At 46.5% G+C, this 71,258-nt stretch overlaps 2 protein-coding genes and 1 long non-coding RNA gene across 3 annotated transcripts; all 3 read right to left on the bottom strand.

The window, feature by feature from the left end:
- Positions 1-33,527: 33,527 nt before the first annotated feature.
- On the bottom strand, positions 33,528-40,691 carry LOC130868432 (transcription factor SPT20 homolog). The gene is made up of 2 exons (XM_057760659.1): positions 39,413-40,691; positions 33,528-33,649 (listed from the first exon to the last, which is right to left on the bottom strand). Exons 1-2 carry the CDS (start codon positions 40,689-40,691, stop codon positions 33,528-33,530), a joined length of 1,401 nt encoding a protein of 466 aa, XP_057616642.1.
- Positions 40,692-55,257: 14,566 nt separating this feature from the next.
- LOC130867995 (uncharacterized) lies at positions 55,258-58,213 on the bottom strand. The gene is made up of 2 exons (XR_009056490.1): positions 57,585-58,213; positions 55,258-55,498 (listed from the first exon to the last, which is right to left on the bottom strand). It is a non-coding gene; the product is annotated as an uncharacterized LOC130867995 (long non-coding RNA).
- Positions 58,214-58,275: 62 nt separating this feature from the next.
- On the bottom strand, positions 58,276-58,801 carry LOC130868431 (mitochondrial intermembrane space import and assembly protein 40-like; the record flags this gene model as incomplete). Its single annotated transcript, XM_057760658.1, has 1 exon — positions 58,276-58,801. A coding segment is annotated over exon 1 (450 nt), but the record flags the coding sequence as incomplete, so codon positions are not given.
- Positions 58,802-71,258: the final 12,457 nt, after the last annotated feature.

The following is a 71,258-nucleotide window of genomic DNA, read 5'->3' as shown; positions in this document are numbered from 1 at the left end:
GTATGTGTGTATGTGTGTATGAATGTGTGCATGTGTGTGTATTTGTGTGTATTATGTATGCGTGTGTATGTGTGTATATGTATGTGTGTATTATGTATTGTGTATATGTATGTGTGTATGCGTATATATGTATGTGTGTATGTGTGTATTATGTATGTGTGTATGAATGTGTGTATATGAGTGTGTATGTATGTGTGTTTATGTGTGCATGTATGTGTGTATGTATGTGTATGTATGTGTGTGTATGCATGTGTGTATGTGTGTGGTGGGGGCAAGAGGAGAGAAAACTGATCTCTAGAGAAGAAACAGCTGAACAGAGGACACAGGGGACAGAATGAGAGTTTAGTATCCAAGTCTCAACTATACAGTACAAAATTCTTGTTTGGGGTAACTTATATCAACTTAATGTCTTCTAGGCTGGCCTTGAATTCACAGAGATGGGCTTGCCTCTGTCTCCTGAATGCTGAGATTAAAAGTGTGCGCCAGTCCCCCTCCTTGGCTTAATTTCTGATTCTAGTGCTTGTGAGTGGACTGGGAAATCAGCATGCATTTGGAGAGCAACGTGGGGATGACAGCGCCAGCCGCAGCTCATAGACATACACAGTGCGCATGTGGAAAGGAAAGCAGTCTCCTGGTCCTTCAGACAGAGGCTGCCTCCAACATGGATTGCTCAAGTTCATCCTCCTGCTCCATCCCCAGTTCTTCATTTATGAACACAATTACTTGCTGTCGGCCAGAGAGCTAGCTCAGCTGCCTTCCGTTTCAATGTACCATTGCTGTAAAGAGGCACCAGGACCAAACGTCTTAGGGTTGGGGAGGAAAGGGTTTGTTATATTAGGCTTACACTTTAGTACTGCTGTTCATCACTGAAAGAAGTCAGGACAGAAACTCAGGATCCCAGAGGCAGGAACTGATGCAGGAGCCATGGAGGGGTACTACTTACTGGCTTGCCCAGGGATGGCACCACACACCCCGTGGGCTGGACCCTCCCCCATTGATCACTAAATGAGAAACTACCTTCCAGCTGGATCTCAGTGAGACATTTATTTCTTCAGTTGAGGTTCCTTCCTCTGATGACTAACTTGTGTCAACTTGACACACAAAACCAGCCAGAACACCAAGGAAACTATTAAAAATGAAATTTAATTGGGGGCTTGTTTCCAGTTTCATAGGCTTAAGTCATTGTGGCGAGGAGCACGGTGACTGCCATCTAGTGTGGTGCTTTCCATCCTGATCCTTAAGCAGCAGGTGGGGTGCAGGAGACTGAGCCTGGCACGGGCTTTTGAAACTGCAAAGCCCACTCCCAACAACACACTTCCTTCCAACAGACCACACCTATTCCGGCAAGACCACACCCCCTAATCCTTCCAAAATAGCTCATCAATTGGGTACTAAGCATGCACATATATGAGTTTATGGGGGCGATCAATCTCATTCAAACCACCACAGCTTACAATTGAACCGTCAGATATTTGGTGTCTTCCTATACGGAGTCAGGTATGCTGTTAGTAGCTATGAACACAACTGTCAACAAGGTGAAATTCCTTTCTCCATGGACTTGCAACTCCAGGGGAGGGAGACAGAATCTGAATAATGGGAATGTGAGGGAAACAGTAGGAGGTCACAGCCTAGATGACGACGGAGGGGGCTCTTTGAAGAATGGCCTTCAAGCAAAACCTGGCAGCTGAAGAAGACTCTGACCATGTCAGGTACCAGAGAGGGGACTGAAGGCTGAGAGAGAAGCCCTGAGCAGTTTTCTCTAGGCAGGGGCAGCCGGCCGGTCCCTGGGAGAGGCCGAAAGACAGGTATGTTCCATGCATGCTTTTGATACAAGCCACAAGGGCCAGGAAGGCCTTTCTAGGTCATGGCTAGGAGGCGGGGCTTTATCACGTGTGAGATGAGGCATTCAAGAGGAAAGTGGTCCTTAAACCACTGTTTACAGGTTCCTCCAGCACATCTGGAATCCAAGCCTTAGGGACGCAGAGGCAGTGAGAATTAGGTTTGAGGCCAGATTCGGGTGCTCAGGGAGAACCTGTTTTGAGAAAAACAAAAGGAAATAAAAACTTTAAAAAAAATCCTCTGGCCGATGGGTGTGACCTGGCTTGAATGTAGTGAGAATTGAAGTGAGGTCAGTGCAGGTAAGAGGCATACGCCATACTAAGGTGGAAGGCAAGAAGAACATAGAATGGGCAGATGGCCTTGGGTGTGGGGAGAAGCTGGGGAAAGCAAGTTATGAGTCACAGATTGAGTGAACAGTGGGGAAGCTAGAGCGGTGCTGTGAGGGATGGGGGAAGGAAAGCAGCAAGGGTGTGGCCATTACTAGCTTACAGTGCAGATCTGGGGCCCATTTTTTGAAGCTGGGATAATAGGATTTCCTTGTAAGGCTTGTATTTTTCTGATAGTCCCTTGATGTGGGGCTGAGGGGAGACAGGCAGGACCATAATTTAGTCAAACAAGCGAAGATGCATTAGTTTAAGAAGTCACTGCTTCGGTGCTAGTCTTATCTACCTTTGGTGGACTTGAGTCTCTAAGAGATGGTGTGGGCTGAACACCAGGTTTACATCTCCAGGGGGCAGGTGGGGAGACAGGGAGAGAGGAGAGGGGAAAAAGAAGAGAGGAAATGAGAGGGGAGGGGAGGGGAGGGATGAGGGGAGGGGAGAGGAGAGAGACTCACTGTACAGAAGTGAAAATGGAGCTTGCGAAAGATGTTTTGGCGTGGGCTAAGTCCCTCCACCAGAAGGAGCGCAAACTCGACTTGAGGCAGTTACAGTCATGAGGTGATCTCCAGTAGGAAACCCATGGGACTCTTTGTGCGTAACATCACATGTTGCTTGCAAAGCTTGTCCGTGGCTGTGATTTCATAAAGCAGCGGCTCTGAGCCAGGCTGCACACTGAAAACCCCTCCCTGGGCTTCCTTGGCCGGATAGAGCAGAGCATGTGGCCCTGGATTCCTGTCACCAGCAGCCCCCTCCTCCACAGCTCTCTTTAGATTATCCCTGTGGAGAGTTGCAGTTCAGAAATCCAGTGGTCAAAAAGCAATTTACACATAGCTAGTGACATTTAATAATGGCTGTTTTGATTAGCCGTTAGCCTTGAAGTAATGATTCTACATGAAGCAATACCTTGCGTCCAGAAAAGGCACACTTTGTCTTGATTTTCTTGAGTGCTTTTTCATGCCACAAGGTATTAAATGTGTCCATCACTCAAGGCCAAGTTTTCTTAAGTTCCCTAAAGCAAAACGCACCAGATAATTCATACCAAAACGATCCACATAGTTGACACGTAAATGTGTGACTTTTCCCAGATGGAGCCTACTGGAGCTGGGGGCATCACAGGATGGTGACAATTGTCCTTGCTTTCCTCACAACTGTGTCAAATGGCAGCCCCACCCCCATCTGCACCCCTCAGTGGTTCTTGAAACCAGCTGTTTGTACCCACCAGTTCGCTCAGCTCCTCAGCTCAGTTTAGGTCAGAAGCTTATTAAGGGGAACCCCGCAGTTTCTGGAGTATGAACTTTGCTGATTAAGGAAAAGGGAGGAAGTAAGTCGTTAACCAGCACCTACACACAGCACCTGGCCTGTTCTTTCTTTCTTTCTTTCTTTCTTTCTTTCTTTCTTTCTTTCTTTCTTTCTTTCTTTCTTTCTCTCTCTCTCTCTCTCTCTCTCTCTCTCTCTCTCTCTCTCTCTCTCTCTCTCTCTCTGTCTGTCTCTCTCTCTCTCTCCTCCCTCCCTCCCTCCCTCTCTCTCTCTCTCTCTCTCTCTCTCTCTCTCTCTCTCTCTCTCTCTCTCTCTCACTCAAAATCTCCTCTTTCTTCAAGAAAATGAAAAGCAGAAGATGCTGCTGTTCCAGGTCTCTGAAGGAAGACTCCAGTTCCAAGGACGAACATTCAACAGCTGTTTTGGAGCTGATTGTGGGAACAAACAAAAGGCACAGTTAAACAGCACAGGCATCTTCGTGGTTCGTACACAGTGTACTGCAGACAGCCAAGGAGAGCACGCCAAGAAAAAGACAATGCAAAAGGCTGCGGCGGTGGCGGGCTGGTGTGGCGGGGGGGTGGGGGGTGGGGGGGGGGACACACGACGACGACGACAACACGGAGGGACGGACGGACGGGGACGGGGACGGGGGACGGGACGCGTAAATCATCGCTACCGTTGCTTTTCTCTGGTAAGAAAGCTAAGGGAAGTTTACAGCAAGCGGCCCAGGGGCTGTTGCTGAAGTTCACTTCCTACTCAGAGGCTTTCAAAATTTCGCCTATTGTTATTGATACACAGGAAAATAAAGACAGTCTTTTGATGAGCCGGTATGAGTGTTCCTCCTAGACGATCCTAATTCCTTCTATCCCCTCTTCTCTTGTTTCCTTCTAATTCTTCTTCTGCCTCTCCCTCTCCTTTCCCCTCTCTTTTCTCCCTTCCCTTTATTTCTTTCCTCGTGCCTCCCTCCCTCCTTCCCTCCCCTCCTCCATTTTCTTCTTCCCCTGGCTCTCCTTCCAAGTCTGTTCGGAGAGGAGGCGAGGTGGAAAAGGTGGCGGTGACGGCAGTGGCCGCAGCGGTAAATATGAAGAGAACTGCTTCACGTGAGACAAAGGAAGGAATTCATGCTTTCGTACCAGAGAAGGAGAGGAAAGGGAAAGCCAGATGAGAAGAAAATGGAGGGAGCAGGACTCGGGGATAACGTAGGTCTACTATTGTAAATCCCGGAACTTGAGCAAAGCGCTCAATATCGTGTGCTTGCAGTGCGAGGAGAGCCGAGGGAATCTTGCGTAACAACCGGGAACTGGCTTGGGTTTTGGCAAGGGAAGAAATCAAGAACACATGGAAGATGACAAATTAGGATCACGAAGTTGAGTTAGTAATTCGTAGAAATTGGAGAGAGGGCTGGGGATCCTCACTGTGACAGTTGGGGTTTCCGCCAAGTTTACCTAACTCTCTGAAGGCCAGAGAAACTTCATCTGGGATGTATTTGCAAGGATTTGTGAGACAGCTTTTCATTTAAGCTATGTGGCTGCGAAGCCACGGAGTGTTCTGTGTCGCCCCCTCCCCCAACTGCTTTGGGATAGCATGTCACTGTGTGGTTTAGTCTAGTCTCCTGGCCCACTTCCTGCCCCAACCTCCCAGCTGGGGCACAGGTGTGCAATGCGGCACCGGGCTCTTGCACTCCTTTTTACTGAGGGCTCTACACTGTATTTTTTGAGTCCTACCTGGAATGATGGTCAAGTTTCTACAAGCTGTGTGGGTCCTTAACGCACACTTTCCAATTCTGGCTACACCAAGTGTCCACCTAGCAGGTTAGACAACATCCTTAGTCCTAGCAGCCACCAACCCATGGACTCAGCGAAGCCACCGAGCACTTTCTCTGTTTAAGGCATTATTAATAAGATGCACTCCTCGAGGCGTAAACAAATAATAGACAAGACATCTCAGTCTCAAGGAGCTCAGTCTGAAGATAACTGTATTAGCCTCACTACCACCCCAAACCCAAGATATGTCTAAGACCTGGTTTCTGATACTGAGGAAATGCTGAGTGAGATAATTTGGATTTAGGGCAGGTTGTAATTCTGATGACAGTGTCTTCTTAAGAGACAGAAAAGGAGAAGGCAGAGAAACAATGGACACACGAGGATGGAGGTGGAAAAAACGCATGCAGGAACAAGGCCGGGGTGGAAAGGGCTGGCAGCTAGCACCAGCGGCGAGTGAGGAGAGAGGCATGGAACTGACAAAGTACTGAAGGCAGGGCCACCAGTGTTTCGATACGTCAGGACAGGAGACGAAGTTTCAAGATTTTGTATTGGAAAACCACATGAATTTTGACATTCAGACCTAGTGGTGGGCGCTAGGGATGTAGTTCATGCAGAAGAATGCTTGCTTAGCATGGGGGGGGGAGGGGCTGTAATTTCAAATTCCAGGCTTGAAAAAGTAAGATAAAAACTCTTGTATAAGAGACAGTGCTGTAACACATTGGTTGCATGGTTCCAGTCACCTCTGGATATGCTTCAACTAGAACATTAGTCTGGCTACTAAGGAAGGAAACACCGCCCTCTGCTGGAACCACAAAACTGTGCTAATTGAATTTGTTCTTGTTTTTATTCTTTTTTTCTTTTTAAGTTTATTTTTATTTATTTATTTATTTATTAAAGAATTCTGCCTCCTCCCCACCCCCACCTCCCATTTCCCTCCCCCAATCAAGTCCCCCTCCCTCGTCAGCCCTAAGAGCAATCAGGGTTCCCTGCCCTGTGGGAAGTCCAAAGACCATCCACCTCCATCCGGGTCTAGTAAGGTGAGCATCCAAACTGCCTAGGCTCCCACAAAGCCAGTACGTGCAGTAGGATCAAAAACCCATTGCCGCCGGGCGGGGGTGGTGCACGCCTTTAATCCTAGCACTTGGGAGGCAGAGGCAGGCGAATCTCTGTGAGTTCGAGACCAGCCTGGTCTACAAGAGCTAGTTCCAGGACAGGCTCCAAAACCACAGAGAAACCCTGTCTCGAAAAAAAAAAAAAAAAAACAAACCCATTGCCATTGTTCTTGAGTTCTCAGTAGTCCTCATTGTCTGCTATGTTCAGCAAGTCCGGTTTTATCCCATGCTTTTTCTGACCCAGGCCAGCTGGCCTTGGTGAGTTCCCGATAGAACATCCCCATTGTCTCAGTGTGTGGGTGCCCCCCTCGCGGTCCTGAGTTCCTTGCTCGTGCTCTGGAATATATACATATTAGAGTACTACTCAGCAGTAAAAAACAATGACTTCTTGAATTTTGCATGCAAATGGACGGAAATAGGAAACACTATCCTGAGTGAGGTAAGCCAGACCCAAAAAGAGGAACATGGGATGTACTCACTCATGCTTGGTTTCTAGCCATAAATAAAGGACATTGAGCCTAGAATTCGTGATCCTAGAGAAGCTAAATAAGAAGGTGAACCCAAAGAAAAACATATAGGCATCCTCCTGAACAGTAACCTTCATCAGGCGATGAAAGGAGACAGATACAAAGACCCACATTGGAGCACGGGACTGAAATCTCAAGGTCCAAATCAGGAGCAGAAGGAGAAAATTTGTTCTTGTTAGGTTGCTTTTTGTGACCCTCTCGCTGTGTGCTGCAGGCTGGCCTCAGGCTCATGGTCCTCCTGCTTCAGTATCCTGAGGGCTGGTATAACAGATGTGTACCACCATAATTGTCTCACTAAAGAGTTAAAAAGGATTTATTTTTTTTATCACAGAACTCCATAGGCAGAGGCAGGCAGGTCTCTGTGAGTTTGAAGCCATTCTGGTTTGCATGAAGAATTCCAGGCCAGTCAGGGTTGCAAAGGGAAGCCTTGTCTTGAAAGAAATTACTCTGTTTTTATTTATATGTTCGTGATGTGTGTGTGTGTGTCCCCGTCCACGCTGGCTACGTGTGTGCAGGTGCCTGAAGAAGGCATACAAGAATGCTAGATTCTCTGGAGCTTGAGTTACAGGCAGGTATTACATGGGTTCTGGGAATCAATCTTCTGTCCTCCAGAAGAGCAGCAAGGGCTATTAACTATTGAACCTTCTCTCCAGCCATCACTAAACAATCTTAAAACAAATCTACTGAGACATACATACTTGACATACTCAGATCTGCACATATGAATGGCTACAGTCTGATGAGGGTTCCCTGTGCCTCTTTGTTTTTGCCTGCTTTGTTTGATGGTAAAAATATGTTCCATAGATCTACTGTTAGCAGATTTTTTTTTAATATTTATTTATTTATTATGTATACAATATTCTGTCTGTGTGTATGCCTGCAGGCCAGAAGAGGGCTCCAGACCCCTCTACAGATAGTTGTGAGCCACCATGTGGTTGCTGGGAATTGAACTCAGGACCTTTGGAAGACCGGCAATGCTCTTAACCTCTGAGCCATCTCTCCAGCCCCCTGTTAGCAGATTTTTGGAGTGTAGGATGTCATACTGCTAACCACAGGCATTAGGTTGTATAACAGCTCTCTAGAGTTTATCCGTCTCCTGTAACTAGCACGTACCATCAAGCTGAGTGGCTTGAAAAGTTTTATTTTATCACGTTTCTGGAGACCGGAAGCCCAGAGTCAAAGTGTGTTAGGATTGGTTCTGACAGAAAATGGGTGCTGTGCCTCTCCCTAGCTTTGGTGGCGCCTGATAGTCCTTGGAATTTCCTACTTGGCAGGTACATAAGTCTCAGCCACTATTACATTGTGGGTTTTATGATTTTTTTTTTTGAGATAGGGTCTCTCTATGTAGTCATGGCTGGTCTGGAACTTGGTATGTAGACCAGGGTAGCCCTGAATTCACAGAGATCTCGCCTTCCTCTGCCTCCTGAGTGCTGGGATTAAAGACGTGAGCTACTACACCTGGCCTGCCTGCCTTCCCATCTTTCTTTCTCTTTCCTTCCTTCTTCCCCTCTTCTTGTCTTTTTTCTTTGACAGACTCTCACTCTGTAGTGCAGGCTAGCTTAAAACTCATTATGTAATTCAGGCTGGCTTGAAACTCATGGAAATCCCTTTGACTCAGTTCTAGACTCCTAACTGAGTCACCTTGTCCAATAGTACAGTCTTTCCAAGGGATTATCCATGCCACCACACAAACCAGAGCCTCACATTTTAATGGCAGAATTGTGTCCCGTTGTCAGGCTATACCATTTGTTGGTTGTTGGAAACTTAAGTTGTGTTGGGTTTGGGACTATTAGGAGTAATGCTGCTATGAATGTTTATGACAACATTTTGTGTGAACATATTTTCAATCTTCTTGGATATGTTCCTGGGTATGGAATTACAGAATTACATGAGGACTCTATGTTCAACTATGTTTTAAGTGCTGGGGATTGAGCTTTTAACATGCTAGGAATACCCTCTATCTCTAAACTATCTTCTTCGTCTTGTTTTACCTTTCTTGAATACCTGCAAAGTGTTTCCCCAAGACCCTGAGCCATTGTTGTACCGTTCTGCAGTGTAGGTACAGGCCAGTTTGTCCACGTTCTTGCAGGGAGAAACAGGTTGAAAAACCCACTTTCTTCTTCTCCCTTTGTCCCTAAGCATATATTTTACCGTCTATGTCTCAGGAACCGTGCCGAACACCAGGGATTCAAAGATAAAGGTGCCACTGTTAGCCTGGGGTGCACGAGACCCTGTCTTATAAAAAGTTAAAGTGAAAAATCCCAAATCAATCAAACAAACTAACAATCACATACGAGAGAGAGAGAGAGAGAGAGAGAGAGAGAGAGAGAGAGAGAGAGAGATATCATAGAAGAAAGGAAGATTAGTTTAATATTTTTTACATTTAAAAGACTATTATTTATGCCTGAATCTATGTATCTGCACCATGTACCTGGTACCTGCAGAAGTCAGAAGAGGGCATCAGATCCTCTGGAATTGGAGTTATTGATGGTTGTGAGCCACCCGTGGGTGTTGGGAATCAAACCTGGATCCTCCACAAGAGCAGCAAGTGCTCCACACAGCTGAGCCATCTCTCCAGCCCCAAGGAAAAAGTTTGATATGTCAGTAGTTATGAAGGCTTGGAGTTAGGGGTACTGGTTGGGGAAAATGAAGTTAACAGCAGGATTTTTTTTTCTTTTTTAGGGCTGGGGTAAACATGTTTAAATAACAAATTGAAGGGGCAGTGGGGAAGGGGACAAGAGGGGATAAAACAAGGAGAAGGAAAGTGAGAAGGCAGCAGAGAAAATGTTGCATGTTAGTTGTGGAGAAAAGACAGACAGACGTAGCCTTTCCAAATGAGATACAAATTATAACATATCAAGTAAACACTTGATGGGCTGTGGATCTTAGCTTCTAATTTCCTAGATGGGTGTTTACATGGAATTTTTATATGTGGATATTTATATGGGAGTGAGTGTGGGCAGAGGTCAAGCAATTACAGTGGGGCCTGTGAGACAGGACGAAAGAGGCTTTAAGGGAGGTGGTGGGAAGGGAAAGAAAACACACGTGATATGAAAATGGAAGGAGGATTTAGGAGGTAGAAGGGTACGATTGGGGGACAAAGGGGGCAGGGCTATGGGGGAGAGGAGCGGGTAGGGGAAAAATCAACCAAACTATGTATGTATGAGAATGCTGTAAGGAAATTTAAAAATTAAATAAAAAATTAAAAATTATGAAGGCAACTTGTTTCCTGGCTTTGAATGGGGGAACTCACATTTTCAATTTTGGATTTTTAATGATTTATTTTATTTCATGTTTATCAGTGTTCTGCCTGTATGTACGTGCACCACCCATGTGCCTGCTGCTTCTGGTAGTCAGAAGAGGGAGTCAGATCCCCCTGGCACTGGGGTTATGAAGCATCTCATGGATGCTAGGGATCAAACCTGGGTCCTCTGCAAGAGCAAAAAATGCTGGACCATCTCTCTAACCCCAACACATTTTCATGTTTTACTAAGCTCAATAAATCAATCAGATGGCTTCATATCTTGTATGGCTGCACACCAGGGAGGGAATACTACACATTTACATGGAGAGCCTTAGGATACAGGCTTGGAGAACTGTGTCTATAGACCAGGACAGCATGTATTTTATGAGGACTGAAGGGAGTGGAGACTTATAACACTCTCATCCTCAAAGTTTCTTCTTGAGAGTGATAAAGGCTGTTATCAGATGCAGAAAAAAGTTGACATATGACCTTCTCTTTTAAATGTATAAATACGATCTATTTTGAAGTTGATTGCTGTTTTATCTCCTGAAACCCTGGAAAATCTTCGCTGATCTCATACACTGCTGACTTCAGTAGAAGTGTTGTTTGCCAAGGAGCCCATAAATTACAGTGGTTCGATCACCCTCTGAATTGCAGGGACAGGACATAGCCAGATGCCAGCAAAAGTCAGGCAGAGACAGTAGTCTGACTTTGTACCTTATCGTATCGCTATTTCCTTCAGATAAAACTTGCTTGCTACTATCTTCTTTTTGTTTCTCGATCCGGTTTCCAGCATGTGTGGTATAAACTGGCTCAAGTCTGGAAGAAAGATGCAGACTTGCACTCAGTTGCTTGCCTAAGGTCTCTCAAGCAGAAATGAGGCGATCCAAGACTAGAATTCAATTTTCTTTGTACTTAAAAAGAGTTGCATTGCGTTTAAAGAGATTATAGTCTCTCTTTTTTTTTTGCAAATATCATTTGGAGGCTGAACACACACACACATACTTTATTTTATAGAGATTTAAACCTCTGTCTGGTCAAAAAAGTTTAGTTCGCACAAAAACATCAACACAGATAGTTTTTAAGACTTCGAAAAAGTTCTTTGTTTGCAATTCTATTAACCATTAGACAAGAAATTTGAGAAACAAACACACTGTCTGCTCAATTCTGCTCTTCAATAGAGTTTCACTTAGGAATATGTGTTTCCATCCCAGAAATGATTAGCGGATGGTTAAATTACAAGAAGAAGAAGAATTAACATTTTGAATGAAAGCGTATATAATGAGGGAGCTTGAAGTGGGAGAAAATTACCCCCAAATAGAATAGAATTTAGAACAAGAGAAAAACTGGTCCAGCTATTTATGTACATTACCCATTTCAACCAGTACACTTTGAGTTCTTTTTTAGTTTTGGCTGGTCTTTTATTGAGTTGTTTTTTTTTTTTCAAGACAAGGTTTCATGATGTAGTCCATGCTGGCCTGTAACTCCTGATCTTCTGTCCCCAGCCTCCCTACTGCTAGGATGACAGCTGTGGGGCAGCTCACATGGCTGCTTGAACACTTAAGCTGTTCTCTCCAGGATTTTGCTGGCGCTCTGCTGCTCAAATATAGGCGCACTGCCTATGTCGAGCCCCTGAAAGGGTGTGCAGACTGCTCAACAGCACGGGGATAAAGCTGGTCTCACTTCCTTTGCATTTTCTATCTTGATCACTTAAAAAAATATACCCAAGGGTTGGGATGTGGTGGCAACACGCCTGTAATCCCAGCACTCATGAGGCAGAGGCAGATGGATCTCTGTGAGTTTGAGGCCAGCTTGGTCTACAGGGTGAGTTCCAGGTCAGCCAGGACTACACGGAGAAACCATGTCTTGAACCGCCCCCCACCAAATACCCAGGAGCCAGGCAAAGCAAACATGCAGGAATTTAAAAAATACTGTGTGTGCGCGCGCACACGCACACGCACGCACGCACGGGTATGATGTGTCTGTGTGTTATGACATGCATGTAGAGTTTGTGGAGCCAGCTCTCTCCTTTCATCTTTGTGTGGGTTCTGGGGATTGAACTCAGGGCATTAAGCTTGCATGGCATTTTGATGAGCCCATCTTTATGTAACATCTTATTGATTTTTTTTATGGATTTCACATTATGCATCCAATCCTACTTACCTCCCTGTCCCCTTGCTTCTGTCCTCTACCCTTGCAACACCCCTCCCCCAACAAAACAAAATTTAAAAGTAAAACAAAAATACCCAAAAGCAACCAAACAAAAAATCTTGGCGTGGAAGCTGGAATGTGGTCCAGGGACTCACACGGTACACCCTTTCGTCCATATTTCTTTATTTGTAAGTGTTCATTGCAGTCATTGGTCTGGTTCTAGGCCTCTGGTTTCCGCTACACTGTCGATGCTGGGCCCTCACTGGGACTCCTCTTGGATATCCTGTTGCTGTCCTGTGTCATGGAGGTCCTGCAGCTTTGGATCTGAAAGTCTGGCCCCTTTGCATACTTCAGTAGTTCATAGATGAGGTGGATGTTGGGGTCGGCTAACTCATAGCCCTGGTTCTGGCCTGGGTTTTGCTGGGTTGGTCAGCCTGCCAGCTTTCCCTCATTGTCACCACCAGGGGGAGCTCTCCAGCACTGCCTCGGTTAGCGCTCCCAATGTAGCAGACGGCAAGGAGCGGAGCAATTCTCCTGCTCTCATGCCCTCAGGTCCAGGCTCACACTCACACCACCAGGGAGAGCTCTACTGTGCTGTTCAGGCGAAGTACAGGGCCTGCTTTCTGGATTGCTGCACTTGGTGAGGGACAAAGCCAGCTCTTTCGTTTTCATGTCCCCAAGGCCAGCTCTCCTCTTGCCACAGGTGGCAAGAGGTGAAGGGGGGCATATTTCTCTCATCCATGCCACCACATGGCATATGAGGGAGGGGTGGGGCCCCTGTCCTGCTCTCGGGTCCACAGGACTAGCTCACCTGAACCCCCTTTACGACCCCATCTCAGTTAACCGTTTCTTACTGCACAGTTCGTTAGTGTAAAAAGTACACTCTTGTTGTTGCGCAGGGGATTTTCAGAGCATTTTCCTCCGGCAAATGGCAACTCTATTAAGCACTAGTTTCTCCTTGTCTTCCGGCTAGCCCTTAGCAGCTATCTTTATATTTTCTGTTGGGTCCCTTGAGGACAGGCCTTTGCACCCCACTTGATCTGTTTTGCACTGTTGTGGTTGGTTGTTCCAAAAACAAGAACAAAAACAGGGGCTGGAGAGACGGCTCAGAGGTTAAGAGCACTGACTGTTCTTCCAGAGGTCCTGAGTTCAATTCCCAGCAACCACATGGTGGCTCATAGCCATCTGTGGTGAGATCTGGTGCCCTCTTCTGGCCAGCAAGCATACAGACAGACAGAACACTGTATACATAATAAATAAATCTTTTAAAAAAAACAAGAACAAAAACAAGAACAATCTGTTGTTTTCAGCAATGTTTCTAAAGATGTTTACCCCTTCAGTGATGATCTTCTTGCTTTTGCTGGCTCGGCCTCCCCTGCTGAGGGCTATATATACTGTGTGAGAAAGTGGAATACAGGCTTGTCTGCAGAACCTGAAGTTGTGCTGTGTGTTAATCCTGACGTCCCTTGCTCAGATCGCTCAGAAGAACTACAGTTACCATGCTGGTGTGGCAATTTTCTATAAATTTTAAATTTTTCTTTTTATTACTTTATTATGTTGTGGGGTTTGAATGAGAATGGCTATCATAGGCTCATAGATTTGAATACTTGGTCTCAGTTGGGGGAACTGTTTGGAGAGGTGTGTCACTCTGGGTTGGGGACTGAGGTTTCAAAAGGCCAAACCATTTCCAGTAGCTCTCTCTGCCTCATGTCTGTGGATGCAGATGTGAGCCTTCAGCTACTGCTCTAGCGTGAGGTCTGCCTGCTGGCTGAACGCTCCTCACTACAATGTCATGCTCTAACCTCTAGAACCCTCAGCCCAAAATTAAATTCTTTCTTTTCTAAGTTGTCTGGTGCCTATGGAAGCCAGAAGATGACATTGAAACCCCTGCTACTACCCTGTGGGTGCTGGGAATCAAACTCAGGTCCCTGAGAAGAGCAGCTTTTAACTGAGTCATGTTTCTTGAGGAAGGGTCTTTCTAAGTAGCCCCAGTCCTTCTGCCTCAACTTTCCCAGTGCTGGGATTATAAACACATTTCATCACAACTGGGTCTGTTTCTAGGATTGTGATCTACAGTGTTTGCCTTTTGTGACTCACTTTTCTGTTTAGCATAGTATGGAACAGGAGTTCACCACGGCCTGACTGAGTTCTTGATGTTTTAATTTGTTGTGCCCAGATTGCGACCCCCAGAGAGAGACCACCAGAGAGGCCCAGACTGTAATAAGCAAGGTTTAATCAGCATAATCCAAACATGTTTGGAATTCATCTCCATCCCCATTACAACGAGGCAGAGAGAGGAGTTGTATCTCCTCTGTGGGGTAAGCTTTTAAAGGCATAACTACAAAGAGAATCTTTGAAGATGCTTTGGCACAGGTACAAGGACTTTTGCTCCCTCCCATTCTGTTAAGTTTGCTTTTTCCTTGTTCTTAGAGCAAGGCCACTATTCCTGAATTAGGCCATCTTTATCAGCCTGTACTAGGTGGCTGGCTGGGCTGAGCTAAGTGACCTTGTGCTCAGAATCTCCTGGGTGGGAGAGGGGAAGGCCACTATCTTCCTGGGAAAACATTCCGCTAGGAAATTTCTTCTTGCCCCTTTGAGAATAAGGGGTGAGGGTCCCACACATTTTTCTTCAACCTATGTATTACAGGCTGTGAGCGACTCTGGTCAGGGGTGATGCCTTGGTGAAGGCTTTCTCCACAAGTATAGAGGAACATTCAGCCTCTATAGCTCTAGAGAGGTTGCGAGAGCTTAGTTAACCATTCCCAGAAGGTCTAAAAGGCAAAGGTGTTTCCTAGGGTAAGGTGTACATGTCAAACTATTCCTGAGAGTTTGAGCTGTCAGTCTGAGATACATCCTTGTGATTCAGTCCTGTTAACAAGGTGGTCAGAGAAGTCACTGAAAAACTCTCAGGGGCAGAAGGCTGCAACATTTCTGTCTTTGCCCACCCGCCCTCAAATACAGCTGAGGTATTTCATATCTACAAGGCAAGGTACAGAGAATGGGGTCATGGAATCATTGTGGCAAATCCTCATTCCTGGTCACTGCTCATAGGGAGATTTTGAGCATGGATGTGGGAAGGTGGTGAAGATCCTCTTCCAAGTCTGGTGAATGCTAGTGCAGCTGAAGCACATTAATCTTAGTGGATGTGCTTTCAAGTGAATTGCTTATATACAAGCTGCCACCTTAAGGTCTATTTGAGCATGTGACTATCGGCCCAGCCAAGTTCCTGCCACCTTTGGGAGTTCAGATGTGTCCCCTTGCCAAAAGACTATCCCAGCTGGGCTTGATGACTGTTTACACCCCCCTGGAGTAGTGGGGAGGGTTCAAGACCCTTACCTATGTATCCAGCTGGTCCCTGCCACCTATAGTACTCAACTCTGCATTAATGAATCTGGCCTTGGGATATGGGTTAAGCTGTCATTCCTGCTGGGTAAAGAGGGTCTGGTGAGGTTTTCTTGGGGAAAAGCACCAATATCCCTGTAAGTAACCTCTCACCCTGTAACCCTGTAAGGAAGCCTAATAAACTCACTGGTTCCCCAGAGTGGCTTGTAGTGGAATAGTACCTTGGTTTGTCTCTGGACCTTGGGAGAAGGGGTAATTGTTGGAATTTAGTAACAGTCTGTATTTAGAGAGAATTAAGCTAAGGCCAACCATTCACATCTCTTCAGAAATCCTGGGTAACAGAAAATGCAGAGGGATGTGGGGGTGACAACTAGTGTTCATCAGGTCAACCCACCAGATGAATGACTCTCTAATGGGGAGCTCAACCTGGTAAGGCTGTGGAGTTACTGACTGTAAATGACCAGTGGCTCCTGTCTGTAATTTCTCTCATGTGCTACTTCCTTTCTTTCCTAAGAACTACATTTCTTCCCTAAGAATTGCTATGGGTGTTTTCCTATTGCTTGTGTGTTTATCTCATGTAAATATTCCATCTATTGGGCACACATATAGCTGTGGATAGTCAGGAAGATGATTCCTGCTTAACTATATAATTCTGAAGAATAGAAATAATATTAAGATATCTTCCATTATTCAGACTGACATAAGAAAGTAATAGTTTTCTCAGTCACAAAAACAGCTAATTCTTGAGCCGGGCAGTGGTGGCGCACGCCTTTAATCCCAGCACTTGGGAGGCAGAGGTAGGCGGATCTCTGTGAGTTCGAGACCAGCCTGGTCTACAAGAGCTAGTTCCAGGACAGGCTCCAAAGCCACAGAGAAACCCTGTCTCGAAAAACCAAAAAAAAAAAAAAAAAAAAAAAAAACAAAAAAAAAAAACCCAGCTAATTCTAGACTTCAGAGCTCTTTACCCCTGGAGACAAATATCTGGTTGCTCCTAGAGACAAATAAACAAGGACAAATTCCCAGGTGTTATTTACTGCTGATTCAAGGTCAGGCTAGAAGAAACTTTAGCAGACAAAAATTTCTCAGTACTTGATTTTTTTTGCATGTAGTCCCAATTTATGTTACAGGCTCAAGGTTCAGTCAACTGTTTACTTTCTGTCTGAGAACTCTCACCAAGTTAGAGCTACGTGCATGGCCAAGCATTACTCACTGGCCAGTTGATGTGACCTCTGTAGCCTAAGAGAAACTATGTGACTTATCTTGTGCTATGAGAATGGGTTGGGCCCTGAAAATGTAACATGTAATTGTCCAGAGTTTGGCTGTGAGAAGGACAGCAGTGTAGGAGAGAAAACTGTGTTGAGTTATGTAGGGAGTAGCTAGAAAAAGAGCTGTGCAGGGGTATGAATGAGGGTATGAGTGCTGAAAGGGAGATGTGAGAAGAAACGTGAAGGAATGTAGCTATGTGGAGAATTTATGAAGAATGTTAACTGTGTAGAGCCAAGGAAGGTGAATCTGTATAGAAATGAGATGTAGAAGAGAAACGTATGTAAGAAAGATGTGTAGCCATGGGAAAAGAAATGTAACTGTGTATAGATATGTATGGCCGTGTAGGAGAGCGATATATGTATGTAAAGAGAGATATGTAGCTGTATGTAAAGAATGCAGCTGTGTGGAGACAGAGAGGTAAAGATGGTCTGGTGAGGTTTTTTTGGGGGGAAGAGCACCAACATCTGGTGTAGGTAACCTCTCACCTACACTCTGTAAGGAAGCCTAATAAACTCACTGGTTCCCCAGAGTGGCTTGTAGTGGAATAGTACCTTGGTTTGCCCCTGGACCCTAGGAGAAGGGGTGGTTGTAGGAATTTAGTAACAGTCTGTATTTAGAGAGAATGAAGCTAAGGCCAGCATTGACTTCTCTTCAGAAATCTTGGGTGACAGAAAAGACGTGTTGAAATACAGGTGCTGTCAAAGAACATTGGTCGTCATGAAGCAGAAGCTCCATGTCCCAAACATGCCAGAGTGGACCCCCATGATCTCCTAATGCACTCATCTGTGAAAAACCAAAATTAGTCTCTTGGTGACCTATACAGCTGTTGAAGAACAGAGTGCCCCGACTCATATGGCCTAAACCTCAGCGTAATGTACTTCAGGCTCAGCTTGACTGCCTTTGTCCAAAGCAGGATCTAAGGAAGTGACAAAAAACCCTGTTGGCAGTGAGGCCATGATGTTTCCAGTGACACAAAAATAGCTCTCATGGGAAATAAATGATGTTCCAAGAAGGCCACCTGGAGATCATGTTTGGAATTGGACATTCTTTAATCAGGTACATGACTAGCTGTCCCTCCAAACCTCACTAAGGCTCCTTTAACTCTGACAATCTGAGCTTTGTTTTAATTCTCCCTGGCTCCCAAACACAAGAGTGCCAATGATTGTACTGTCTCTGCATCCTGACAATATGAAATCACTTCCTTTAAATTTCCCCAGAACCTCTTAACATCTGCCTAAGTCCAGCTTAAATCTCCATTCCCTTTTGTGGTGGAGGAAACATCTTTTAGGACCCCTGAAGTTATGTTTTGCTCACTGCTCATGCTACACAAAGCTAATTTGGTGCGGTCTACAGGTGTGCTCCTTTTGGTTTTCTATACAGGTCTTTTTTGTTGCCAGCTGCTTAGAATCATAATTGTAAAAGAAAAGTGAATAGGCACTATTTTCAAACCTAGACATTTTCTTCTTTCCTCTTTCCTGTCTCCAATATAGTTCAATACCACACATCCCTCTTTTTAAAATGGTCACTACTTCAGGGGAAATTGTTTAGGAAGCTATTGTTTGTGAAAATTAAATAGAATATAAAATCGTGATGATTAGCGTGAGTTTAACGAGGTGATCATTGGATGCTGGGGCTTATGACAAATGTGGCATGATGGCATGAGAGGAACATTGATGTTCTGTTTGAATGGGGATTAAGGGAACCCGATTGCCAGGATGAGAGCTTGGGACTAAGATGAAACCGAGTTAGGCACTAGTTCAAAAACTTAATGTAGTACTAAAGTTTTTTAAAAATCCTTAAAGGCAAAATATCAATAGTCAGCAATATTTTGAAGAAATGTTTGGGCAAAAGTATCTATGATGAATGCAGATTAAAAAATCAAAGAAAGCCAGGTTTGGTGACTCATACTTTTAATCCCAGCACCCAGAAAGTGGATGCAGACAGATTTTTTTGTGTATTGGAGGTCAACCTGGTCTACATAGTCATTTCCAGGTCAGCCAGGGCTACATAATCAAACCCTGCCTCCAATAACCCAATAATGATAATAACAATAATAAAATGTATAATCAGATTTACACCTATACTTGCATAACCCTGGGAGTGAGTTTCTTGCCTAGCTTCATCCCAGCCCTAGAAAGGACAATGGCTAGCCAGCAGCCAGTGGTTTTCTTACTACTCTAGCTCTCGGCCTCACTGGGAGTTACTAATCCCAAATGGAGAGGGGGCTTAAGCGAACACCTTGGCCAGGGAATGATTGATTGGAGGGAGTATGGTGTTCATGGTTTGTGGCTCAATGTTAAGGGGAGCTGAAACATCAGGGATTGGAGCTGGAACAAGGAGATAACAGATGATAATGTCTGACCATGCTGCTCTCCCTAAAGTAAGCTAGTCTATGGTGGTCACTAGTTGGGTGCCTTTTGGAAAGTCTCAGAGTCTCCAATGGAGAGATGTTTTGGAGTCAGAAGCAACAAGAATATTGCTATTGCAATTTGGGTGACTGTAGCCCCACTGTCATATGAGAAGCCAAGGCTGAAGATGTACGACATGTACAAAAACCATATGTGGGACCAAAGAGACTCCTGAAGAAGCCAGGAGGTGGCCATGTGGAAATGATATTTCCATGTATTCTGTTGGGAATAGGGCCAATCTGGAGAGATGCAGTTTTCTGATAGTTGTAAGCACATTGAAGAACTAGGTTAGGTGGCCTGTGTAAAATCAGGTTTTCTGGGCATATATACAGGGAAAAGATCATGTTTCTGGGAAACATGATTACTGTATAGAAGCTTTTAAAGTCTTTCCTAGTATTTTTTTTGTTTCTTCTTTCTGGGGTTGCAGGGATCGAACCTAGGACCTTGCACATGTGAGACCAGTGCTGCATCTCTGACTTTACCTACCGCTTTCTTAGTTTCCCTCTGCGATGTGTTTATTAGCCAAGTAGCACATCCTTGAATTGTCTGTGTCGAATCTGCAACTCCAAACTGCTTTTGGCACACTTAATTGATGTCTTAGTTACTGTTCTCTTTCTGTGACGGGATACCATGACCTGAAGGAACCTAAAATTGTTGGGGGCTGTGGACCCAGATCCTGAATTTCCTGTAAACAACTTGTTATGCTTGCAGCTGCTCTGAGCAAAAAAACTTGTTTTCCTGTGTTTGCAGCTACTCTGAGCATGAGACCCTCAAGAGTTCCTGATGGCAGGGGAGTGGTTTTTGGTGGGTTTGCCTGGGGCATGGCTACCAGTTAAGGATCTCTATATAATTGGTTCTGGTACACAATAAAGGGGGTATTCTTGTTTCAAGGATGACCCATGTCTCTGTCTGTGTGTCTTAGTGTGTTTAAATCTCCAGGCCCTTGCCCAGCTTGTGAATGGTCCTGTATTGCAGGCTCTGCACTACAGGCATAGTACCGTAGTATATGTAATAGTATGGATGGTACAAGTGGAGGTTCCACTGAGATTGGGAACAAGGGACAATCTGAGAGATCACCCTCAGAAATGGTAAGGGTGGATTAAAGATTGGTATGTGTGTTATGTGTATTTTCATCCCCAGACTCTTGCCTGATAGCGGTTCTGGGAGGTGCAGGCAGCACAGTAGGAGGTACCATGGAGATTGAAAACTAGAGACTCTCTGAGAGACGCCCTCCAAAAAGCTGGTCAGTAAAAAAGTAATAAACAAGAGGTGGGAGGGTAAATTAAAGGCCTCAAAAAAATAAAAAAAGCCATAAAAATATAAAATGTGCACAAAGAATTTAAATTATGTGTTTTTTTTTTTTTATCCCCAGAGACACTCTGAGGGACACCCTTCGAAAGACTGGCCAGTAGGAAAGTAATAAAGAGGAGTGGGAGGATGAATTGAGGGTCTCAAAAAAATAAAATGTGTACAGATGTATGTTATTGTGTTGATTGTGTTGTCTTTTGTGTCCTGGACTAGAGAAAGACATTTAATTCTAAAAACTGCTAAGAAAGGTATTTTTACTTTAAAGTACGGGCCTAAGGATTTGATGCTTTGGAAAAGAGGTTCTGCTTTTGTCTCCACAGAGGATGAGAACCTGTGGAATCATTCCAGATTCATATGGTTTGATTCACTGAGACCCCTTAAAATATTGATGTAAAATACCCCAAAGAATGCAGCAACCCCCGCTCAGCAGGAAGTAGCCAGACAGGTTGATGATGCCCAAATTCCCTAAAAGATTGTTTAAGTGGGGCCCCTTCAGTGGTTCCGGAGCAGCGAGCCTGCTTCCCCGAGTTCTGCTCCACTCCATGCACCAGTTTGGACCCAGAGTGAGTGCAGCTGGGGCCAGAAGGTAGTTGGAGCAGAGCTTAGCTGGGCGGCTGTGGCAGAAGGCACGTTGTCCAGGTCCAGTTGGTGCCTGGCCTGTGGGACACCATGGTGGTACCAAGAGTATGGGCAAATGTGGCAACAAGTGCTTGGGCCGAGACAAGCTGGAGCCACACAGACCCTGCTGGGCAGCCCGTCTGTGTGCAGCATATGGAGAAGGCAGCGGCACAGTGAGGAGAAGGCGGTGGTGGTTCCCGGCTCCGCATGCCCAAGAATCTGCGGGCGAGCAGCAGGCTTTCTCACAGTACCCCCAAAACCCACATAGTAGCTGCAAAAGGTCTCCGAGCCTGCCTGCTGCCCCAGCTGGTTGTGGTGACATACGATGGTAGGATTTGGCGAAGGAGGCAGAGGCAGGAGGATCTGGAGTTTGGGCAGCTGCAGGATTAGTCAGCCCGCCACTTCTTCCCTGTCCTCACCACTGCCCCCTGCTAATTCATCTTTGCAGCAATGAGCTTAGGGGCCGGGCCAGTTCTGCTTTCATGCCCTCAGGATTAGTTCTTCCCACCTACACCATCAGGACCAGCTCTACTGTATTGCCCAGGTGAGGTGCAGGGGCCTCTCTCCCAAGTGCTGCAGCTGGTGAGGGGCAGGGACAGCTCTCCTGCTTTTATCACCCGAGAACCAGCTCCACCACCTGTCGCAGGTGTTGATGGGTGGGGGTAAGATGGGGCAGGGAAGGCCATCTCTCCTCTCCCCATATGCCAGATGAGTAATGGGGACAGCTCTCCCTTGCTGGCGACATCAGGGCTGGGTCACCCACACCTCTGACAAACAGGGCCAGCTCCAGTGTGCTGCCTAGGAGAGGATCAGGTTTGTTTTCCCGAATGTTGCAGATGGTAAGGGGGAGGGTGATTTCACTAGTCTGTTGCAGGCAGTAAGGGGTGAGGGGTATCTATCCCCCACCCACACCACCTCATGACAGACAAGTAGTGGGGTTAGGTCTTCAACACAACTTTAGGGCTGGCCTACCCACACCTCTGCCAACAGGGTGGTCTCTACTATGCTGCCCAGGAGAGGTGCAGGGCCTGTTCTCCCGAGTGTTGCAGCTGATGGGGGTCAGGGAAAACTCTCCCACCTGCCTCAGGTATTTGATGGGCAGGAAAGGGAGACCATCTTTCCCCTGCCCTTGAAACCACAAGACAGAGGAATAATGGGGGCAGCTCTCCCATGCTCACTACTTTGGGACTGGTTCACCCATACCACCACCAACGTTAACTCTATTGTGTTGCCCAGGCAATATGCAGGGCCTGCTTTCCTGCTCTTGTAACCTCAGGGCCAGCTCTGCCACCTGCCTCAGGCGTTGGTGGGTAGGTTGTGGAGGGAAGGCACCTTTCCCCTGCCCATGCTGACACAAGACAGATGAGTAATGGGGAGAGCTCTCGCATGCTGACAACTTCTGGGCTGGCTCACCCACACCTCTGCCAACAATGTTGGCTCTATTGTGTTGCCCTGGCGAGGTGCAAGGCCTGATCTCCTGAGAGTTGCAGCCTTGTATGTGGCGCGGGGGGGTGGGGGGCGCGGGGGGCAGGGACAGTTTTCCCACTCTTGTTACCTCAAGGTCAGCTCTCTCACTTTGCCTTAGGTGTTGATGGGCTGGTGGGGGGCATCTCTCCCCAGTCTATGCTGTCATATGGCAGATGAGGGGTGGGGCTAGGTCTCCCATGCTCACGTCCTCAGGGTTGACTCACCAGGGTCAGCTCTGCTGTGCTGTCCAGATGAGGTGCAGGGCCTGCTTTCCTGAGTGTTGCAGCTGGTAAAGGGCTCAGCTCCCTCGCCAGCTGGAGGCTGTAGGGGCAAGGGGGAAGGGCCTCTTTTCCTCATCCCCACCATCTCACTGCAGACGAGGGAGGTGGTGCCAGCTGTGACCCTCTCACCCTTTCAGGGCTGTTCACACACTTGCATTTACAGGATCACTCTACCGTGCTGCCCAGGGGAGGCGCAGGGCCTGTACTGAGTGCGGCAGTTGGTGAGGGGTTGGATGGGGTCTTCCTCCACCTGCTGCAGTTGGTGAGGGGTAAGGGGAGGAGGACATCGTTCCCTTCCCCATGCCACCACACAGAACACATTCTCATGCCCTCAGAGCCAGCTTACCCACAGCCCTGCTCACAGGGTTAGCTCTATTGTGCTGCCCAGGTAAGGTGTGGGACCTTCTCTCCAGAGTGCTTGAGCCAGTGAGGGGTGGGACCAACTCTGTACAGTGCTGTCCTCTTGGCCTTTGGTGGTATAAGTGGCCAGGGACATCAGAGACCACGGCTGTGTTAAACTAGAAACCTAGGTGTGGATCCCAGCAACAGCCCAGGTCCAGACATCACCTTGGCCCTCAGGAACAATCAAGCCACTCACCTCAGCTCGTTCCCTTCCTCTCTTTTGCCTCTTCAGATAGACCTCTATCCACAGGACATGAACCATTCTGTCTCTCTCTCCCATACTACACCAAACCTCTGCTCACTCCAATAGTACCCAGCTGGCAGGTGCTGCAAGGTATCGGCTGAGCCTGTGTTTTCTCCTCAGAGCCCAGGGTGGACAGCCCCAGGACTTCATGTGGGTCTCTTTGTCCCACTCAGTTCGCCAAGATGCTGGACTGGGCCATGTTTCCTCATCACAGAGAGATCCTTATAGTGCCAAACTCCTGGTGCCATTGTGCTCTCCTGGTTGGTGCCAAGGTGGTGCTGGAACCCTGTGGCCAAATTCCTGGACTGAGTTCCACTAAGTCCTGCCCAACCGGGCCACGTGGCATGGGGTAGAGGTCTTCTTCATCACTTACCAGATTTTCCATAGCAGCATTTCTCAGACTCTATGTAGGAGTCTTGTCAAAGATGCTCATTCTGACTCAGAGCTTCTGGGGTATTGGGGTATAGCCTGCAAGTCTGCATATCTCTCTCCCAATCCCTTCTTTACTACCCACGATCCCAGAGAGGGTGGTCTTGAGTTCACTATAAAGCTAAGAATGAGTTGAATTTCTTTCTTTCTCTCTTTATTTTTATTTTGTTTTTGTTTTTTCGGGACTGGGTTTCTCTGTGTGTAGTCTTGGCTGTCCTGGAACTCCTTCCATAGAACAGGCTGGCCTTAAACTTGGAGATTCGCCTGCCTCTGCCTCCTGAGTGCTGGAATTAAAGACATGTTCCACAATTGCCTGACAACTTTGAATTTCTAATCTTCCTGTAGCTACTTCCCAAGTGCTGGGATTATAGGCATACACTCTCATACCCTGTTTTTTTTCTTTTTAAATAAATAATTATATATATATAGTGTGTGTGTGTGTCTGTGTTTGTGTCTGTGTGACAGGGTCTTTCTACACAGCTCTGTCAGTCCTGGAACTCACTCTGTAGACCAGACTGATCTCAAACTCATAGAGATCCACCTGCCTCTGCTTCCTGAGTGCTGGCTTTAAAGGCGTGGGCACCACGCCAGGTACCATCACGCCCTGTTAATGTACTGTGACTAAACAGGGCTCTGTGCGTGCTAGGTAAGTGTTCTACCACCTGAATAGCATCCCCAGCCAGGGTACCCTCATTTTACCCCTCTCTTTCCCTCTCTGAGTGTTTTGCCTGCATGTATGTCTGTGTACCTTCTGTGTATAGTGCCTTCTGAGACAAAAAGTATGTGTGTTGGGTCTCCTGGGACTGAAGTTACAAGCAGTCGTGAGTTAACATGTGGGTCCTAGGAATTGAACCCGGGTCCTCTGCAAGAGCAGTCAATACTCTTAACCATTGAACCATCTCTCCAGCCTCCTGGAGCTTGCCTTCCTTCCTTCCTTCCTTCCTTCCTTCCTTCCTTCCTTCCTTCCTTCCTTCCTTCCTTCCTTCCCTTTCTCTCTTTATTTCTTAGTTTTGAAATTATTTTTTCTCCTTTTTGTTTATTCTGTGTCTTTCACATCATGCATCTCCACCCCATTCATTTCCCTGCCCCTTTGTATCCACGCTCTGCCCTTGAAACCTCCTCCCCAAAATAAAATAAAATAAAATTTGAGAGAAAAAAGAAAAAAAAGAGAGGACAAATCAGTCTTGGTGGGGGAGCTGCAGTGTGTCACAGTGAGTCACACAGCAAACCCTTTTGTCCTTATACCTTTACTTGCAAGCGTTCATTGCAAAGAGAGTCATTGGTCTGTTTTGAGGTCTCTGGTTTCTACTACACTATTGGTGCTGGGCCCTCACGGGTCTCTTGGCTATCCTGCTCTTGTCCTATATTGTGGAGATCCTGCAGCTTTGGGTCTGTAGGTTAGGTCCCTTCATGTGCTCCAGCAGATCACAGATGGGCTGGATATTGGGATGGACCACCCATAACCTTGGTTCTGGGCCTGGGTAGTTGCAGGGTTGGTCAGTCTGCCAGCTCTCTCCTGTCCTCACCACCAAGGCGAGCTCTTCTGCATTGTTCTGGCTAGTTCACCCTTGCAGTGATGAACAAGGGCCTGGGCCAATTCTCCTGTTTTCATGTCCTCTGGGTTAGATCTCCCGCACCCACACCTTCAGGGCCAGCTCTCCTGTGTTACCCAGGCACTCTCCCGAATGCTGCAGTTGATGAGGGGCAGGGCCAGCTTCCTGCTCTTATGACCTTAGGGCTAGTTTTCCCTCCTGTCTCAGGTGTTGATGGGCGCTGGGGGGGGGCATCTCTCACCTGCCTATGCCAGCACATGACAGATGAGTGATGAAGACAGCTCTCCCGTGCTCACAATTACAGGCCTAACTCACCCACACCTCCACTGAGCTCCCAGAGATGGCACTGCAGATTGTGGTAGGACCACACCACTGGGTATCATGGTGGTAGATTTGGGTTGTATTAATTTTGGCCAGAAGAACTATTGTGGAATATTAAGATGTGTTACATTGATTTATGCTGTGGAACTTTTGTTTTAATGATGCAAAGATGGGTTGCATTCTTTTATGTTGCATTTGTTTAAGTCTGTAAAGCTGTGTTACTTTGCCTGTCTAAGACACCCGATGGTCTAATAAAGAGCGGAACAGCCAATAGCAAGGCAGGAGAAGGGATAGGAGGAACTGGTGGGCAGAGAGAATACATAGGAGATCAAAAGGGCTCAGGAAGCAAGTGTGAGAAAAGAAGAGGCCAGCCACCGAGTCACACAGCCAGCCATGGAGGAAGAGTGAAAGTAACATACAGAGACGTGAGAAAAGGAAACATCCCAGAGGCAAAAGGTAGGTGGGATAATTTAAGAAAAGCTGGCTAGCAACAAGCTAAACCAAGGCCGGGCATTTATAAGTAATAATAAGCCTCCGTGTGATTTGTTTGGGAGCTGGATGGCAGCCCCCCCAAAAAAAATAGCAAAAGAGAAAAAAATCCCAATAACAAGAATTCCTGAATGAAATGAATGCTGTAAGCTATTTTCAAATATTCTACTCAGTTCAAAAAGCACAGTCAGCTGGGCAGTGGTGGGTGGTGGCTCACACTTTTAATCCCAGCACTTGGGAGGCAGAGGCAGAGTCACGTGGACCTCTGTGAGCTCGAGGCCAGCCTGGTCTATAAAGCAAGTTTCAGGAAAGCCAGGACTGTTACACACAGAAACCCTGTCTTAACACCCCCCCCCACCGCCAACACAAAACCAACCCCCCTCAAAGTGCAATCAATCAGGGAAGAGGTGGTTGGGACATCAGCGACTCTTTATCTTTCCTCTTGCTCCATTTCAAGGATAGCTGCATTTACTCTCCAGTCCCAATTTCCTTCCACCCTCTAGTTATAAACTGGCTCAGAGGTTAAGAGCACCACCTGCTTGTCTAAAGGTCCTGAGTTCAATTCCCAGCAACCACATGGTGGCTCACAACCATCTGTAATGAGATCTGGTGCCCTCCTGGCCTGCAAGCATGAATGTAGGCAGAACACTGTATACATAATAAATAAATAAATCTAAAAAAAATAAACATCAGCAAAACCTTCAATAGGGAGGGTTAGAAACTTAGGAGACATATTGATCACCATGTATTTTGTTAGGTGTGTTATATTTCTTTCACAATGTTGTTTCAGAAAACAAGGTGTGTGTGTGTGTGTGTGTGTGTGGTGATGGAAAAAAGTCAGTATGCAAAGTGAGAGTGTCATTACAAGAGACACTGACTGTGAGAGATGCCATGACTGAAAAATAACGTTCTGCGCATTTCAAGTCACTCTACAGGGACCGCATTTGCCAATATTAAACAGTTGTAACTCCTATAGATATTAGGGGAATTCTCCAAAATTATCACTACAATTTTCTAGTAAGTACAGATTCTTGATTAGGCCATAGAAGAAAGGGGAACTTGTATTGGGTAAGAAACATTGCATTTTTTTAAACATAGGCAGACATCTTAAGCCTGAGAATGTTAACTGGATCTCTTAATGGGAAATAATGGGCACCCTCTTGCTAGTTCCACATTCCCGTGTGTTTCACAATGTCACCCATACATTGGGCAGCTGTTCTTTTCTTAACCACACTCCAAACCTACAAAATTCCTATTTAGATAAAAGAACTTCATTCAGTCCTGCGCATCTCAATGACAATCTGTTGCAAATTACAGATGCTGGAGAACAGCCAAAGCTCACTGCAACAAAACTCCCTACAGGCAGGGGAACTGTCTGTCCTTTCTGACCAGAGCTGGGCCTGATTGGAAACTCAGTAGGAGCTCTGTTGCTCCGCTTATCTTTCCCTGTAGCCGGGGTAGGGTGGGGATGGGGCTATGGAGCCGGAGGACGGACACCGTTTCTCAATCTTGTGCTTACATTTTCACTTGTGTGTGGTGTACATGTGTTTATGTGTGTTCGTGCATAAGCATGTGTACACGCGCTTGTGGAGACCCGAGGCTGAGATTGGGCATCATTCTTGGTCACGTTTTCACCTCATTCATCGAGGCAGGGTCCCTCAATCAAACCCAGAGCTCTTCGATACGGCTCGCCGGCTTCCTCCAGCGAGTGTTTTGGCAGGAATTTTATGCAGGCTGGCATGGCCACCCCGTATGTATGTGGGTTCTGTGGCTCCTTTGAACTCTGGTTTTCAGGTTTGCAAGGCAAGCGTTTTAAGCATGGAACAATCTCTCCAGCCTCCCACCTCTCCCCCACCCTTCTATTTGTCACTCTTTCTCAGCTCCCAACCTGTAAATGTGGGCATCCTCAAAGACTAGATCCTAGATTTTCTGCTTTATACTCTATATGCTTAGCTGACAGGTTATTAAAGACAGATATTTATGTCAGAATCCCTTCTTTCCTTAAACTGTACCCCAGTTTTCGAACTACTGGGGAATCAAACTTAATGTGTCCTAGGCAGGTACTCTTTCATTGTCTTTTTTATCTTTTAATTTTTTTTTTTCAAGCAAGATTGCACGTAGCCCAGACAAGCCTTGAACTCCTGATCCTCCTTGCCTCCAATGCTGGGATTCCAGACCTGTGCCACCTGTGCCACCCCACCTCGCTCCTTCTGTCATTGTTTTACATGTGTGTGTTGGTATGTGTGTGTGCTCAAATGTGCACAAATGCATGCGAAGGCCAGGGGACGACTTTGTGGTTCCTCTAGATCAGTGGTTCTCAGCCTTCCTGATGCTGTGACCCTTTAACGCAATTCCTCATGGTTATGTTTTCTGTCTCTTTAAGAGGCAAGCCACGCCCACTCCAAGCGACTCCTGACCTCTCGTCGGCGCCATCTTAGAGTCTCTGTCTCCTCCTGGCACGCGCGTGTCCCGTGTCCCCCGTCACCCCTCCCGCCCCCCCCCCGCTTTCCATCTCTCTCTCTCTCTGCCCCCCTTCTCCCTTTCCCCTCCATAACCCCGTGAATAAATATTAAATATTACTCTACATGTGTCTATCCATGTCTCTGTCTCCTGCCCGCCCGCCCGCCATGTTTCTGCCTGCCGCCTCACGGCCCCTGGGGAATTTGCAACGGCTCCGGAGCCCCGCCGCTGTCTCAGCCTGGGACTAGCTGCTCTGCTGGCCGACGGGACCCGCTCGGGACCCGCCGGGCTCGCGGTTGCTTTGTCGGGGACCCACCAGCATTTTTAAATCATAAAACTCATGTTGGGGTGACTCCCCAAGCCCCCAAAAGTAAAGTTATTTTTGTTGCTACGTCATGTTAATTTTGCTATTGTTATGAATCATAATGTAAATATTTTTTGGAGATAGAGGTTTGACAAGGTGTTGCAAACCACAGGTTGAGAATTACTATTCTAGAAGCATCTACCTCACTTTTTGACAGGGTCCCTCACTGGCCCAGAGCTTTCTAAATAGGCAAGGCTGGCTGGCCATGGAGCCCCAGGGATGTTCCTGACTTTACCCTCCTCAGTGCTGGGATTACAAGTGTGTATCAGTAAGCCTGTTTTTTGTTGTTGTTTGTCTTTTAATGTGGATTCAGGTCCTCATGTTTGCTAGGCAAGCATTTTAACCAAATGAGCTATCTCCCCCGCCCCTCCTTCCATCATTTTTTTGCTTGGCTGCTTTTCTTTTAGCACTAGGGATCTTACTCAGGGCTTCACACAAGTTAGGGAAGTCTACGACTGGGCTATATCCCCACCCCGTCCACCATTCTTTTTTTAAATTGCATTTTAATATTCCTGAGTTGTGTGTGCGTGTCTGTATAGGTGCATGTACCTATAGTGACCACAGAGTCCAAAAGAGGATGCTATGGAGTTGGAGTTACAGGCAGATGTGAGCTGTTCAGTGGAGGTGCTGGAAACCAAACTCAGGTCCTCTGCAAAAGCAGTGCGGCTCTCAAACCACCGAACAACCTCTGCAGCCAAAACAAATTACTTTAGTTGCCTGTCCATGAATGTTCGCCTGCATCATGTATGCATGTACACCATATGCATGCCTGGTGACAGAGGACCCCTGAAAGAGGTACCAGTACAGAGCCATCTCCAGGTTCCTAAACTTACTTTTCTAGAAGTTTGTATAGTGGAAAACCTTATGGAGCTCAGGGCTAAAATAGCTCCTTCAAGAGCAGGTTTAGACCATTTTGCAACCTCTTCTAAAACACTCTCCTTTCTTGGGACGAGAGAGATGGTCCAGTAGTTAAGAGATCTTGCTGCTTTTGGAGAAGGCCTGGGGTTCAGTTCCAAGCATCCACAAAGTGGCTCACAGCCATCTGTAACTTTAGTTCCAGGGGATCAGATGCTACCTTCTGACCCCTGCAGGCACACATGTGGTGCAGATATACATTCAGGCAAATGCTTGAACATGTAAAATAAACAAATCTAAAAAATAATAAAAGCACTGCTCTTTCCTACATTTGGATTGGTCAGCTGTGACACACATCCCTGCGTGTGCAACATTTACCTGGGCCCATATTCCTGTTGCCGTCATGGGACTTTAGGGAGAAAGGAATCAATAACCTATCTCTCACTGCTGCTTGCTACATTATAAATAATAAAGTCCTGTCTTGACCCGATATCCTTGTGTCTTCTTTCAGCATCCATGAAACGATAGCAGGCTAACTTGTGTTTTAAGCAGGATAAAAATCTTAGCCCCTTCGTGGTTCTATTTTGTGGAGCTGGGTCAAGACTGCGCGTTCATCTGTAGCTCAGGCAACCAGTCCTACCTCAGATTCTCGAATGCTGGCATTACAAGTGTGAGCTATCACATCTGGAACTTCATATTCTATTTTTTTTAGATTGATAGCATTTTATTTGGATCAGAAATTTAAACGTAAATAGGAATCTACAAATAACTGGAGGGAAACATTAGTAAATTCAAGCAAAAATCTCAGGAGTAAAAAAGGACTCAAGGCATAAAATACGATCTAGATTGACAAAGGAAAAACTCATACACTAAACCATATAGAAAACTTTATCATAAAAGTGGGCCACAATAAACAAGACTTAATAGCAGAGGGAAAAAAATAACAATTGTAGTAAATAGGTCTTTAAAATACTTTGCAAAGATCTAATTCAAGTCAATAAGAAAACTGAACTAAATAGTCTTGGCAAAGGACATGAATGCCAAAAAGCACATTCAAATGTTTTTAATTTAATAAAAATATTGCTGTGGAGAAACTGCACGTTGGTTAGGAGAAATTATTGCACAGCCACGAGGCCCTGAGTTCAGATGCCAGCACCGTGGAGCTAATCAGGTGTGCTTTGCAGCACTCTGGAGACTCCTCGTGGGGCAGGAGCGGACAGGAGGCTCTCTGGGGCTGCCGTCTGTCAACCTACCGCCAAACTAGAAGAAACCACATGCTCCAGGTTCAGCGAGAGACCCTGCCTCACAGAAACCAAGCTGGATCTCTGGATTAGGATGTTTCCACCAGTTTTAAACCCAAATGGCTTCTCTACAACCAAAATTATCCTAACAGGTACATCTAACGCATATTTACCCAAGTGCAATCTTACCGTGTGTGTGTGTGTGTGTGTGTGTGTGTGTGTGTGTGACTTAACATACCCTTTAAGACTGCCTCAAGTGATGTGACACCCTTTCTTGACTCCCCATGGGAGGCCTCATCCACCCCCCTCTTTTTTTTGGTTTTTTGAGACAGGGTCTCTCTGTAGCTTTTGGAGCCTGTCCTGGAACTAGCTCTTGTAGACCAGGCTGGTCTCGAACTCAGAGATCCACCTGCCTCAGCCTCCCAAGATCTGGGATTAAAGGTGTGTGCCACCACTGCCCGGCAAGGCCTCACCCTCTCCGAGAAGTGGATGGGGGGCGGGGTGGAGAGAAGGTGACAGGAAGGGGAGGTGCGGGGGTGGGGTGGGGTGGGGGGACAGGAGAGAGAGGAAACTGGGATTCGTATGTAAAATAACATGGTTTTTTAAAAAAGATCTGGTCTGCGATTAAGTCCCCTGCGCTCTTATCAGTTAAAAGCCCAATTCTTCAGGTTGGCCGGATGAGCCTGGGTGATAACTATTTGAAAAGAACAGCTCTGGTATACTTTAGTCCCAGCACTCAAGAGTCAGAAGCCAGCGGAGCTCTGTGAATTCAAGACCAGCCTGGCCTACAAGTGAGTTCCAGGACAGCCAGGGCTGTTACAGAGGGAAACCCTGTCTCCAAAAACAAAAACAACAAACAAACAGACAAAAACAAAAACAAAATAAAAAACCAAAATTCTGCCAGGCTTGCCATTAGTGAGGCAGTGGAGAGAATGGTGTAGGAAAGAATAGGATTTGGCCCCAGGAGGCTTGAGTCCAAATCTGGGTTCTGGCTCCTCAGCTGGGTAACGCTGAGCACATGATTTGGGCTGCCGCCTTGCTTCCTCTTAATTTTATGGGGATCCTGCGAGGATGCGGTGAAAACATATTAAACCAAACTGGGCCTTCCACATACTGAGAATGGGCAAAGGGGTGGATGCATCCTATATTTCATGGCTTAGGGGTTTCAAGCAACTGAGTAGTTTCTTTCAGATGATATATGGACATCCTTAACACGCAAGACTGTTGTATTCGATTCTACCAAAAAGGATATCTATTTGAAACACCCCGGTGAGACCAGTGAAGTGGCTCAGCAGGGAAGGAAAAAGCCCTTGCTGCCAAACCTGATGATCCGACTTTGAACCGTGGAACACACAAGTGCAAGGAGAGAACTGATTCCCACATGTTGTCCTCTGACTGCCCCATGGTCACTGTGGCTGCTACATACGCATGTGTGCACACACACAAATAAAAAATGCAATAAAGACCCCACTATTAACACATAAGGTCTCAATCCTACACAAAGAGCCACAGGTAACTTAGGAATGCTGAGAGTGGGGGAAATAGTCTTCCCCAGGGAGGAGCACACCAATTGGTTATCCAATACCAAGTGGTCGGCAATAGGCAAGCAATATTATACATTATATAGGCTGAGCAGGTTTGTATTTATATAAGAATATACACACATATACAAATCAGTATATAGTAACAATTAATGAAAAAAGAGGCCATGAACTTGAAAGAGAGCAAGGAGGGGTATATGGGAGGTTTAGAAGGGAAGGGGAAAATGTACTCATATTATAATCTCAAAAAAAAAAAATGACAAAGACCATTGGGTCCATTACCGGTAAGACTCACCTTTCTCTAACCAACAGGGTGACCTGGTGACTTCCAGCAAAGCCAGCTTCATTCAGCAAAGACAAATATCTATATTGCTGCTAGTTGAGAGGTAAGAAATATGGGGATAGGATCCTGGATAGAGACAAATTGTCACCACAATGGAGATCGCTGGAGGGAAACAAACAGATGCACTAAATGGAAATTAGAAACAAAGATGAATTTATTTGCCTGTCTGAAAACAAAGGACACATCTCTCAAGCAAAACATTCTGCTTATTGTACCTGAATGGACCGGTTACAGAGCAAAGGGAGGAAGGACACCAAAACTGACAGCACACTGAGGTCAGATCTGCTGGACTCAGAGGCTGAGCTAAGTCCTTTGAAACTGCTCACTGGACCATGTCACTTCTTTCAAGTGCAGGCTCCACTCCTGGCGTTGTCCAGGATGCTCCCGTCTGCTCGCTGTCACTCTGGTGGCCACTGGAACCAGCGTGCTTGGAGGAGGCCAAATCTTTGTTGAAGAGCAACAGCGGAACCCCAGCACGGTTTATGCCAGTGCCATCACCGTCCCTTCACTATTCTCTTTCAGAATGGACAGGCCGTGTTTCCACTTCTTAGGGCAAAAGGCAAACAAACATACATGTGCCCGTACAAAGGCAGACTTCATGTAGGCAGATTATCCTTAAGAGTTACAAAGGAACAAAACAAACAGCAAAATAACACCTGTGCCTGAATGATGGCAGCACCACTACCCACAGCAGCCAAAAGATGGTAACAGCCCAAACATGGATAAACAGGTCAGGCCATACACAGGGACTGTGCCAAAGAGGCTCCAAGTGCTGGTGCATAATACAAGATGAATACACATCAAACACATGCCAGGCAAAAAGGCAGACACAAATGTACAACGTTGTACAAAACACTGTATAATTCATACACTATAAACACTAAGAACAATTAAATCTATAGGGCCACAAAGCAAAGTGGTGGTTGCCAGTGGCTGGGGGGAGGGGAGGAAGCCTTCCCCCTTAGTGCCTAAGAGGCCCAGGACTTCTTTTGAAGTGCCGAGCATGGTTGGGATACAGACAGAGGGGCTGACTGCACAGCGCTGCCAATGTCATAAATGCGAAAAGGATCACGGTAACGGAAATGTTACCTTGGTGTGGGTAACCCTACAGAACTGATCACCCCTTGACTCTCTTGTTTTGGATGTGAGCCTAGCCTTTACCGGCCAGGCCATCTCTCCAGCCCAGCACACCTCGACTCTCTGAAGGGAACAGATCAAAGAGATGGAGCAGTTCAGGTCATTGAAACAGGAAAACTGAAATGAGCTGAACAACTGAGGAAGGATAACGGGGGGGGGGGGGGGGAGAGGGGGGGGCGGGCCACGGGGAGGAGGGGGAAAAGGGGAGGGGGAAGGGGGAGAGGGGAAGAGGTGGAGAAGGGGGGAGTGGGAGGAGGAGGAGGGGAGAGGAAGTGGGAGGGGGGAAGGAGGAGAGGGGGAGGGGGGAAGGGGAAGAGGGGGAGGAGGGGGAAGAGGAGGGGGAGGAGGAGTAGGGGAGAGGAAGGGGGAGGAGGGGGAGGAAGCAGAGCAGGAGGGGGAGGAAAGAGGGGGGAGGGGGAGGAGGAAGAGGAGGAGGAGAGTCCACTTTACAGCTCAGAAGGCTGTGGGCAGTGGAGAAGCAGAGCAGTAAATGGAATTTCCAAGTGCTTATTCCCTTGGTGCAAGTATCCTAGAATGTTCTAAAATAGGTAAACGGCCTCCCAAGGAGCACCACAGCAAGCCATCCCAGACTGCCTCTTCCAGGCCAGGGGCAGGGTCTGGAGGAGAGCTGGGGCTGGCCAGAGCCCCGAGTGCTGGGAAACCTTCCGAAGGCTGGGCCGGTCATAAACAAATCTGCCGCGGACTCCCTTGCACAGGGTGCCTGTCTAGGGCAGACACATTTCAGTGTGACGACTTTCCTTTGTTCTGGTCTCCTTTGGGATTAGTTTTTCCCAGCGTGCTTGCAGCAATCGCATTTCAGATGCTGCACGCAGGCCTCTTAAACTAAGAAGTACAAACTAAGTTCTCCTGAAAGACATTTCTCCTGGTTCCCAAGTCAGCTCCTTACAGATTTAACAGGAAAATAATTTTTACAAATCTGTCACAAGGCACAACATGCACGAGCCTTGGGGACATCATGCCAAGTGAAAAAGGCTGTCTGATATAATAGGCACCTCATGGTTCCACACATGTGAGGTACTGGGAGCACTCAGACTCCTGGAGGCATAAGCAGCCAGGGGTGGGGGACAGGAAATGGGGGATTTTATGGTTAAGGGGTGCAGCGTTTCAGTTCCGAAAACAAATTAGTTCTAGAAGAACGCGGCACAGCATTGGGACTGCGCTTTCTAATACTGAGCTGTGACTGTAAAATTGTTAAAACAGCCTCAACAGTGGTGGGGTAGGCATACCTTTAATCCCAGCACTCGGGGTGGGGGGAGGGTGAGGCAGAGGCAGGAGGATTTCTGTGAGCTTAAAACGGGCCTGGTTTACAGAGTGAGTTCCAGGACAGCCATGGCTACACAGAAAAACCCTGTTTTTGCTGGGGAGAGGGGCGGGCGGGGGTGGTGAGAAAAAAAGTCATTTAAGACAAAACTCATTCCAAATTTTTTGTTAAAACAGCAAAATGTGTGTTTGTTTTTAATCATCCTTTTCAATAAGCCTCTCAATTATTGCTAAGTTATGAACTTAAAGTATATTGTTGCAATTAAAAAACATATGAAGTTTATGTGCTTGAGAGTTTCACCAGCATATGTATGCGCACCATGTAGGTACCTGGTGCCCATGCAGCTAAGAAGAGGGCATCATATCTCCTGGCACTGGACTTCCAGTTGGTTGTGAGCCACCATGTCGGTACAAAGAACTAAATCCTGCTCCTCTGCAAAGCTACACATTTTCTTAAGCACTAAGCCATCGCTTCAGCTATTTTATTTTTCAATTCTATTTGTGTGAGAGGGACACATGCATGTGTCCCCCCTCAGAGGCCAGAAAAGTGTCTGTCAGAATTTCTGGAGCTGGAGGTGACTGAAGTGGGGGCTGGAAAGCAAACTCCAGCCCTTGAAAGGGCGGCAAGTACTCTTAACTGCGGAGCCATTTGTCCAGTCCCTTATGACTGCACTTTGAATGTTTATCTAAATGACAATCTGGAATTACTAAAGATAACAAATTTCGGATGTGGATTCACACTGGGACACTACAATAAACATCCCTTTATCAAATGCAAGGAGCAAAACAAGCAAAACAGTCCTAGGTTTTAAAATCCTTTCTCTGTTTCTATGCAAAACTTGGGCATTGAGCTTTTTACTTTTGCATTTTAAAGAGTCACATACAGACACATTCCAAACACCAACAATAAAATAAAAACTAGGGATGATTTAGCTCAATGCTGGTATATTTTACAGAGAAGTAAGACTCAGGACCTTGGGGGCTTTGGTTGCCCTCCCGTTCCTCTCTCACTGGGTTCGCTAGCTGCATTCCCATGTGCAGAGTTCCGAATGTCTGCTCTGGACACAGTCACTATGCGTGGTATGATTCTCACATGCACATTCTGGGTCTGCCCCTGTCTCTGCCCCTGCTGGACCACGGTAACAGAGACCCGGAAGCCCAGGGTCCGAACATTCTGCCTGTGGCTCTGTGGGGTGGAGCCCACCTGACACACCACAGACGTCTGGGTCTGTTGAACCACTCTGGGCCCCTCACTGTTAAGGCAACTAGTTTGCTGAGCTGGCAAGGACACCTGCTGAGGATTAGACCCTTGGGAGGAAGCTGCTGGCCCTGGCTGTGCCTGTTGAGGGACAGGGGCGCTGGGTGGTTGCCGCTGTTTTGGAATCAGTATATATATCTGCTGTAGAAATTGCAGTGGTCCCTGGGATGGCTTCTGAGGCTCTGGGTGCAAAATGAGAGAGCCAGGGGGAACCCTTACACTTATGGAATTTGTTGTGTTATTTATAATGAGTTGTATAGGTAGCCTCGCAGTATGCTGTGCTGGCCCAGGTAGCTGTTCTCTGGTTGGAATGTGGCTATTATGACTGGTTCCCTCAGCAGCTGGGGCGCTAGTGGGGCGGACTGGGACCTGGGTTGAATTACCCACCACAGCAGACCTTACCAAATGGATCACGCTCACACGAGTGGTCCAAGTGGGGGGCTGGATCTTGGGGTTGTTTTCTGATGACCTAGCACTGGGTTGGCCAGCTGGAGGAACAGTGTTAACTCTGCTCATTCCCACAGTGGTCTGCTGAACCACCCTGACTGCTTGAGGAGCAGGTGGAGGGTCTCGCCTGGCCTCTGGTGTGACGGACCTGAGAGATGAGGGGCCCTGTCTCGATATGGGGGCCAGTGACACCGGTAGAGAAGTTTTGCTTTTGTTCTCTAAGACTAACAATGGCACTAGAATGGCCTTGGGCTTCTTCTCTGGGGCGGGCTGAGGAGGACAGACTGAGCTACAAGACTTCTTCCCTGGGGCGGGCTGAGGAGGACAGACTGAGCTACTAGGCCGCTTCTTCCCTGGGGTGGGCTGAGGAGGACAGACTGAGCTACAAGACTTCTTCCCTGGGGCGGGCTGAGGAGGACAGACTGAGCTACTAGGCCGCTTCTTCCCTGGGGCGGGCTGAGGAGGACAGACTGAGCTACAAGGCCACTGCTTCCCTGGGGCGGGCTGAGGAGGACAGACTGAGCTACTAGGCCACTGCTTCCCTGGGGCGGGCTGAGGAGGACAGACTGAGCTACAAGGCCACTGCTTCCCTGGGGCGGGCTGAGGAGGACAGACTGAGCTACAAGGCCGCTTCTTCCCTGGGGTGGGCTGAGGAGGACAGACTGAGCTACAAGGCCACTGCTTCCCTGGGGCAGGCTGAGGAGGACAGACTGAGCTACAAGGCCACTGCTTCCCTGGGGCGGGCTGAGGAGGAAAGACTGAGCTACAAGGCCGCTTCTTCCCTGGGGTGGGCTGAGGAGGACAGACTGAGCTACAAGGCCACTGCTTCCCTGGGGCAGGCTGAGGAGGACAGACTGAGCTACAAGGCCGCTTCTTCCCTGGGGTGGGCTGAGGAGGACAGACTGAGCTACTAGGCCGCTTCTTCCCTGGGGCGGGCTGAGGAGGACAGACTGAGCTACAAGGCCACTGCTTCCCTGGGGCAGGCTGAGGAGGACAGACTGAGCTACAAGGCCACTGCTTCCCTGGGGCGGGCTGAGGAGGATAGACTGAGCTACAAGACTTCTTCCCTGGGGTGGGCTGAAGAGGACAGACTGAGCTACTAGGCCACTGCTTCCCTGGGGCGGGCTGAGGAGGACAGACTGAGCTACAAGACTTCTTCCCTGGGGCGGGCTGAGGAGGACAGACTGAGCTACTAGGCCACTGCTTCCCTGGGGCGGGCTGAGGAGGACAGACTGAGCTACAAGACCACTTCTTCCCTGGGGCGGGCTGAGGAGGACAGACTGAGCTACAAGACTTCTTCCCTGGGGCGGGCTGAGGAGGACAGACTGAGCTACAAGGCCACTGCTTCCCTGGGGCGGGCTGAGGAGGATAGACTGAGCTACAAGACTTCTTCCCTGGGGTGGGCTGAAGAGGACAGACTGAGCTACTAGGCCACTGCTTCCCTGGGGCGGGCTGAGGAGGACAGACTGAGCTACAAGACTTCTTCCCTGGGGCGGGCTGAGGAGGACAGACTGAGCTACTAGGCCACTGCTTCCCTGGGGCGGGCTGAGGAGGACAGACTGAGCTACAAGACTTCTTCCCTGGGGCGGGCTGAGGAGGACAGACTGAGCTACAAGACTTCTTCCCTGGGGTGGGCTGAGGAGGACAGACTGAGCTACTAGGCCGCTTCTTCCCTGGGGCGGGCTGAGGAGGACAGACTGAGCTACTAGGCCACTGCTTCCCTGGGGCGGGCTGAGGAGGACAGACTGAGCTACAAGGCCACTGCTTCCCTGGGGCGGGCTGAGGAGGACAGACTGAGCTACAAGACTTCTTCCCTGGGGTGGGCTGAAGAGGACAGACTGAGCTACTAGGCCACTGCTTCCCTGGGGCGGGCTGAGGAGGACAGACTGAGCTACAAGACTTCTTCCCTGGGGTGGGCTGAAGAGGACAGACTGAGCTACTAGGCCACTGCTTCCCTGGGGCGGGCTGAGGAGGACAGACTGAGCTACAAGACCACTTCTTCCCTGGGGTGGGCTGAGGAGGACAGACTGAGCTACAAGGCCCCTTCTTCCCTGGGGTGGGCTGAGGAGGACAGACTGAGCTACTGGACCCCTGTGGCATCTTGCTGGGGCAACTAGCTTGGCTCTGGACAGCCTCCTGGCACATAGGCACTGTCTTCTTAGGCTCAGTGTTTATCCCTGTCAGGAAATCATCTGAATAATCACCCAGGGCCACAGGAGGGAGAGACATGGGGTTAGCACTGCTGCTCTCTGGAAGTGGCTCTATTTCCTCAGAGAAAAGCATATTAAGGCACTCCATGATATCTGCATTCATATCCCATAGCTGACTGTCATCCTCACAATCAAACATACAATCATATTTTACCTCAGGAATTGCTGAGACGGTTGGTTCAGTCTCATCAAAGGGCAGAGATAGCAACTCTTTAATAAAGCTCTCCATGTCCATCTCTGAAGGCACAGTCAGTTCACAGAGACTCTGGTTGCATGTTTCTGTTCCATCAATCTGCAGGTCAGATGGGTTATCTGGCCTTATTTTTGCCTGCTTTTTGCAAGGAGTCGTTGTCGTTAAGTCAGGGGGACAAGAACACCCAGATGGTACCTCCTCTTGATCCAGAGAGGGGCATGCATGCCTCTTGAAGCATTGCCGCATGGGGCTAGTGTTCATCTTCTGCTCATTAAACAGCAATTTGTTGGCCGTGCAGGTGACAGCAACAGAAGGATCCAGACACAGTGGCTCTGCTGTAGCTGAGGTCAGTTGGCTCTCAAGCTCCTGTTTTTCTTCCTGGGTCCACTGACTGCTGTCACTTGTTATGGACTCGACATCACTTACTAGAGACTGCATCGTTGGACGTAAGAGAATATGCCGGACTTGGCAAGCAGGAGAGGACACAGCAGCCTCTGCAGCAGGCTCCTCGGGAGGGTAGATGTCACCGCACTGCCTGTAGTCTCGGATTTCTGCTATGACACAGCCACCGTGAAAAACATTCACAGGAGACTTTCCCAGGATATCAATCAGAAAAGAAGGTAACTCTTCAGCATCCAAATATTCAAGCAGTTTCTGTCCTACATACGGCCCTGGATAGGGCTCTATAAGGACTCCATCTCTATCCTTGAGCATGAGAGAATAGCCCTGGTTTTCTGGGTACAGGCTGACCACTAAACATGGCAATGGCTCTCTCTTCATAAGCTTCTCTAGCAAGTTGACATTGCTTCGAAGGCCCTCTGCTTCTGGCTCCTTTTCACACTCCTGCACATAAATGTTGTACAGTTTTTCCTGAAGAGATTTTTCGGGTCTCGTCGAAGGGGGTTGCTGCTGGACAGTCTCATCAGCCCCCTCCAAAGTGTCCTGTAAAGTTTGTTCCATCCTAATAGAAAATCGGGGCCCTTAAAGAAAAACAAAAAGTATTGGCAAACAGGTAGAAATCATGGCAGTTCTATCAACTGTGAGGCAAAACTTTACAACTCTGTATAGGAGTGTACGCTTTGAATTTAATACAGACCCCAAGAAACCTGCCTCCCGCTGGTGTGATGCAGATGCTGCCAATTCCTGTACTGTATTTTGGGGGATTAGATTCTGGGGGATTAGGCATGGGCAAACCAGTCTGGGCTGCACCGAGAGACCCTGACTTAACCGCGAAGACAAGCCAAAGAAACCAAGAGCTACATTAAAATTTGCAAGTTTTTTTTTTTTTTCGTTTTCAGGACAGGGTTTTCTGTGTAACAGCCCTAACTATCCTGGAACTAGCTCTTGTAGACCAGGTAGACCAGGCTGGCCTTGAACTCAACACAGAATCGCCTACTTCTGCCTTCTGAGTACTGGGGTTAAAGGCAGGCGCCACCGCCACCCGGAAAAATTCTCCAAGTTTTTAAAAAAGCATCCATACCTTTGGCGCTCACTGTTGTAGTGTCGGCCTGGTGTGCTCTGTGGTGGAAAAGGTGTTCTGGACCAGGCTGTCCTCGAATTCACAGATTCGCCTACTTCTGCTTCCCGAGTGCTGGGTTTAAAGGGTGCCACCACTGCCTGGAAAAATTTTGCAAGTTTTTAAAAGCATCCTTACGTTTGGCGCTCACTGCCGGTGTGTCGGCCTGGTGCGCTCTGTGGTGGAAAAGCTGCCCTGGACCGGGCTGGCCTCGGACTCACAGAGATTCGCCTACTTCTGCCTCCCGAGTGCTGGGGTTAAAGGGCGCCACCACCACCCGGAAAAATTCTCCAAGTTTTTAAAAAAGCATCCATACCTTTGGTGCTCACTGTTGTAGTGTCGGCCTGGTGTGCTCTGTGGTGGAAAAGGTGTTCTGGACCGGGCTGGCCTCGAACTCACAGATTCGCCTACTTCTGCCTCCCGAGTGCTGGGTTTAAAGGGTGCCACCACCGCCTGGAAAAATTTTGCAAGTTTTTAAAAGCATCCTTACGTTTGGCGCTCACTGCCGGTGTGTCGGCCTGGTGCGCTCTGTGGTGGAAAAGCTGCCCTGGACCGGGCTGGCCTCGGACTCACAGAGATTCGCCTACTTCTGCCTCCCGAGTGCTGGGGTTAAAGGGCGCCACCACCACCCGGAAAAATTCTCCAAGTTTTTAAAAAAGCATCCATACCTTTGGTGCTCACTGTTGTAGTGTCGGCCTGGTGTGCTCTGTGGTGGAAAAGGTGTTCTGGACCGGGCTGGCCTCGAACTCACAGATTCGCCTACTTCTGCCTCCCGAGTGCTGGGTTTAAAGGGTGCCACCACCGCCTGGAAAAATTTTGCAAGTTTTTAAAAGCATCCTTACGTTTGGCGCTCACTGCCGGTGTGTCGGCCTGGTGCGCTCTGTGGTGGAAAAGCTGCCCTGGACCGGGCTGGCCTCGGACTCACAGAGATTCGCCTACTTCTGCCTCCCGAGGTCTGGGGTTAAAGGCGTGCACCACCACCCGGAAAAATTCTCCAAGTGTTTACAAAAGCATCCGTACTTTTGGCGCTCACTGCCGGTGTGTCGGCCTGGTGTGCTCTGTGGTGGAAAAGCTTCCCTGGACCAGGCTGGCCTCGGACTCACGGAGATTCGCCTACTTCTGCCTCCTGAGGGCTGGGGTTAAAGGGCAGGCGCCACCTCAGCCCGGCAAATTTTTCAAGTTTTTAAAAGCATCCATACCTTTGGCGCTCGTCATCGTCGCTCACTGCCGGTGTGTCGGCCTGGTGCGCTCTGTGGTGGAAAAGCTGCCCTGGACCAGGCTGGCCTCGGACTCACAGAGATTTGCCTGCCTCTGCCTCCTGAGGGCTGGGATTAAAAGGCGCCACCTCTGCCCGGCAAATTTTTCAAGTTTTTAAAAGCATCCATACCTTTGGCGCTCGTCATCGTCGCTCACTGCCGGTGTGTCGGCCTGGTGCGCTCTGTGGTGGAAAAGCTGCCCTGGACCGGGCTGGCCTCGGACTCACGGAGATTCGCCTACCTCTGCCTCCTGAGGGCTGGGGTTAAAGGGCGGGCGCCACCTCAGCCCGGCAAATTTTTCAAGTTTTTAAAAGCATCCATACCTTTGGCGCTCGTCATCGTCGCTCACTGCTGGTGGGTCGGTCTGGTGCGCTCTGTGCTGGAAATGGAGGTGCAGGGCTGACGGGGCTGACGAGCAGCAAGCTTGCCGAGCAGCAAGCTTGCCGCGTCGCCTTCCTCAGTAGCCGTTGCCTCCCACACGCTGAATGCTGCTGGCGCGCGTCTCGCCCTCCTTATAAAGCCTCCTGGGTAGGCGGGTCCCTTTTCAAACTTCCTTTCCAGGCCCGCCCTGTTTCCGCTGGAGAGGCGGGAAGGTTTTGGGGGCGGTCTCTTGCTGTCTAGGCAACGTAAAGTGAAAGGCACGAGGACGCTTGAGCGTGCGTAGCAAATTTTTTTTTTGTTACAGTTTCGATATCCACCATTTCACACAGGAGAACAACTTGCAGAGTCATCATGCACCATTTTATTTGTCTGGGTGGGCCCTTTAAGAACCAATCTATGGGAGGAAGAGGCAGACAGATCTCTGGTAGTTCGAGGCCAGCCTGGCATACATACCAGTTTGAGGCTGGCCTGGTCGTACAAGTCACCTGAGGGTACATAGTGAGACTGTGTTTTTTTCTTCTCTCCCTCCCTCCCCCCTCTCCCTCCCTCCCCCCTCTCCCTCCCTCCCTTCTCTCCCTCCCTCCCTCCCCCCCCCCCCCTCTCTCTCTCTCTCTCTCTCTCTCTCTCTCTCTCTCTCGCCTCGAACTCAGAGATCCACCTGCGTCTACCTCTGAGACTACAGGCATGCGCTGCTACCACCCTCCAGTGAGACTGTGTCTGTAAAAAAAATTTGTGGTGGCCCGCATCTTTAATCCTAGCACTCGGGAGGCAAAGGCAGGCAAGTCCTCCGTGAGTTCGAGAACAGCCTGGTCTACAAAGTGAGCTCCAGGACAGTCAGGACTGTTACACAGAGAAACCCTGTCTTGAAACAAACAAACAAATCTGTATTTGGAATCTATTGTCTGCATTGTTTAGGCTGCTTCTGATACCCATTTGGCATACCTAAAGAAGTCCACCTAGGTAGCTTTCCTTACCCTTATACATGTTGAGTCACTGTATGCTTGGTGTGAGTGATACGATTCTGCGCAAGAGGGACCTTTGCGGCTGGTGGGTCTAAACCGTGGCAGGTGAGAACCCACGGCGGTGAGGGACAGACATGCCAGGTAGACAGCACTTAAGTGGAGAGTTTTATTGAGATAAAGGGACTGGGGAAGGGAAGGGAGAGAGAAAGAGAAAGGGAGAGGAAGAGAGATGTAGAGAGAGAAAGGCGAAGGGGAGGAAGTGGGAGAGGTAGGCAGAGTTCCGCCTTTTAAAGGGACAGGGTACTGCCTGCTAACAAGCAGGTGTGAGGCACCCTATAAGGTCCTCAGCGGGTGTGGCCAGGTTCGCCTGGATGCTAAGAGTGAGTATCACAAGGCTTCTTTCTATTCCTGCCCCAGGCTTTTCATACAGCTAGACACATAACAAGGCGTTCTTTCTTCTTCTTCTTCTTCTTCTTCTTCTTCTTCTTCTTCTTCTTCTTCTTCTTCTTCTTCTTCTTCTTCTTCTTCTTCTTCTTCTTCTTCTTCTTCTTCTTCTTCTTCTTTTTTTGGTTTTTCGTGACAGGGTTTCTCTGTGTAGTCCTGGTTGTCCTGGAACTAGCTCTTGTAGACCAGGCTGGCCTCAGAGAGATCCGCCTGCCTCTGCTCCTGAGTGTTGGGATTGAAGGTGTGCGCCACCGCTGCCCAGTAACGTGGCACTCTTTTTTTTTTTCCGAGACAGAGTAACGTGGCATTCTTATTCACAACTACTTAGCTTTTATTTTCCTATGTGTTTCTAGTTTTTCTTTTCTTTTTATTATTATTTTGTGTAGGGTGTTTTTTGCCCACGTGTTTGTTTTTGTACCACACATGTGTAATACCCTCGGAGGCCAGAAGAAGGCATCAGATCCCTTTGGGCCTGGAGTTCCAGAGGTTGTGAGTGGCCAGGTGGGTGCTGGAAATGGAACCCAGGTTCTCTGGAAGAGCAACCAGTGCTCGTAATTGCTGAGCCATCTCTCCAACCCCAGCTTTTCTCTTTATTTCTTTCCTTTTCTTTCTTTCCTTTTCTTTCTTTCTTTCTCTTTCTTTCTTTCTTTCTTTCTTTCTTTCTTTCTTTTTCTATCTCTCTCGTTCTCTCTTTCTTTTTTATGATGTTAAATTTCTTTGACTATTTATAGAATCTCATTTTCCAATCCTTTTGTTGCCTTGAAATTTGCCAGTTCTTTTTTGACAGATGTTTAGATTCTCTAAATTACCTATAACAACAAGAATCCAAGATAAGTTTGTGAAGTCCCAGAAGTAGGCAGATTTATAATAAATACTTTTTTGGTTTATTTGTTTTTTTTTGAGACAGAGTCTCACTGTACAGCCCTGGCTGGCCTGGAACTCAACATGTAGATCAGTTTGACCTCAAACTCACAGAGATCTGTGTATCTCTGCCTAAGGAGTGCTGCACTATCATAATGGTTTTTAAAAAATCAGTGGCACACGGCTTTAATCCCAGCACTCGGGAGGCAAAGACAGAAGGATTTCTGTGAGTTCAAGAGCAGTCTGGTGGTATACAGAGCTAGTACCTGGACAGTCTCCAAAGCTACAGAGAAACCCTGTCTCAACCCCTCCCCCCCCAAAAAAAATCAGTAGGAATTGTGATTGTTATAAATCATCATAGATACATTATATTTGGTTAGATTGAAAGTTCTTTGTCTGAGCACACTAGAGCTGACCATGCTCACTCTGTGTGTGTGTGTGCACAGGAGAGCTGACTCTGCCTCCCCTCGTATGCCCCCTACAGTAATCAGGAAAAACTGGCAGGCTGACCAACCCAGCTATCACCCAGGCCCAGAACCAGGGCTATGAATTACCCTACCCCAACATCCACTTGAATTGCTGGAGTATGTAAAGGGACCAGACCTGTTGATCCAAAGATACAGGACCTCAATGACACAGGACAACAGAATATGCAAGAGGAGTCCCAGTGGGGCCCAGTATCTACAGGGCAGCAGAAGCCAGAGACCTCCAACCAGACCAATGACTCATGGCAGTGAACACTTACAAGAAAAGATGACTGGACAAACGGTAAAATGTGGGACTCCCAGGGCCACACTATAGCTTCCACACCAAGATTCTTCTCCTTTTCCTTTCATTTCCTTTGTTTTGGTTTTTCTTTTAAATTTTGTTTATTAGGGGGAGGGGGTTTGCCAGGGCAGAGGGCAGATCCTAGAGGATAGGGAGACGTGTAGGATCAGAATGCATGATGTGAGATTCACAAAGAATCAGTCAAAATTAAAAGAATAATTTTAAAAAAACTTTGCCTGAGTTTCTTTGAAATGACTGGTGTTAAGCAACAGATAGTGGTTTCGTAGGGCTGGGTATAAAATTTTTGGATTTCACTTGCCTAAGCACAGACAAGGCCCTAGACTCAACCCATAGTAAGGGAAAACAAAACAAATCAGCCATCACCAGTACCACAAATAAAAAGCAAACCAATAAACAAGCGTGTAAAAAAAAAAAGAGTGATTTTCTAGCTCCCTGGTTATCCTTGCGAAGATGGACAACACTTCTGGAACATCACAGAGGGCCTTTCTGGTTTCCTTTCTGTTTTTGGTATATGTATATGTATAAAGTGTGTGTGTGTACACTGTATGTGTGTGTGTGTGTGCAGGTGTGTGTACACATGTGTGTGCATGTATAAGGAGGGCAGAGGTCAATACTGGATGTCTTCCTGAATCGCTCTCTACCTTATCTTATGAGACTGTATCTCTCACTAAGTATTGTGCTCCCCAGTTGGTTAACCTGGCTGGCCATTGAGCATTAAGGATCTGCCTGATCACTGCAGTTGTACTAGGCCATATCTGGCTTTTTTTTTTTACCTGCGTCCTGGGGTGCTGAACTCAGGTCCTCACGCTTATGAGACAGGTACCCTACCAACTGACCTATTTCTCCAGCCTCCTATTTTCTTTTCTTTTTATCATTGTTTCTCTTTTTAAAAATTTCCATATGTTGGGGCTGGAGAGATGGCTCAGTGCTTAAGACCTCTTCCAAAGGTCCTGAGTTCAATTCCCGGCAACCACATGGTGGCTCACAACCATTTGTAATGAGGTCTGGTGCCCTCTTCTGGCCTGCAGACATACACACAGACAGAATATTGTATACATAATGAATAAATAAATAAATAAAAATTTCCAGATGTGAACTGAAGCTAACTAAAGGCTTGGATAGTTTTTTTTTTTTAAATTTTGCTTTTTGATGTGGGATTCCCCTCTGTATACTATGAATATGTTTTATTACCATTGGTTATTAAAGAAGCTGTTTCAGTTTAGTAGAGTAAAGCCAGGCAAGAAATCCGAACAGAGATATAGAGAGAGTGTAGGCAGAGTCAAAGAGATGCCATGTAACTGCCAAAGGAGAAAGATACCAGCTGTCGGCAGAACCTTACTGGTAAATCATGAGCCTTATGATAAAATACAAAATAATAAAAAAGGGTTAATTTAATATGTAAGAGTTAGTTAGAAATATGCATATGCTATTGATCAGTGTTGTAATTAATATAGTTTCTGTGTGATTATTTGCATCTGGGCAGCCAGGAAATGAACAAGCAGTCTCTGCCTACAAAATGGTGCCCAATGTGATGGTCTTGTACCCTGTAGAGATTTGTCACTTGTATTGGTTTAACAAAATGCTGATTGGCCAGTAGCCAGGCAGAAAGTATAGACAGGGCAACCAGTATAGGAGAATTCTGGGAAGAGGAAAAGTCAGTCTACAGTTGTCACACAGATGCAGAGGAAGCAAGATGAGAATGCCTCACTGATAAAATGTAACAAGCTAACACAGATAAGAATTATGGGTTAATGTAAGATGTGAGAGTTAGTTAATAAGAAGCCTGAGCTAATAGACCAACCAGTTTATAATTGATGTAGGCCTCTTTGTGTTTATTTGGGGCTGAATGGCTGCAGACTAGGCGGGACAGAAACCTCTGTCAACACCTTTTCTATAACTTTTTACCTTGATGGATGATATCTTTATATCTTTATTTTGGGGGAGAAGGAGGCTGTCATTGCAGGGTACATCTGCTTTAGCACAGGAGGCTTGTCTGCCCACCTGGTCATAAGATGGTGTTCTAGTTTCATTTCTGTGCCTGTGATAAAACACCCCAATGAAAAGTAGTTTAGGGGAGAAAGGAATTTATTTGGTTCACAGTTCCAGGTCCATCATAGTAGAGAAGTTACAGTGGCAGGGAACTCAAAGCAGCAAGCCACGGCATGTCACAGTTAAGAGCAGAGAGAAATAAATGCATACAAGATGACTTGCTTTCCTTTCTCCTCTCTTATATAGTTCAGGATCCCTTGCCTAGGGAATGGTGCTACCCACTGTGGGCTGGGTCTTCCCACATTAATTGACAGTCAAGACAATTTCCCACATACATACACACAGGATAATCTGATCTAGACAATTTCTTAATTGAGATTCTTTCCCCTTAGGGTTAGAGAGATGGCTCAGCAGTTAACAGCCTCTATGTTCTTGCAGAAGACCTAAGTTCAATTCCCAGTGGCCCAAAATGCCTGTATTTCAAGCTCTAAAAGATGTGACACCCTCTTCTGGCTTCTGCAGGCACCTGCACTCATATGTACATACTCACATTTAGACATCTATGCATATCTAGAAATAAAATAAATCTTGAGAGAAAAAGACTCTCCAGGAGATTCTAGGCTATTTCGAGTCGAGAGTTAAAAATTACTGCAAGTATTCAATTGTTGCACAAACTGTGTTTTACAGTGCGTCTCATGGGATTTCAGCTTTCACTGAGCAGAAGATTGGAGAACAAGCAGTTTTCTGACCATTTGTTTGAAGAAGTAACAGTGAGGAAACAAGGAGACAAATTAGGGACAGGAAAGAAGACAAGAAAAAGCTACAAGAGAGATGTAGCAGTGCAGAATGAGCCTCAGTTGGTTTTATCTTAGAGGCAAGGAAGCTGTGGCATTTATCCACACTCCTCTCTCATTGCCTGGGGCAGGGCCAACAACAGTGCTCCTTGACAGTTGTGGTTGTCTCAGACAAGGACCATTCCTCTCAATGTGGCTTGAGGATGTCCTCAAATTGCGAGTCTCACATCCTTGCAGTGTGATCCTGTATGTGTGTACAGAATGGCGACACCCCAGGAGACGGATAGGGCTCAGACAACATTTCCTTTCTTTTAATACTGAAGGTAAGTGGAATGAGTCAGTTGTTCATGCTTCCTGACATAGACGGGTGCTATGGAATGAACCAGGGCATGTGGATAAGTGAGATTGTACCCCATTTAAGGGGAGCAGGCAATTTTATGCTCTAAGGTCAAAAGAACAAAGACAGTCTGCTCTTTGATGTCCCCACTGAACAGTCCCCAAAGCAGCCTGGGCACAATTGTCCCAGGAGACTCTAGGCTTGTATTCTTTTTGTGTGTGTTCTTCTGTAGGGCAGCAGCTGGCCTGGCACTCTTCATCACGGTTTTCCAGTGCCTTTCACTTGAGCTGGCCTATTGCCTCATCTTTCCAACAAGGTGAAGTATTTTGTGTGTGTGTGTGTGTGTGTTTGTTTGCTTTTAATTACACCGTGTGCACAGCCTTTGGAACCCTAAGCATGTAAAGGAGCACACTGGCTGGATTTCAGAACTCTGTGAACAGTCCTCTCCTTACAGCAGCGCAAGATGGGAAAACTCATGGCCTGGAAGATCTTGCTAGAGGAGTAAGAGAACTCATTTAATTGAGAGATAATTGGCCAAGTTTACAATTAGTAAGCCACATCCATCTTTGCCCATTGGTTCCCAGGCCTCTGCTTCCCTTCCATGGTGCAGTTCATTAGACAAGGCAACAGAGATCTTAGAAGAACAGGGTACCCAGAGTGGGGAAGTTGAAGATACTTTTCCGTACGTCTCATTCTGGGTTAGCAATCTATCAGTTGGCCTGAGACTTAATCTGTCTCTGCTCCAGCAGCTGTAGCTCTGTAAGAGAAACTGAATGGACAGCACTTCCCATTACTTCACTTATTGCCTCTATATCTGCCCTGTGTTGTTTATTGGAGCATCAAGTGTCTCAGAGCCCATAAGTCTTGCATCGCATTATCTTCCTTCTCTTTTTAAATTTTAAGTCTTATATTAAATTCATTTTTTGACAATTTCTTATGTATACAAAATATATACTCTATAGAGTGTGTTCTGATTACGGTACCTTCACCCTCTCGCCTTCCATCCTACTACCCGTGGCCCCTCTTCCCTACAAGCCCATTTCCTCCAATTAGTGGTCCTCCGCCTCCACATCTCCTCACTGCACTAATCCTGGTCCTTTATAGCCTCCCTCCAGTCTCTTTCCTCTTTCATGTGCCATCATCCTTTTGATGGCCCCGATCTTCCTCATCACTGTTTCTCTCTCTTGTGCTCTTTTGCAGGTTTTTGGGCTCTCACAGGGACGAGAGTTTGGTTCTCAGCTCCCATGTCAAGCACCTTACAAATCACCTGCAACTCCAGATTTGGGGAATCTGGTGTCCTTTTAGGGCCTCCTCAAGTGTACACATGCACATTCCCACACGCATGCACGCACACACACACACACACACATGAATAAAAATGAAAAAACAAATTGCTCCACATCTTGTGCTGAGGTCGTAATTTCTCACTGTGCATTATCTCCACGCACCTTGGGAGCCACCCTGTGCTCTGTGGGATGTTTATCAACATGCTTAATCTCTACCCACTGGGTGCCAGCAGTGGCCTCCTGCATTTTCTGACAGCTAAACATATTTGTAGACATTTCCAAATGTTCCGGGGGGACAAAACAATCTGTGACTGTGAGTCACTCCTCTTACGTAACAAGTCTAGCTTTGGAAACCGAGACAGTAGTCCCTCGGTCACACAGCCCTTTACACACTGAGCATAGTGGCATGATAGTGTGCTTCCCATTTGACTTTTTGTTTTTATTTCATTTTGTCTTTCGAATGTTCTAAAATTTACCATTTTTTCTTAGTTAATAGAGTCTTTGGTCCGATGCAAACAAAAACATCACCAAATCTTTAGAAAGTGCATTAAAACTAACAAAGTATTTTATTTATTTGCTTTGGAACCAATCTATAACCATGCCCAAATTTCCTCACTTTAGTCTTTTTAGTCTTCACTCAGTGTTTGTTCTTTTAGTGTAAAACAAAATTTCCCATGGTTTCTTCTTTAAACTCCCATGCCAGTTTTCAGTGGTTTTAAATTTGTCCGACCAACTTTAAAATATATAACATTTTATGAATTCTTTGAGAACTTAATACAATGTATTTTGATCCTATCAATAACCCCTAACTCCGCCTAAATTACCCCCACCCGTCTCCTCCTTCAAACTTCATGTCTTTTCTTAAAAATGACCTGTTGTGTCCATTTGAACTGCCCATATACACCTGAGTGTGGGGCCACCCACTGAGGCATGATGGACCTATCCGGGGCCACACGTTGAAGAAAGCTGCTTCTCCCTCCCCGCAGAAGTCATCAGCTGTCTCTAGATCCTCAGACCTGGAGTCTTGTTAAGTCCCTGCCCCTTTCTTTATTCAGCCAGGTTTTAATTGGTGACTTACTATCATGAGCAATGACTTTTTTTTTTCTTCTTGAGACAGGGTACCCAGGCTGGCCTGAAGTTTGTGAGTCTCTTGCTTCAGACTCCAGAGTTCTTGGATTACTGGCCTGCACCTTCATACCTAACTATTTTCTCTCCCTGTCTCTTTTTCTCCTTTTTGGACTGTTTGAGATAGAGTTCCACACTGTAGCCTGGGCTGGCCTGGAACTCACTATGTAACTCACTCTGGCCTTGAACTCATGGCAGTTCTCTAGTCTTTGCCTCCAAATTCTGGGATTACAAACGTGAGACACCACAGCTGGCACTTTACATTTTTTAATATTAGAGCATTCTTTATCCAGTACTTTTACTAAATTTTCTCTACTAACCCTTAATGCTTCAATGACCTCATTTTGTCTTATGGCTTTAAGATCACTTGTACATTGATATTGATCTAGGTGCCAATAACTTGGATGATGTCATCAGTCTTATGCAAGGCTTTCCCTGTACAGTTATGGCTTGCCAGCTTCCATCCCTAGCATGGACCACATACTACTCACAGCATTAAGCTTCCTATTCCAAAACTTCAAGTACCTGGATGCTGAATAGGAAATCTAAATTTCACACACTGAAGCTGAACTCCTGACCACAACTTGCTCCTTTAGCTGTGCATTGGTGGCGTTTCAACAAGAAATTGGAACCGCTGTGTGTGCTATGGAATGACATATTTATTTATAGGAATCAGGCTCCACACAATCATAGGAGACGCAAGGGAGCTAACTGAGCGGTGGGAGAAGACAGTTGAAGGATAAGAGCGAAGAAGCCATTATCCACCAGGGATCACTAAGGGAAGCTACTAGAATCTATGAAGGGCTGTTGCTTCTTTCTCAGAGAGAGAGCCTGATTCAATGGCAGGCTAGCAGTGCAAAGCAAAAGAAAAGCGGGGCATGAAGCAGAAGGCATCAAGGATCATTAGGAATGCATAAGGTTTAACTGGGACCAGTGAGAACAAGTCTGCCTGGTCTCACTGCCTTGAACTTTGATGATAGAGGTAACCTATAGAAGGGTCTAACTCCCTTCTCATTGATCTGTACAGAAACCTGGCTCTGGATTCAGGAAAGCTGAGGGAAGAGATCCAGTGGGAGCTGAGGTTCCAGCTGTTGCTTACCTCTGCCCCGTATCATCCATCACTAGAGACTGTTAGGAGCTGCAGTGGTATCTGACACCTGACCCAAACCTTCAAGGTGTAATGGCTGATGCTTCAATTCTGCTTTCCAGATCTCAACAGTGTTTATTTGATCACCCCTAGCCTAGAACTGTAGCAAGCTCTGAGGCTATCTGTCAGTCTACATCAGTGGGCAGATCTAGAGGAGAGGAAATAAGGAAATGGCCCTGTGTAAGGTAACATGGTATACAATTTTCCAAGGAGCATCTCCATCTCAGGAAACGGCAATTTCATCATGCTAGGAGTCCGGGGTCTTATTTAGTAAAGTGTCTGTTCATGAACTGTGTTCATTTAGGTCTGATTGTTCGTTCATTTTCTTATTGTCAAACTTTAATAGCTGGTTGTGAATTGACTGTAACAGTCCTTTGTCAGTGAAGGCTTGCTTTTCCGTGTTCATTTTGGTGAACCCTCTGAATGGTAGGTATTCTAAACATTAATCCAAAATCAATTTGTTCAATTACAGGTACCCTTCTAGCTATGGAGGTAACCAAATTAGTCAAAAAGAATTTTAATTTTTACAGGGGACCAATGGTAAATGAGCTAATATCAAAGTATTTTCTTTATATAGCTTTAAACAAAAAGAGTACTCTGCAAAAAATAAGCAAATTCATATCATTTACCAATGACCATACTGGTTGAGAACTGATTTTGCCCAGGATCGTTTGCTTAAGGCAATGGAGCTCCCATTCACCTCTAATGGTGTTATTTAGGTTTGGTCCCCTGGTTTTCACTAAGATCCTTTTGTTTGATGGGAAATGCTAGGTCATAAAATAGAACATGTATAAGAAAATGAATTTTCTTGTCTCATGAGAAAATACATATCTCTATGAACTCTAGGTAGAAGAAGATATTTGGCTGCTCTATAAATCATTTTAGTTATTTTTTTTTGCTCCAGAAAAGGAATATGGACCCAAAGGAAATCAGTTTTACAAAACGTGTTCATCCTTCTCTTGATCGGAGGTGTGCATTTCCTGTTTTGAGGCTTTCCACAGAGGATTAAAAGTTGATCTCATGACCTTAGTTGGTTTTTCCTGTCAAAAAACAAAAGAAGAAAAAAGAAAAGAAAAGAATCAGTCAAGACATAGTTTAGGAGTTTCACCTGAGACTCCCATATGACAGCGCTTTTGAATCTGTGAGGTCTTGAATGTTCACTATTAATGCCAACAAGTTCTGACAGGTCACCTGTAAGACTCCCATCTGTAATCATGCGGATGGACTTAGGGTGGAGGCTCTCTCCATGACAGAAGGGCCAAAGGAAGCTGTCAGGGTGGGCTTTGGGTGGGATTTATTTCTCAAACAAGTCTTTTTTATATCAGTGAAGACAGATGACTATGGCTCATTAATTTTCTCAAGATTGAAAAATTTGAAACTGTGTTTCCTGGTGGTTGCTAAGGGGCAAAAGAATGCTCATTTGTCTTGTTTTTGCTGGAAGGAAATACAAGGAAAGGATGGCACAGGAGAGATAGCTCAGTGGTTAAGAGTTCTTGCTGTTCTTCCAGAGAACCCAGGCTTGATTCCCAGCGCGCGTGTCAGGCAATCTGTAACTACATCTCCAGGAGGTCCTACACCCTCTCCTGGACACCATGGGCGGCCACACCCACATTACATATGGTAGACAGACAGAAGACACACATACACAAATAGAAATAAATCTTTAAATCTAAAAAAGAAAGGAAAATATAAGGGAATTACTCTGTTTTGCCCATAGTCCTAGTAGAGAGATACACATGAGAAAAATAAATGGGGATGGGTAGCTAGACAAAGTTTTGAGACTTTTGGGAAAATGGGGGAGGCAAGGGCTGTCTCCAGGAGGACCACAGAGTTTGGAGGTTAACATGGGAGAAATAGAATTGCCTAGAGTTACACAGACATGTACATATTCAAGCCTCAGAAGCCTTGTTAGACTTGTAGCGATTATCTTGAGGGATGCTACAGGAATGTTCTTGTGTTTGTATCATCCGGGCATACAAACACTGCATGTTCCTAGAGTGCTTTGTACTTCCCAACGTCTGTTCACCATGCCTTGAAACCAAAGAGGATGACCAGGAGGAGTCCTGTCATTCCCATGCCCAAGAAGAAGGCCAGCAGCAGGAGACCTACCTCAGACTTAGTACCTCAGCTCGCACTACTCTCTTAGCTCAATTGTCATGCTTACTTGCCACATCAACAAAATATTCAACTTTGCAGACAGAGCCTGAGGACGCCCTTGGGACCTCATCTGTTGGACAGACCTCCAGGGCTCTTCATGTTTTAACAGGTCTCAGAGCAATGTGAGCACCCTATGGGGGGAACGACTGGAATTCCAAAAACGTGCAAAAGACACACGCACAGGCCAGCCTGAGTACAGGCCTTAGGCAACAGCTTCTTGCCTGATTCCAGGGGCCTTGCTCCAAAGGCACATCTTCTCCGGTTTGATATATCAGAGGCCAGAATCAAAGTTTCAAACTAGGGGCTCTGTGAACAAATTCCAGAAGGTCTTTCCTGAGATCTTGAGGTCTTAATTACTTCATTTTAAGGGTGCACAGTGTAGGAGGTGAGAAGCCACAGGGTATCTGAGGAGAGGAAGCATGAGAACTCCATCTAGTGACACAAAACACACCCTGTGGAAGCAGAAAGACACATTTCACCTACCTTACTACTTTCTCATTAAATGGAAGAAAAAGACCATGCGCCATGTGGAAGGTGGGATGCTGGGACAAAATGAGTCAGTTGGCCAGACCCACAGTCTATGGCAAAACGGCACCCCTGGAAAGTCACCAATTGACCAGGAAATCACGTCACTAAATCTTCTTTCCCCAAGCCTGAAGACCAGATGCCATTTTCCAGCCATTTCCATTTGTAGTTTCTCTGATGGTGTGATACTCCAAGGATCTGTGGATTATTAAAGAATGAAAAAGTCAAGTGGTAGGTTAGCTCATGCAGAAAGGGCAAATCAGGATCGCACAGGTCCCCACTGATGCTGGTGAGTCTGCCCAGTGGCCCAATAACCAGGTGAGTTTCCTTTGGAAATTTAGAGTCTTAATATCAGGGCTGGTAAAAAAAATGTTCTGAAATTCATTTTAGAAAGAACAGGGTTTTTTTTGGGGGGGGGCGGGTAATCTCTTCAGTGAACATATCCACCCCTGCCTATCTGTATTACTATCTCATTCATTTTTATGAGTCCTTATGAGCCTGGAGAGTGACGCCACTGTTGTCAGTGATGGGGAGGTTTGACTTTTCTTTCATTAATAAGAATTTTCTCCTGAGTCACAGCAGATGATTTACTGTCTGTCAGGAAGGACCTTAAACTCCATAAATAGAAGCCATACGTCACATAAGATGGGTATGGCCTCCTAGGGCATAGAGAAGCAAACATTTGCAGAAAGACTAATCAAAATTGTTCCGCTTGATGGTGCTTGACGTCATCCTCTGGAGCAGAGGCTAGTCACTGCCGTCACCTGGGAAGAGTTGAAAAACAGCAGCATGTATTCTTCAGAAATTCCGCTTCAAAAACCCGTGCTGGTGACTGCATAATGGTCACTTTTAAAACCTTTATAAGTGATTCTATCTAATATACGAATACAATTGAAAATCAACCTTAGGTATCGGCCACACCATGAACATGCCGTTTTGTCTGATCTCGGAAGCTAAGCAGGTTTAGCCCTGGTTTAGTAGTTGGATGAGAGAAACAACCTTAATAGTTTGATTACTTTTCCTGTTTCTATTCACCTCTTCTAGACCAAGCTAGTCCAGTTTCTCTATATCACAAATAACAGTACATTTATTTTATTCTCTGTGTGTGTGTGTGTTGGGTCTGTGTGTGCCACTATTTGTGTGTAGAGGTCAGAGGTTCTCTCTTTCCAGTACGCGGGTCCCAGGGCTTGAACTCAGGTCATCATGCGGCAAGTGCCTATACCTGCTGAGCTATCTGACCAGTGTAAATGATTTTCTTAGGTGCCCAAACTAGATCTAATGACAGGGTGTGGCAGCAAAACTTGTAATCCTAGCACTTGGGAAAACTGAGACCAGAAGATCAAGAGTTCAAGGCTATCCTGGGCCATACTGCAGCAAGACCTCATTTAAAAAAAAAACCAAACAAACCAAAAATGGCTGGAAGATGGTACAGTGGATAAAAGCGCTTGCTGTGAAAGCACAAGGACCTGAGTTTGAATCTCAAGAACCCATAGAGAAGCAAGACATGCCAACAGGAACATCTGTGACCCATGGCTCCTAAAGGGAGAGAAAGAATTCCCAGAAGCCCGAGGGACAGTTAGCCTGGCATATGCAACCGAAAACCAACAGACACCCTGCCTCAGGCAAGGTGGTAAGCAGACAGTGACACCCTTGGGCTGTTCTCTGACCTCCCCACGAATGCTGTGGCATACATGGGTCCACATATTCCCCCCCCACATATCCTCCCTCTCCCTCCACATTGTCCCCCTGTCCCCCACATACCCGACCCCCGAAGTCTTAGAACTCATTCTCTTTCTGTCTTCCATTTTGTTTTAAGGAATCATTTCTTTTAATTGAATACTTCATTTAGACCACATCCCCTTCTGGATGCTTCTCAGGCAACCGTTTGGTCCCCACTTCTCAAGAATGTTACAACTGACTGTATTGAGTGAGCAGGATCTCCAAATCAGGCCTTTGAAACTGTAAAATAAGCAGCACCTCCCCCCAAACCACCCTCTCCTTTCACTTAGCAAGGAACTGGGAGTTAAAGAATCCAAATTCTACTTTCCAACTGTAGACACCCAAGAACCTGGATGCACTGCAAACACCACAAGCTAGCATATCAGAGATGAAAACAAGGCAGCCCCTACACACTCCAAGGCGAGGCTCTGATGGCTCCTCCCACAGGAATGGCCTTGTGCCAGCATTCTTAAAGAAAGGCATCTTGGCCTCTACTTAATTTCCCAAAGACTTATAAAATCTACCAAAAGGAACACAGTGGATCAGTATAAGTCGGCTTACTCACGAGAGACTTTCTTGAGTAACAACTTTTGACTGTTGAGAATGTCACGTTTTTTCAAGGCAGCAAAGTCCAGGGCACTCGAGAGGACAGTTGAGCAGCGGCCTAGTGCTGGGGGTAGGTTTATGTAGGGTGCAGGCGCACACCACACACACCGCTTTTCTTCAGGGTATATGGCAAGCCACCAAGACCCCTGATCATCAAGGTAAGTTATTTTCTATAGGACAGAGCGTAGAACAGCAGAGGGAAAGGTGCTTTCGTGGAGGGCTATCGGAAGGCAGTTATTGTGCAGAAAGTCCCGAGGCTTAAGCAAAAGGGCGGCGGCAGCTGGGGACTGGGACTTTTAGACACTTGCTTACTGCTTGGTGGCAGCAGAGGCTCCAGTGCCAACTGCTTCCTCCACCAATTGTGCTGGCTCCTCTTCCTCCTCCTCTTCCTCCACCTCGTAGTAGCCAAACTCGTAGTAAACATCCCCGTCCTCCTCTTCCTCATCCTCCCCATAGTAGTCAATCTCGTAGTAGATGTTCTCATCTTCCTCATCCTCATAGTAGAAGTCGGCCTCTTCGTAACAGTCGCTCTCCCACTCTTCAGCCCCTTCGTAGTAGACATTGTCTTCCTCGCCCTCCACATAGTAGCTATCGTAGTCCTCCTCCTCCTCCTCCTCCTCCTCCTCCTCCTCCTCCTCCTCCTCCTCCTCCTCTTCCTCCCTCTCTTCTTTGTCCTCCTCGCCCTCCTCGCCATCTTCGCCCTCCTTGTCCTCCTCGCCCTCCTCGTAGAAGTTTCCCTTGTCCTCTTCCTTGTTCTCACCGTTGGCCTCATTTTCCTCTTGGGGATAGACGTCTGGATACTTCTGCACGCACTCCTGCATGGCTTGGAACTGCTCTACGCAGTCCGACCCCTTGATTTCGTCCGTGCTGTAATGGAAGCAGGCGAAGGCAGATTTGAAGGATTCTCCACAAGGACCGCTGGCCATCCCCCCAAAGCACGGGCAATTCCAGTTAATTTCTCCACTTGGCAGTGTCAAGCCGTACTCCTCATAGGGATCATTGGGGTCGTCGACCACCAGCTCTGCATTGCTGGGACTTTCGTGGTCTTCTCTGGTCACAAATATGATTTGATCCTTCCCTTCCTGCCGGCAGTAGGCCATGGTAGCTCTGGGTGTTGGTGCTCAGTGCTGTTGGTTGCTACTGACTAGCAGCTTGAAGTTCGCAGCTCACTGCTCGCAATGCTGGAGGGAGTGGCTGTCTCTGTTACACCTTCAGGCTGTGACCTCCTCCCTCTCTGCTCCTCAGCCTGGAGGCATGGAGGGCGGTTCTAAGGCCCGCAGGGACCCGCCCCTTCCAGGCCGGCTCCGCTGGCCCTCAGTATTTTTCAAAGGAAAACATAATCTCCGGCGGTTTTGATGAGTACTCCTCAAAGGTCCATATGTAAAAGTTGGGTCCCCAGCGTAGTGCCATTTATTGGACGGTCCCTGTGAATCTTTAAGCATTCCTGTAGAAACGACTGAAAGACCCTTAGATTATTGAGGGTATTTCCTGGAAGGGAATAATGAGTCTAAACTCGTTCAGGCCCTTTGCATCCTGGGTCATGGTGTGACCACCTTTTCTCTGATTATGTGCGTGTGTCACCTGTCACCGTCATCCACTGGATCTGCCCATTCTTAGATTTGAATCTCCAGAACCATGAGCCAAAATAGAACTCTCTTTACTTCCTAAGTACCCTGGATCAGGCGTTTTGTTGCAAAGCTGTCTTACACGATTCTTCTTTATCTCTACGTGAGCTAATTGCAAACTTGGCTGAGCATAAGCTTGTTAAAATGAATGTTCCTGGCTTCCGCACCTGAACATGATTGTTGGGTAGGCCAGTGGAGGTACTTGGAAGCTGAATTTTAAAGTAGTTCACTGATCAATAAGAACAGGACAATTTCCTAATTTGGAAATAAGGAGGTTGTGGATATAAGTTAGAGGAAGTAGGAGTTCTTTAATGGCAGCACAAAGGAAAATGGGTATTTCCTTTCAGTTATTTTTCTTCTGATGCCAACCCTGCTTTATCAAAAGGTAGGCCTGAACCGCGAGCCTGTATTTCTTATTTTGTTTTATTATTGTTGTTTTAAAATTAAAGAGGTGGTCCTTAATGTCCCTCCACACCCCCCCCCCCCCGAAAAACCATGGACATGCCTTTTATTTTTTAATTTTGCAAGTAGAATTCAAACAGTTAGAGCTTCCAGAATGGAGAATGACTTGGCGAGCACTGTGACCCAGAACGATGACATACAGCCTAGCCCACAGTCATTGTGCTGTCCAGCCTAAGTCTGGAGTTCCTGGGAGGGGGGGCGGGGGGAGCGAAACCACTGAAGGCTAATGTGACTCAGCTGAAGTGCAGCTCAACCATCACTTGCCTCAAAAGCCCTGACTGCGCCCGTGACTCACACAGGCATGCTCTTCAATTCCACGCTCTGAGACACCTTTGCTCAGGGATGGTGTTGAAGAGCTTCGGAAGGAATCCCAAACCTCAGGCCTGACATCCTGCTGGCAGTACAACTATGATAAACTCACTGCGAGTCTCACATCCACAGCTGTACAGGGGGACAGTGAAATTCATCCTACCTAGCTAAGGAGAGTGGGCTCCCCCCATTTCACAATTATTACCAAGATCGGACCTTGAGTTGGCTGACAGCCACAGGGGTGGGGTGGTCCCTGAAGTGGTAGCATCCTGAAACACCTTCCTTTCTCTCCCCCCCCCCCACCTTTAAAACTAGCATGGTAGCAGAAGCCTGTAATATCAGAATTAGGAGACAGAGACAGGAGGATTAGGAGTTCAAGGCCAGCTTCAGTTATGTAGCAGGTTCAGGGCTATCCTGGGTATGTGAGGCCCTGTATCAAACAACAAGATCAAAGGTTCTAGTCAGGTGACTCCTCTGCTGTGCTCTGCCTTCTTCTCTCAAGCCTTTGCTAAGCCCGGAGCTCACTGTTCTTTGGCTAGGCTGGTGGTCAGCACACTCCAGAGAGCCTCCTGTCTCCCTCCTGCCCAAGCACCAGCACTATGGTTACAGGTTCACAGGGTCACACCTGACGTTTTGTGTGGGGGTGTGGATAATCTGAACTCCTGTCCCCATCCTCGTACAGCGAGTGCTCTTACCCACTGAGCCATCTCCTCAGCTCAGATTTCTTTTCTTTTTAAAGGAAAGATTACAGATAGTATCTTCATAGAAAATTATTTTTGAGTTAGCATAAAAAGTTTCACTGGGATTTTCATGCATACTTTTTGTTGATCTTTACAACTGCTTTAAATATTTTTATTTGTTGTGTGACAATTTCATACATGTATAATCCTAACTTTTGACAAAAACAGAAATTGGAATTGAATGTTTCCTTTTCATCGAACAGTGATGGGGAAATTGGATGCTCATATATAGAATAAAGTTAGACATATATCTCTTACTCTGCACAAAAAGAGGAATTCAAAATGGATAAAAGATCCCAGCATAGGGGCTGGAAAGATGGCTCAATGGTTAAGAGCACTGACTGCTCTTCCAGAGGACCCGGGTTCAATTCCCAGGACCCACATGGCAGCTCAAAATTGTCTGAAGATGCAGTTGCAGGGGAATCTGACACTTTCACACCGATTCATATAAAATAAAGTTAAATAAACCATAAAAATATTTTTAAAAAGATCCCTGTATAAAACCCTAAACACTGGAACTTCCCAGTGAACATATAACAAAAACAGTTCAAAATACAAGCATAGGCAAATACTTTCTGAAAAGAACCTCAGTTGTACAAGAAAGAAGTTCAGGGGCTGACAAGTGGGATTGGATGAAATCAGAGAGCCACCATAATTTATTGTACTCCTTGATTGATTCATTGGAATAAAAAAGTTATCAAGATTATTAGGTGCTGGGAAGCTGGCTTAGTCAGTAAAGAGCATGTCAGGTGAGCAAGAAGACCTGAGTTCTGATCCCTAACACTCACACAGCTGGGTGCTGTGTGTGCCTGTAATCCCCGGGGCCGAGGAGACAGAGGTAGGAGAATCCCTGGAACTTGCTGTCTAGCTAATCAATGAGGCCCAGCTTCAATGAGAGACTCTCAGAAAATAAGGTGGTAGCTTTGTTCATGTGTTCTTTTGTGCAACACCAATATTATTCTTTCCCCAGCACAACTAACCATCAGCCCAAGGAGAAACAGTTAAGGATCATGGAAATGCCCTGTTGTTTATGAAGATCTCCCCTAGAGTTAGTATTTGCCAATGGTTCTTGTCTGCCTGCTTATTCTTGGCTATGATGGTTGCCATATGATCATTTCTCGCAGTTCCTCTTTTCTGATCTTCTGCACTGACTACTTATTAGCCCTTGCCATTAAGCTGAAAGCAAGCCCTCCTTCTCTCCGTTTATCTGCTTATCTGGCCAATCAGAACGGACATATGTTCCTATATTTCCGTGGCTTTATAAATTAGTACTGAGCTTCATAAGTTTGCTTTGGTGCTATGATTTGCCTCCTCTGTCCTTGAAGGATGTCACCATCTTTTTTTAAAAAAATATTTATTTATTTTGTATACAATATTCTGTCTGTGTGTATGTCTGCAGGCCAGAAGAGGGCACCAGACATCATTACAGATGGTTGTGAGCCACCATGTGGTTGCCAGGAATTGAACTCAGGACCTTTGGAAGAGCAGGCAATGCTCTTAACCACTGAGCCATCTCTCCAGCCCAAATGTCACCATCTTTTTTTCCCTGTCACTTTCTTCCTTCCTAGCACATCAAAAATATACTATGCTCTCCTTATATCTACCATGATCTGTCCCAGAAAGCAGCAGGATCAAACAAACCTCTGATAAACCTCTGACATCCACAGCTGGTTGCATCCAAGACCAGCCTTCTAGCAGTCTTGTGTGTGTATGTGTGCACAGGCATATGCGTGGGCACGCGTGTGCGTGAGAGAGCAAGCATGCATGCATATAGAGGCCATAGACTGGCATCTAGTGCCTTTATCAATCACTTTTCAACCCCTTGTAGGCGATTACAATAAAGCAGTCCCACACTAGCTCAGAATGGAGTATAGTAAGAGGTTCTTTATTTAGTACATGTGGCCACACCCAGAGTGTGCCAGTATCTTAAAGGCTAAAGGAATTCCCACAGCACCCTCCCTCTTTTTTGAGACAGGGTTTCTCTGTGTATCCCTGACTGTCCTGGAACTTACTGTGTAGACTATGCTGGCCTCGAACTCACAGAGATCCACGTGCTTCTGCATTCTGAGTGCTGGGATTAAAGGCGTGCGCCACCATCCTTGACTAGTTTTTTATGTGTTTTATTTATTTATCTTTAATTTTTTTAATTTATTTTTTTTATTAAAAATTTCTGCCTCCTCCCCACCTTCCATTTCCCTCCCCCTCCCCCACTCCTCTCCCCCACTCCCCTCCCCCCACTCCCCTCCCCCTCCCTCTGCACACCAAAGAGCAGTCAGGGTTCCCTGCCCTGTGGGAAGTCCAAGGTCCTCCCCCCTCCATCCAGGTCTAGGAAGGTGAGCATCCAAACGGACTAGATTCCGACACAGCCAGTCCATGCAGCAGAATCAAAACCCAGTGCCATTGTCCTTGACTTCTCATCAGCCCTCATTGTCCACCATATTCAGAGAGTCTGGTTTTATCCCATGCTTTTTCAGTCCCAGTCCAGCTGGCCTTTCAGTCCCAGTCCAGCTGGCCTTGGTGAGCTCCCAGTAGATCAGCCCCACTGTCTCAGTGGGTGGGTGCCCCCCTCGCAGTCCTGACTTCCTTGCTCATGTTCTCCCTCCTTCTGCTCCTCATTTGGACCTTGAGAGCTCAGTCCGGTGCTCCAATGTGGGTCTCTGTCTCTATCTCCATCCATCACCAGATGAAGGTTCTATGGTGATATGCAAGATATTCATCAGTGTGGCTATAGGATCGGGCCATTTCAGGCTCCCTCTCCTCAGCTGCCCAAGGACCTAGCTGGGGACATCTCTCTGGACCCCTGGGAACCCTCTAGAGTCAAGACTCTTGCCAACCCTAAAATGACTCTCTTAATTAAGATATATACTTCCCTGCTTAATTCCCTCCCTTAATTAAGATATATCCACCCTTCCTTTATCCCAACCATCCCATTGCCCCAAGCTTTCCCTATCCTCCCCTTCTCACTTTTCTTTATGTGTTTTAAATGCTAGCCACCTCTCTGAAGTATAGCTGACCAAGACTTGCTACCATTTTGTAGGCTGTCTCTTCATTCCAGCAGTAGGTTTCCTCTGCTGTGCAGAAACCCTTTAATTGTATATGATCCCATTTGTCAACTGTTGAAATTATTTCCTGTGCTGTTGGGCTCCTTCTGGGCTCCTTCTTGAAGTGTTTTCTGTAAGGGTCCCTCCAGCAGCTTCAGTTTTTATATTAAGATCTTTGTAGAATCATTCTAAAAGGACAATTTAAAAAAGGGTCTGGAGGACTTGCAGGTAGGAGACTGGAGAAGGAAATACTACTTGCAGATTAAAGTCTGGAGATCTGCAGAGGCTGTCTCTACACCTGCAGTCCCATGCTGATCTGTGTGTGTCAGGAAGCCAGGGAAGTCCTGGGGTATTACACAGGCCTGGAAAGAGTTCTTCTTTCCTGTAGCCAGATTGGACAAGCATTGCAGTAGCCAAGCATTTGGTAGAATATGTGGATGAGCGTGTCCTCAATAGTGACTGAAAAGCTAGCCTTAAAGGACTCAAACTATTTCCAGAGCTTCAGCCTAGAGAAGATTTAGTTACACAATGCTAGCTAAAGAAGCCCTTTTTATTTAAGCAGAAGGACCCAGAGCCGAACAATGGCCCTAGTGTCCGGCATCTGATTAATGACTATCGTGGTTCTGTAGGACTATTCTCAGGAAACATGCGGAAATGTTTAGGCCTCAAGGACTGTGGTCTGTGAGATTTGCAAAAATGGAGGGGTGGAGGATAAATGGATGTGGACCGATGTTAATACAGGGCCCTTTGTACGGATTTTTATTTTTGTAACTCTTAGATTGAAATTATTAATATTCCAAGTTAATAGAAAAACATTTAACACTTCTCATATTTCAGAAACACATAGAATTTGTTTTCTTTAGATCATGTTATGGTGGTGCTCAATCTAGCTACGGGAAAAGTATATACCTTTTAATTACCAACTGTTACACAGAATAGAAAATAGGATTGAGGGGGCTCCTGTAAAGGCAGAGAGTTGCAGAAAAAGGAGAGAAATTTAGCAAATAGCTCTTCGTAATCGTGATGGACATTTGAAAACCCTTTGATTAGGAGTCATTTCCTAGGATTTGCTTCAGTGAGAAATTTTCAGATGTACTTTCTTCTGATCTGGTGTTCCGATTTTTTTATTTTTCATTTTCATTTTTTCAAAACTACCTACATGCGTGTGTGTTTCTGCATGGGTGCATGTGCACGGCGAGCTGCCCAACCACCTGTAACTCCAGCCTCAGGGGATATGATAGCCTCTTCTAGATGCAGACACCTGCACTCAGGTTTTCTGCTTCATCAAGCCATCTCCTTAGCCCCCCCCCTTTCCTAAATTTCTATTTTGAGATAGGATAGGCTCACTATGTAGTTCTGGCAGCAGTAGATGCCCCTACCATGAGGCAATCAGTGACAGGAGAACTGGCTCCAGGTTGCAGGGAGGAAGAACAGGTTCAAGTGAATCCACGAATCCTAAAGTATCCGTACCTCGGTGTGGCTACATGTTCCCTCTAAGTTGAGGACACATGAGCCTCTCATCACTCTGTGACCAGCGAGTTTTCTATAGCGAGTGATCCTAACACATTAAGACGACAAATATACATTCTTTGGTCAGCTTGAGGTTTGTGGTGCATGGAAGAAGACCCTAACATTTGATACCGAAAAAGTGCCGGAGGAAGTATTATAGACTGTCAAGCAGATGAGCAATTTTCTTTTCTGATCTTGAGGAACAAATTCACTGAAAACGAGTACGGTTTTGGCAGTGCATTTGTATTAGATCCTCTGTCTCCCATCCAAGTGCTAACCAAGGCCAACCCTGCTTAGCTTCTAAGACCATACATTTTGTCTTTCAGAGCTCCTTCTGGGGTGTCTAAAGAAGTATTCATTGAACATTTTTCTGCCTCCTGGTCTATTTATTTGCTTTAAAGTGAACCTCCTGTTTCCACGTTCTTCCATATTCAGAAACACTTCTTAGTTCTATATGCTTAATTTTGGTTTTTAGACCCTGGCATGGTGGCACACACCTTTAACCCCAGCACGTGGGAGGCAGAGACAGGAAGATCTCTGGAAGTTCAAGCCCAGCCTGATCTACTCATCGAGCTCCAGGACAGCCAGGGCTGCATAATGAGAGAGACTCTGTCTCATTTTTGTTTTTTAATTTTAGGATATCATGAAATTCAATTCCATCTATAATTAGTGAAAATGGATGATTCAGAAACTTTCAAAGTTCCCAAATCAAACATAAACTCAGTGACTAAAAGCCACAAGGCTTGCCCGGGGAGCAAATAAGATGCCAACGGCAGGGATAGGACTCCACACTGCAAGAACTGGCCCTCAGCTCTGACAATACCTTCGAGTCACACTGTGAGCTTTACAGCATCTTAGGATACTAGAAGTGTAACTGTCCTGGGAGCACAGGAGACTAATGGGGGGTGTGGCAAGGAGAGGGTAGCAAGGTATAAAGGAAGATGCTCAAAGTAACTTATATACTTGTACAAAAATGGCCTAATGTGACTCATAATAATGATGGTGATAATAAATAATAGATAAATAAACCAACAAATAAATAAATAAATCACACGGTCAGGAAGTCAAACCCAGAATGTCCGGAAGTGGCTCGACTGTCAGCAGCTTTTGAAGCTCCCTGGGTAGTCCCCCTCACACCATCCCAAGGCTGAGGAACATTGATCTTGACTGAGACGTGATTTTCACCATCTTGCGAAGTGAGCATTGCAAGGAATAAAATCCAAGAGCTGATCTTAGATCGTCTTATAGGCATGTATAATTTATAACTCCAGATTCTGTTCTCTCTCAAATGCAATTTCATATTTATAGAGTCTTTTATGATATAAAAGGACCACTTTTTAAAAAAGCACTATCTATAAATTTCAGGAATATTGAATGAAAAAAATGAGTGAACGAGTAGACATGATGGGCATAGAGAATATCATGGGAAACACATTTGCTAAGCCTGGTGGCACAGGCCTGTAATTCCAGCTATTTGGGAGCCTGGGGCAGGAGACTCAGCAGACTGCTTTCAAGGCCAGGCTGGGCAACTTAGAGCATGAACAAAAAATGCTCCCACAGCCCTTATCGCTCAGGAAACTACAAGGGCTCTATGAGCTCTTTGTTAGGAGGAGCTGGGAATAAAGTCTAAATATGTAGTTCTTTTTCTTCTTTTAAAAAAGATTATTTTTATGCTGTGTTTTGCCTGCAGGTGTGTCTGTGCATCATATCAATGCCTGGTGTCCATGAAGGCCAGAAGAGGGGCTAGGAGTCCCTTGAACTGGAATGCTAAGACGGTTGTGAGCCACGATGTGGGTTCTGGAAACCGAATCAGGATTGTCTGCAAGAGCAACAAATGTTCTTAACCACTGAACCATCTTTCCAGCCCTCAAATACCTAGTTCTTTCTGTGCTCCATCGCCGTTCTCTTCGAGACTGAATCTTGACCATTCCAGAAAGAGAACTTTGTCATCTTAACATAGTGTAAACATAAAGATTTTTTTTTCTTGCAGCTGAAGGTCACTATATGCAGAAAAATAATTGTAATTTCATCTGGTCACAGGATAATACTAGTAAAGACCTCCGTAGACCAGCGACTGACATTAAGGAGCTGAAAGGACCTACTCAGGAAGGGAGCATATCAAAAAGCTTTGAGACTGACTTAATGACTGTGATAAACGCCATGACCAAAAGCAACCTGGGGAGGAAAGGGTTCATTTAAAGCTTTCCATCACAATTCATCATCCAAGGAAGTCAGGGCAGGAAGCTAGAGTCAGGAGCTGAAGCAGAAGCCAAGGGGCAGTGCTGCTTACTGGCTCGCTCCCCATGCCTGTTCCTCCTGCATTTCCCCTGGACCACCTGCCCAGGGGTGACACCACCCAAGTGGCATGGGCCCTTCCACATCAGTCAATCAAGAAAAATGCCCTACAGACTTACCAGTCTGATGGGGGCATTGTCTCAATTGAGGTTCCCTCTTCCCAGATGACTCTGGTTTATGTCAAGTTGACAAAAACTAAACCAAAAAAAAAAAAAACCAAACAAATAAACAAATAAAAGTAACCAGCACAGAGGACTTGCCTCGAAATGTAAGAAAGAAATGGCGAGTGGGTTAGGGCTGCAGCTCGATGAAATAGCGCTTGCCTGCCATGCACAACACACCAAATTCAATCTCCAGACAAGAAGGAAAGTCAAAAGGGAAAGAGAACATTTTTTTTTTGAAAGAGAACAATTTATTAGGATACTGAATTCACAACTGAATGAAAGAGAACTTTCCATTTCAGCTAAGAATTGACCCTTAGGGAAGACTATATGATCATGCTTCTGGTTAGAAATGGCAAAGTGATCATGCTTCTGGTTAGAAATGGCAAAGGGACACAGGGGACCTGAGAACCGTTCGAGCCACTTTGCCCATTTTCTGAAGCAGCCTAGTGACCTTGCTCTCCTCAGAAGAAAGTGGCTTTCACAGTTTTCTGCCCCGACTCGGCTCTGCCTCCGCATAGATAGCAGCATCTTGACACAGAGCACTTTACTTCGTTCACCCTGATCCTACTTCCTCCGCCATGTGACCAGTGATTTCCAGCATCAGCTGACCATTGAGCTCTTCTTGGTCTCATCATCCTTTGAAGCATTTTATCGGTTCCTGGCTGTCCTGTTAGTCGTCTCTGAAGGAGCCAGGGCTGCAGAGCCCTTGGTATTTGTAACAAACGGGAGACACCGCGAAAGAATGACTGGAGACACAGATTCTGGAGCTGGCCTGCCAGGGCTTAAATCCTGGCCCTTTCTTTAGGTAACACCAAGCATGCTTCTCGACCTCACACTGCCTCAGTTTTACCCATTTGTAAAATGGGGATAATGATAACAGAATTTCCCTGACTGGCTATGAGTCTCTCTCTCACACACAAAGGCATCAGTGCAATGCCTGATGCAGAGTAAACTCTAAAGAAATGGAAACGGGTCCTGAGAGATGGCTCAGCTGTTAAGAGCACTGTTCATGGCCCGATCACCCTTCCTGCCAGAGGACCCAAGTTCGATTCCCGCTAGAAGCATGGTAGCTCGCAGCCATCCATCCTGAGCTCTGGCGCCCTCTTGTGGTAAAAAACCAACCAGCCAAACAAACAAGCAAAAGAAATGGAACCGGTTATTTGTAAGTGGTAATTCCCTTCCTTATGGTCCCATCAACAAAAGTCACGAGAGTGATCCTGGGAGCCAGCTCAGCATGTTTTCCAGGGAGGACTGGTGTTGAATACACAGGCTTCCTTCTTTGCTGCCTACCTTCCTTGAATTGATGGTGTTCTGAGGCCAGCACCCATCCACTGGGGAGTGCGATGTTTTCATTAGGCTATTTAAAGAACATAGAGGGTATAGAGCTCGATCTTTTCCCTCCTGTAGCCAGCACACGGCAGCTGTTGTGTGTTTAATAACTTTGTGGTCTTGTTGGGCTCGCACTGGGGTCAAATATAGGTCCAGGAAGTTGCCAAGAGCATGTGGCTTTGAGAAACCTCCCTTTCCCTCCAAGGGACCTGCTGCAGAAGGGATATACTACTTACGCCTTTCCAGTGGGGGAAAGAGACAAACAGGAACAGTGTAGTTTGCACTTAACAGTGAGCGAGCCACATCTAGCGTGTGTCCTGTTAGTTAAAGTGCTGGATTAATGGGGTTTGTTAATGGGGTCAAGACCATCACTTCAGTCTGCTGGGCTATTCTTCAAGCATTTACTGGGCACTTGTTACATACTGTGGCATACATAGACAAGCAAAGCAAGATGGCTGCCCTTTAGGCATCTGGGTGAAGATAGTGCAATGCTTTGTAGGCTTTTACAGATTAAAGAAGTACCTCTGTCCTCCACTCACAAGGAACTGTACGCTTGACTTTTGTTCCCAGTTCCCGACAAAGGGCTTCCAGAAACTGTCTGATTTCTTGAGTGATAAGACGCAAGCAACATCTTTTGTTCTAATGTTTGGCCTTTGGCATCGTTGTCGAGTGCAGGCTCCCGTGAGTGATGAGGGTGATAGAAGATTCTGATTGCTCACACACCTCTTTGATTCCTTGGGTGGTAGGAGTTCCCCTTTTCTACCGAGACTACTCTTAGCACTTCGAGATGAGAGCTGATTGCAAAACCAATGAAATCTTGAGTTGCAGAGGCTTAGAACTTTTAGGTCTACACCCCTGAACTTCTGGGGGTGGGGAGAAGACCTGGAGAATAGGCCATGTCTCTTTGATGAGGCCCTAAATGCCCAGATTCAGAGAGAGTCGGGGTTGGTGAGGTGCTGGGAGCATCCTAACTGTATAGGGGCATAAGCTCCTGGAGTTCACTCTGTGTTCCTGTTGGAATATTGGTTGAAGATGTGTTACAATTGTTTATGCTGTGGAACATTTGTTTAATGATGCAAAGATGTGTTGCATTCTTTTATGTTGCGTTTGTTTAACTCTCTGAAGCTCTGATTCTTTGCCTGTCTAAAATACCTGATTGGTCTAATAAAGAGCTGAATGGCCAATAGCAAGACAGGAGAAAGGAGGGGGGCCTGACAGGCAGAGAGAAAAAAATAGAAGAATGAGATGAGAGAGAGGAATGAGAGAAGGAGAGGAGGACTCCAGCCACCTAGCTATACAGCCAGCCACGGAGGAAGAAGTAAAGAAAGCTATACAGAATAGAGAAAGATAAAAGCCCAGCGCAAAAGGGTAGACTGGATAATGTAAGAGAGGCTGGCTAGAAGCAAACCAAGGTAAGGCTAAGCATTCATAAGAAAGAATAATTCTCCATGTGATTATTTGGGAGCTGGGTGTGCATGTCCCACAAAAGACCAAAGAGTAAAGAGTTAAAAAACAAAACCAAACCAAAAACCACGTACCTCTTCACCAGGACGCTTGACCATATCCTCTATAACAAAGTGGTAAACGTCCTGAAAGGGATGCTTCTGAGTTCTGTGAGCAACTGTAGCAGGTTATGAAGTGGGGGAAGGGGATGATGAGAACTGCCCGAATTTCTAGCTAGTTGACCAGAAACCCCAGATTTAGCAGGGTTAGGACTTGCAACTAAGATTTCAGGTGGGAGCAGTCTGGAGGGACTGAGTCCTTAAATTTTGAAATCTAGAAGATCAGACTCAAGAGTTGAATTGTAGGGCATTCAAACAGCATCCAGGAAGTCAGAGAGCTGTTGGTTAAGGAGCAGAAAACACCAAATATTTGATTGGTTTGGAAGTGTTTTGTGGCTAGAAATGTGTTAGCATGTTGGCAGACCTAAGAGCACACTGTGATCCTTGAGTTTACATTTGCATTGATTAAATAAAATTAACCTTGGCTCAGGAGGCTGAGTTAGCAACTAGTTGCAGGAAGTAATTATAGCACTATCAGAGGGCATCTGGGAGAGAGAGACACACACAGGAAGCAGTTGGGTGGGGATTTGGAATGGTGCAGAATTTTCTGTTTTGGCAGAGCCAAAGTACTACTGGTCCTTTGAAGATGCCAGTAAG

Source organism: Chionomys nivalis, chromosome X (assembly GCF_950005125.1).
Source record: "Chionomys nivalis chromosome X, mChiNiv1.1, whole genome shotgun sequence".
In the NCBI taxonomy this organism is placed as follows: Eukaryota; Metazoa; Chordata; class Mammalia; order Rodentia; family Cricetidae; genus Chionomys; species Chionomys nivalis.
Note: the sequence above shows the minus strand (reverse complement) of the source record. Positions and strands in the feature narration are given on the sequence as shown.

What these genes read in the sequence shown, in the direction of transcription:
- LOC130868432 (XM_057760659.1), bottom strand. Translation starts at nt 40,691, where the DNA reads ATGGAACAAACTTTACAGGACACTTTGGAGGGGGCTGATGAGACTGTC. An exon ending in CAAGATGCCACAGGGGTCCA is followed by an intron (nt 33,650 to 39,412) that starts GTAGCTCAGTCT and finishes TCTTCAACAAAG; the next exon opens with ATTTGGCCTCCTCCAAGCAC.